Source organism: Bufo gargarizans, chromosome 2, assembly GCF_014858855.1.
Source record: "Bufo gargarizans isolate SCDJY-AF-19 chromosome 2, ASM1485885v1, whole genome shotgun sequence".
NCBI lineage: Eukaryota > Metazoa > Chordata > Amphibia > Anura > Bufonidae > Bufo > Bufo gargarizans.
The window spans coordinates 671,104,929-671,177,017 of NC_058081.1; the positions used below are offsets into that span (position 1 = coordinate 671,104,929).

The following is a 72,089-nucleotide window of genomic DNA, read 5'->3' on the forward strand; positions in this document are numbered from 1 at the left end:
CCAATATCTGGCCCTGACACACACAAACGCTATTGCAGCGCAGATGTCACAATTCACTGCATACACCATTTATAGGCAAAGTGTGGATAAATTATGGAAAAAATATATTTGTTGTCAGTAATATTTTTCCCAATATCTGGCCCTGACACACAAACACACACGCTATTGCAGCGCAGACGTGACCATTCACTGCAGACACAGTTTATAGGCAAAGTGTGGATAAATTATGGAAAAAATATATTTGTTGTCAGTAATATTTGTCCCAATATCTGGCCCTGGCACACAGAAGGTATTGCAGCACAGATGTCACAACTTAGTCACTACAGACACCCTCTATCCAAAAAGTATTACAAAATATGGAAAAAAAAATGCTGGCTATATTATAATGCTGCCAGTCGGCCACCACACACAATAGTCCTTAAAAGGACTTTTGGGTCTTTGAAACGTTTTTCTATTGAATATATTGTAATGACATTCCCTACACTATCTGTCCCTTCCTAAGCACAGCTCTCCCTGACTCACATTGAGCCGAATCCGCGTCATCGGGTGCTATATAGCATCCGATGAAGCATTCCGGCAAGCCAATCACTGTAATGCCAGTAGCCAACATGGCAGAACTTACCTGCACGTTTATTAGCTGCTTTGCAGTCGCCAAGCATAGCGATGCTCAAGCCAAACAGGTATTCGGCTGAGCATGCTCGCAATATGCCATAGGTTTATGCTGTTTATGATTTAAAAAAAAATCCAGAAACTGTCCAATATTGGTGTCAAATGCCTGTGGGTGTTGGAACACACATAGTGATATCTGAAAAAACAGTAGCTTAGACTGAACAACCATTTAAAAAATTATGCATAAACAGGAGCAGTTGCCTGCCCACATTATAAAACACCACACGAGTACCCGAAGAAGCAGTAGTTTGTTCTGAACAAGCAACCAAAGATTGCGTGTTTTTTGTTGTTGTTTTTTTTTTGGGGGGGGGGGGGGGAATACACTGTGTATGTGGACAAGACAGGAGATATGTAGCTGTATTAGAGGTGGCAGTAACAACACCTGCCATACTGTATAGTACATGATAGCAGGCCGACAACGGCAGTGACATGATTGGGCAGTCCATAAATAGCTGTAGGTGTGTGAAAATCCGTGCTTCATTCATTTTGACAAATATGATTTGGGTGTGATGATACCACTAGCTGTGCTAAATACCCTCTCAGAGATGACACTGGATGCATTAAAACACACTTGCAATGGATTTAAAAAATAAATAAAAATACAGGTCCAATTGGACATCCCCTGGCTATGACCAAACTATTCACTGCTATTGACACTCTAAAATATGATTATTTGTAAAATATATGCTGCTTCTGATGCTGGGAAATATGACTTTTGCACACTTAGCTGTAGAAGCTTTTCAACAGGTTTTTGGATAAGAAAGATTGGCTCATGCACAGCAAAACAAGGAGTACTGTCTCTTTAAAAGCTCTAGCATCTTGAAGAAAAAAACACAATGCAACAGTACTCTGCAAATACAAATAACGTACAATAATGCCATAGTTATAGAATATTCTGGTGCTAATGCTATGCTTATTTTGTAAATTTGTGATTTTTGGCAAACACATTTTGTCCAAACTTGTTTGGGCCTGTCTGCCAAATGTCAAGGCGATCTCTATAAGACGGGAACCTAAAACTAAATACTAACTATTATGTGCCATAATGGCCACCATAAAATTCTTGGAATTTCCTTTTACTATTTTTTGTGCCATAATGGCCTCCATGTAAATTCTCATGCTTCTTGTGCATTGCATCACCTGAAGTTCTGAACAGCATTAGCTGTTCTGACTGTAATACACATAGTATAATAACTTCCCATATGTTGTCCCTAATGATAAAACCAGACTTTCTACCTAGTAATTCAATCTACCCAACTAAATATAATCGCTACGCGCCACACTTAACCATAACCACTAAGCTATCCCTTGAAGACCCTAACATGGCTTTCTTCCTATGTGTCTATTGTAGATAGGACAGACACATCCTGTCACATCAGTGACGGAGCTCACAATGTTGTGCTTCAGAGCTAGAATAGATCCTGATACCAGCCAATATCCTCCCTCTCAATTAGCTGTTAAGCTGATTGCAAATCATTCTGGGCTAGCCCATGAGCCAGAGCCCCATCCGGGGTCATGGGATCCTCCTTTTACATCCTCCGTACCCTATTTCCCTTACTAGTGTACTGAATTTTAAATGTACCGTAAAAATATTTTTCATCAGACCTCAGCTAAGACCTCCAGTCAGACCTCAAAACAGACCCCTATTCAGAACTCAGATCAGACCTCAATAAGTCCCCTAATTAGACCTCAGATCAGACCTCCATGTCAATGACCCTAAATCAGACCTGCATAAGTACCCCAATCAAACCTGAGAGCAGACCTCCATGTGAATGACCCCCATGTTGAGATCAGATAAAAAATAAGAAAATCAACTTGGCTCTCCTGCTACGGACACCCCTCCTCTCATCCAGCACTCTTCGTCTTCTTCCTGCCACATGCTGTGCTATGACCCGACACACACAGCGTAGGTCACAGCCTGCCAAAGTCTTCATGATGTACGCAGTCACATTACAGAGAGCTGCTGAGGACCAGGAAGCATGAGTACAGAGACCCGGGAGAGCCAAATTCAACGCTTCCCAGTCTTCCTGTACTAATAAGAGCTTCCATAACGGAAGCGCTCCTTAGTATTCGACCCGTACAATGCACTGACATTTTCCCCTCCACTATAGGGCGAAAAATGCTATAAAATGGCAGGTGCTGTTTTGCGTGATTAGTGCAAAGAGAATTGCCATAACTTTGTATTCGCTTGGAAGATTTTTTGTGAAATTTGTAACAAATCCAATTAGTTTAGAATCGATTCACTCAACTCTAGTAATTAATTTACTTTATATAATAACAGTGATCACAATCGGACATGGTTTTCTAGTCAATATTATGTTTTTTGTTTACAATATGTACAATTATCCTCTATGTGCTATGGCACCCTGCAGCAAGAAAGCCTATCTGTTTTAAAATATCAGGGCTTAATTTCAATCCCAGTCTGGCCCTGGTTATCAATAATTTTCTCTGCCTCCTTTCTAAGCTAGCATTCTATATGAATTCTATAATAATTCTATATTTTATGAGACCTTTAAAGGGTCAGATTACATCATGCCATAGAAATCTATAGAGAAGGGAATGTGGAGGAGGGAAATGCAGAGAGAAAGATAGAGAAGCATGCATGATTTAGCAGCTAATAGTGTTTTATATCTCACTCCGAGTGCTTTATTCACATCACTACTGCTTAGTACCTCTCTATAATGTTCTGTATGGTGCATCTGGGTGAGTAATAGAAAGCAGAATCTCCTGTCTCCATGTGCATTGTACAGGAGAAGTCATTGCAACTAGTGTCTACCCATGAGCTCTGGCCTGAGAATTATAGATATAGCCTGAAGAGGATAAAACTGCAAAAATGCTAAAAATTTCTCATATAATGGACAGATATAGTGCTATTACTCATCTATACACATATGGAAGCTCTTAGCGCAGTTATCCTTTAAAGGGGTTGTCCGAGTTATTATTTTTATTATTTCTATGTTTCTAAACAGCAAATGTAACAGCTTATTCACTTTATCTCCAGTGGCTGGTTTCTCAGATTTCACTGAGGGTCACATGACCTGTGATGTCATCTTCTATCCCTGCTCTGATAATGTTCATGCACAAGCCTGAGAGATCTGTACACAAGACATCACTGTGCTGGCCACGCCCTCTGCACTTTCGACTGCTGCTTATTGCTCTCTCCCAGGATTCTCAACCCCTTGAGCTGCACAGACTCAGGGCTGAAGTGTTTACTGTGTAGCTGCAGGCAGTGAGGAGCCAAATGCTGGGCACAGGAGCTGAAAGAGAAGTTCTGCAGTGCATTGCAGGTAGGGGGAAGATCCTGTGTGTATTAGCAGTGTTATTGTACAGCTAGGACTTGTAGTTCTATACATACAACATGCTGCTGAGTCTCCCAGCAGGCAGACATGTCACTCAGGGCAGCACTTGCATTCACTCCCTTAGCAGTGTCATTATACAGCTGGGACTTGTAGTTCTACACACGCAACATGCTGCTGAGTCTCCCAGCAGGCAGACATGTCACTCAGGGCAGCACTTGCATTCACTCCCTTAGCAGTGTCATTATACAGCTGGGACTTGTAGTTCTACACACCCAACATGCTGCTGAGTCTCCCAGCAGGCAGACATGTCACTCAGGGCAGCACTTGTATTCACTCCCTTTGCAGTGCAGGGGGAGGGGCAGAGATTGTTGCTATTGCAGGTAAACAAAGGGCCAGAAGAGAACCAGGGAAATGAGGAAATATATATTTTGTTGCCTAAAACTTGCTTAGCTTAGTTATATATCGCTGACCATCAGATTTACAGTGCTATATCTTTTTTTTTAACTCGGACAACCCCTTTAAATTGCAAATTTTACAATAAAATATTTTATGACAGAGGTCCGTTGGATCTCCTCAGACACCAGGGCGTGTCATCTATGTTATATCTATACACATATTTTGTAGGTTTCCTTATTTTGTGTTATTTGCTTGTGAAAATTGTTGATAAGCCTATTAGAATTCAGACATAGCGTACAGTACAAAACAAGCAGTGTTAAATTTGCACATAAGTATTCTGAACACACTTTTCATTATTCAATTATTTTCTTATTTGTCAAGCTGACTGCGAAGGTTCTCATATGTCAAAAGCAAGCTGCAGATCAAGATTGAACATCAAAGATATGGCCTCATGCTAACTGACATTCTTCTGTGTTTGACAAGCATTTGATTAAAGTCGGCAATATGTGTGGACGCTGAAGCAAACTTATGTGATAAAGAATGGACAATTCTGAAAAGACGAATCTTTCGTTCAGCCAGTCTGTCATTTATTATCATATTGAGACAACTTTTAGGATATTTTTTAATGTAAGTTTCTTACTTGATTAAAATCAGCTACTGCACATTGGATCTGTTTTTGAAAGACTGAGTTAGTGGTTTACCATCTACTCCAGCCATTAGTCCGCAGAATATCGCGATTTTGCGGTTCTTCCAGGACACTGCAGATGTTTTGTGAAGCTTTTATAAAAAAAAAAGAGTACGAGGCAATATAAGCTTGTATCCATCCAAACCTCAGCATATAGCCAAAGAGGGATTAAGCTATCATCTACACACTGTGAGGCAGTGACAGGCCTCACGGCTGCTAGGGGAGAGATATGGCAGGAGTTCCTATTTCTTCAGCAGGTCATTGGCCGCACCAGGTGGAACAATTAGTCTGGGATAAGAGCCCAGTCCAGACTGTTAGGAGAGGGAAGAGTCTGTGTGCAGCAGAGGCCTGGGAAGGCTCTGTACAGGTGTTAGCCTGAACTTTGGGGGACTCCGCGAGGTCTCGCTAGGCCAGAGTCAGGAGGACTTCTGGGCCACAATCCCCCAAAAAGTACTGGACTTTGTTACAGCCTGGAAGGGCTGGAATGTTAGGCTGGGAAAAGCCTCATGTTCTTCCCGTGTGTGAACGGGGCTTTCAGTGAGGTAGGGAGTCCTCATGTTCAGTTAGAGCCCAGCCGGGCAGGTGTTTTATTTGTATTGTTTGGTTTGGTTTTGCTGAGGTGCCAAATAAAAGCAATGTTTGGCCCCTAACCCTGTGGTTGATGAAGATCATTGTGAGAATGACTCCAGAATAAGCGGCGATCCCTTACAACACCTACTGCATAGTAATTATTTATGTTGTTTAGTAGATTATATTATACAGGTTACTAGTTTAGTATTAGTTTTAATTTTCTCCTTCAGCCACATCAATGTCTACACATATGTGCAGTACATGTATAGCTGCTTAGTTAAGGAATTTAAAATGTGAATAAATGCAGTATATAAATAGTGATTTTATATCACACAATGGCCCACATTTACTAATGTTACTGCACCTAGACCTGGTCATACATTTTGCAAACATTTGGCACAAATTTGAACCATCTGATTTTAGAAAAATCCACTTTGTCCATCTCACAAAGTAAGGCCTCATGCACACAGTCGTAGTTTTGGGACGCATCTGATTCAAGTCTTTTGCAGATTGGATGCGGACCCATTCTTCTCAATGGGGCCGCATCCGTAAGTCTGTTCCACAGCCTCCACAAAAAAAGATAAAACATGTCCTATTCTAGTCCATTTTGTTTGAAGATCATGACCTTGGTAGAACTTTACCCTGTAGCAAAGACTATAAAGAACATTTATAAAGACTGGTCTTCTGACGCACCATTCTTGATCTTAGATGCCTCTTAATAAATTAGGCACATCTCTAGCACGCTGTGGGCCAGAAACTCAAATCTATACCAGATAAGGGCTGAGCTATAACTTTTGCCAATTTCTGTAAATCTAGCAGTAAATCGAGCAAGCCGTGATACGCTCTGCCTCTCCCACCAAGATCTGTCCCCTTTTCTCACCATTTAAAAGTGTCAATAAGCTCAAAAAGCTGCACCAAAATTTTCCAGCTTTTTATCACCACTAGAGATGAGCGAATCGAAGCTGACGAATTTCAGGAGAAATTTGATTCTGAACTAATGTGAATTTCCTCACACTTCGCGGTAGCGAATCGCATTATTTCCTACAATGGCCGGCGGCTAAAATGGCATCTAAAATGGCGGCTACACGTGTGAGGACATGGGTCAAGGGACTCTGGGAAGACGGGATGACCCATAATGCCATGCATGCAGCCAATCAGCAACCAGCCAGCCCGGTGATGTCACAGCCCTATAAATACAGCAGCCATATTAGTTGCTGCCATTCACCATCGTACATTGGTCAGGGACAGATGTTTATGCAGGCGCTAGGGAGAGTGAAAGAAAAACTAATTGTTTAAAAAATTGTTTAAAAAAAAAAAAAGGAAAGACTCGATTTGCTAGTGCAGGGAAAGGATAAGTGAGAGGAATCATTTCACAGTCAAGGAGAGACGTGTGCAGATGATGGTAGGGAGAGTCATCGGAATCTCCTCATTGTGAAAACCAGCGATTTACAAGTGCAGGGAAACATTACATCGGGATCCAGATAGTCTAATAATACCTCTCAGTTATTCCAGCAATTAGTTATTGGGGTGCAAGTGCTATGTTAAAAAGCCTTTCGTGGCTTTTATCTGTGGAAAAAGATAAATATATACGCAGGTCACTTTTGCTGTTAACTGCGCTGATATCATTTAGTGGCCTATTTCAATACATAGAAACATAGAAACATAGAATGTGTCGGCAGAAAAGAACCATTTGGCCCATCTAGTCCGCCCAATATACTGAATACTATGGATAGCCCCTGGCCCTATCTTATATGAAGGATGGCCTTATGCCTATCCCATGCATGCTTAATTTCCTTCACTGTATTTGCAGCTACCACTTCTGCAGGAAGGCTATTCCATGCATCCACTACTCTCTCAGTAAAGTAATACTTTCTGATATTACTATTAAACCTTTGCCCCTCTAATTTAAAACTATGTCCTTTTGTAGCAGTTTTTCTTCTTTTAAATATTCTCTCCTCTTTTACCTTGTTGATTCCCTTTATGTATTTAAAGTTTCTATCATATCCCCTCTGTCTCGTCTTTCTTCCAAGCTATACATGTTAAGGTCCTTTAATCTTTCCTGGTAAGTTTTATTCTGCAATCCATGTACTAGTTTAGTAGCTCTTCTCTGAACTCTCTCTAGAGTATCAATATCCTTCTGGAGATACGGTCTCCAGTACTGAGCACAATACTCCAAGTGAGGTCTCACTAGTGCTCTGTAGAGCGGCATGAGCACCTCCCTCTTTCTACTGATAATTCCTCTCCCTATACACCCGAGTATTCTGCTAGCATTTCCTGCTGCTCTATGACATTGTCTGCCTACCTTTAAGTCTTCTGAAATAATGACCCCTAAATCCCTTTCCTCAGATACTGAAATTAGGACTAACGATACAAAAAATATATACGCAGGTCACTTTTGTTGTTATTTAAACTAAAATCATTTGCAGTCATTTCTTGTGAAAGAGCATAGGGCGGTACTTCAGTAATACACAAAACATTTAAAAGCACTGCACAGTTGCATTCATTTCTGGTGAAAGAGTATAGGGTAGTGATGGGCGAACCACGGCCCGGCAGACCTTTTTATCCAGCCTGCAGAGCAGGAGTGGAGATGAATGCTTCCATTGTGGAAGTCCTGTAGTCTATCAGAGGCTGGTGCAGGCGGCGCGATGACGTCATTGCGCCGCCTGAGCCGTACAGAGCAGGACACAGGCCGGAAGAGGCCTGCATTGCGTCACTGACAGCAGCATAAGGTAATTATATGTGCTTATTGTTTTTATTATTTATAGTATACTGTGGCAAGAAGGGGGGTGGGGCCCTATATACTGGCACAATATGGATTGGTACTATGGAGAAGAGGGGGAAGCACTATGGGGGCCACTATGGAGAAGAGGGGAAGCACTATGGGGGCCACTATGGAGAAGAGGGGAAGCACTATGGGGGCCCTATATACTGGCACAATATGGGGGGCACTATGGAGAAGAGGGGAAGCACTATGGGGGCCCTATATACTGGCACATTATGGGGGGCACTATGGAGAAGAGGGGAAGCACTATGGGGGCCCTATATACTGGCACATTATGGGGGGCACTATGGGGGCCCTATATACTGGCACAGTATCTATTCTGCGAATTGCAACAGCAAAGACTTTGATGCCTTACCAAAAAAGGGAGACCAACAGCACTGTCCACACTAAAATTGAAGGTGAGTTCTACATACTATGTTAAGAAAGAAATACATTGCATAAAGGTTTTGTACAATAACTTTTTATGCTTTTCTACCTTGAATTAAACGAAACCTTTAATGTTACAAAATGGTAATTTAAGTTATATCAATTCACACAAATGTCCCATCCATCTACTCTTGGTCCGGCCCCTGGGTCCAATATATGAACCTATTGTGGCCCACGAGGCAAAAAGTTTGCCCACCTCTGGTATAGGGGCTTATTAAATTTTTTAAAAATATATATATATATACGCACTACTGGTGAAAGTGTATAGTGGCCTATTTTAGTCAAACACGAAAAATAAATTTTCAGGTCACTTCTGCAGTTATTTCTGTTGAAGGCGTATAGGGACGTATTTCAGTTAAAAAAAGAAAAATATATACCCACTGCACTATTGCAGTAATTTCTGGTGAAAGAGTAGAGGCTGTATTTCAGTAATATAACTGAAATAAAGTGGCCTACATGGGAATAAATGCTCAAAAACCCCAAACACTGTGGCGTGTTTATAACCGGGGGAGCAATTCCTCCGCATGTCATCCATTGCTAACGGCGATCTCCAGTAAAAATGTATACAATGGAGGATGTTGGCAGCGGACCACATGCACCACAATGGCATCCTACACAAGATGGGATAACGTGTTCACACTCCGTAGGTAGTCTAGTGGTAGGAACCCATGCCACACTGAGATACCTTGACCGTGGTGCAAAAGGGCTTCGATGTGTTCCTGACAGGAATACATTGGCTAAAGTCTCAGCTCTTAACATCAGCTTGAGGGATTAGCAAGTATTGTCAGTTGTATATCATTGTGGTGCACCTTTTGCAGTGATTTACGTATTTCAGTAATACAAGAAAAATAGATACACACTGCACTGTTGCAGAAATTACTGGTGAAAGTGTATAGTGGCCTTATTTCAGTAATACTAGAAAAATATATCCCCACTGCACTGTTGCAGTAATTACTGGTAAAAGCGTATAGGGACGTATTTCAGTAATATAAGAAAAATATATACCCACTGCACTGTTGCAGTTATTTCTGGTGAAAGATTATAAAGCCGTATTTCAGTAATACAAAAAAATATATATACCCACTGCACTGTTGCAGTAATTTCTGGTGAAAGAGTATAAGGCCATATTTCAGTAATATAAGAAAAATATATACACACTGCACTGTTGCAGTTATTTCTGTTGAAAGTGTATAGGGAAGTATTTCAGTAAAAAAAAGAGAAATATATACCCACTACACTGTTGCAGTTATTTCTGGTAAAAGCATATAGTGGCCTTACTTCAGTAATGCAAGAAGTATATATACCCACTGCACTGTTGCAATCATTTCTGGTGAAAGAATATAAGGCCATATTTCAGTAATATAAGAAAAATATATCCCCACTGCACTGTTGCAGTAATTACTGGTAAAAGCGTATAGGGACGTATTTCAGTAATATAAGAAAAATATATACCCACTGCACTGTTGCAGTTATTTCTGGTGAAAGATTATAAAGCCGTATTTCAGTAATACAAAAAAAAATATACCCACTGCACTGTTGCAGTAATTTCTGGTGAAAGAGTATAAGGCCATATTTCAGTAATATAAGAAAAATATATACACACTGCACTGTTGCAGTTATTTCTGTTGAAAGTGTATAGGGAAGTATTTCAGTAAAAAAAAGAGAAATATATACCCACTACACTGTTGCAGTTATTTCTGGTAAAAGCATATAGTGGCCTTACTTCAGTAATGCAAGAAGTATATATACCCACTGCACTGTTGCAATAATTTCTGGTGAAAGAATATAAGGCCATATTTCAGTAATATAAGAAAAATATATACCCACTGCACTGTTGCAGTAATTACTGGTAAAAGCGTATAGGGACGTATTTCAGTAATATAAGAAAAATATATACCCACTGCACTGTTGCAGTTATTTCTGGTGAAAGATTATAAAGCCGTATTTCAGTAATACAAAAAAATATATATACCCACTGCACTGTTGCAGTAATTTCTGGTGAAAGAGTATAAGGCCATATTTCAGTAATATAAGAAAAATATATACACACTGCACTGTTGCAGTTATTTCTATTGAAAGTGTATAGGGAAGTATTTCAGTAAAAAAAGAGAAATATATACCCACTACACTGTTGCAGTTATTTCTGGTAAAAGCATATAGTGGCCTTACTTCAGTAATGCAAGAAGTATATATACCCACTGCACTGTTGCAATCATTTCTGGTGAAAGAATATAAGGCCATATTTCAGTAATATAAGAAAAATATATACCCACTGCACTGTTGCAGTAAAATCTGGTGAAACAGTATAAGGCCGTATTTCAGTAATACAAGAAAAATATATACCCACTGCACTGTTGCAGTTATTTCTGTTGAAAGCATATATGGCAGTATTTCAGTAATACAAGAAAAATATATACCCACTACACTGTTGCAGTATTTACTGGTAAAAGCATATAGTGGCCTATTTCAGTTCAACAAGAAATATATTTACTCAGGTCACTTTTGTAGTTATTTCATACACACAGTTGACATTTGGTGTTATTTGCGTTCAATTTATTGCCAGTTCAGTACAATAAGAGAAAATTATACGCCGTTCACATTTTGGTGTTATTTGCGCTAAAAGCGTTTATTGCCATATGTAAGAAACAAAAGCGAAAAATATACGCAGTTAACTTTTCCTGTTATTTTCGCTATAATAATTTAGTGGCCTATTTCAGTCCAAAACGAGAAATCTATAGGCAGTTCACGTTTACTTGTATTTGTGCTAAAAGAGGTTAGTGGCCTATTTGTGTCCAAAAAGAGAAATATATTCTGTTTTTTTATTTTTATTTGCTTTTAATTATTTTAGTTTAGCTAAAAGTATGTCAGACAGAGAAGTGCTAGGGCATGCACAGAGGAGTGGCAGAGGCATAAATGTTTCTGGCGCAGGCAGAGATTGCAGCAGATTAAGGAGCCGTGGCAGCAGGAGTCGCAGCGAGAGACCTGAGCTCCCAGTGTCATCTACTGGTCATGTCTTGAGCAGCAACCCAGTGGTTATTGATTGGTTAACTTGGTCATCCAATTCATTCCAAGTGACATCGGATACCTTCAGCCATCAGACAGTGTATTCGTCAGACACAACCTTTAGTAGGCATGGCCTGGGATCAGGCCCTGTGACCTCACCTGTCTTCAAACTGTCTCTGTCCTTTGCTGTTCGCTCAGCCACAGAAGTAATATCTTATGTGGCTCAGCTCTACTTTTCAGTGAAGACGAGCTACTTGAGGACAGTCAGCAGCTAATGCCCAGCCAATATTTGGAGGAGACATCCGCCGCTTACTCTGCTAGGTGGGCATTTAGTGATGAGGAGAGTGGCGTTTGAGGTGGTGTTGTGAGCAGTCAGGCTCCTGACCCAGAGAGCATTGAGGAGGACACCAGTGACCTGCAGACACTACTCGATGATGATGAAGCTGATTGCACTTGGGAGCCGGTAGAAGAAGGGGCTTCATCATCATCGGGAGAAGAGGGTGGCAGTTTGCCCATGAGGTAGCGGCTGGTAGCAGCAACGTGGTAGCATGGCTGGGAGTCAGCAGGGTGTCAGACGTGGGAGGTCGGTAGCCAAATGAGCCTGTGGTAGACCACCCTCTTTGCAGCTGCCTAGCTGCCTGGAAAGGAGTGGTGCACTGGTTTACGCAAGCAGAGGCACTAGCAGTCAGTCAGTGCGGAGTGTTGGGAGGAAAATCAGCTACTCGGCGGTGTGGCAGTTTTTGTCAAGACTTCAGAGGAGGTGAACGTGGCCATATGTTGAATCTGTGGGCAGAAGGTGAGACGTGGCCAGGGGGCCAATGTTGGCACCACTGCCCTGATACAACATATGCAGCGACACCATAAAGTGGCCTGGGACAATCGTGGCTCTAATGTGGTGATCCAGCCTGCCGCAGCCACCGCTGCACCACCTAGTGGCACGCACCCCATTGCATGCAGTCAAGGCTCCACTGGCTCAGCAGAAGGTAGCGTGTCAGTCTGTCCCATCGTCTGCTGGTCCTGAAGCTCCTGCTCCTCCTCCTTCTACTCCTCATTAGTCATTCAGCAATCAATCACTGAAGCGATTGCCAAGAGACAGCAGTATGCATGCACGCATCCAACAGCGCAGAAGCTGAACATGTTCCTGAACAAGTTGCTGGTGCTGCAGACCCTCCCTTTCCAAGTGGTCGAATCTGCACCTTTCATAGAACGGATGTCTTGTCCCAAGTCGTCATTTCTCACAAAAGGCAGTACCAGTCCTGCACACGTATGTAGAACAGAAGGTGGGCCAGTCCTTAAGCCTGTCTGTGTCTGCCAAAGTGCACGGTAGTGCGGACTTGTGGAGCTGTAACTATGGTCAGGGACAATGCATGTCCTTTACGGCCCACTGGGTGAATGTGGTTCCTGCACAGCCACACCGGAAACTTGGCCAGGTGACACCCTTCCGCCTCCACGTTGTCGCACCATTTGTCCTGCAACAATGTCCGCCTCTGTGTCATGCTGGACAGGATACAAGATACTATAGACAAACAGAAAACCACAAAACAAGTGTCTAGGCCAGAAGCTGGGGATAAAGGTCACCTCCTGACTAATCCCTACCAGCTTTTCCTAGCTTCTGTGCCCACATTCAGACCTTGAAGGTGGGAATAAACATTCCCCCGTGCCTAAGGCTGAAGATTCCCTAAAATTCCTAAGATGGTGAAAGGAGGAAAGAGACAGCCTGCTTCCTCAGGATCTGGAGGGGGCAGGCATCTCTCTAACAGCCTAGACAGAAAACAAAACAACTTATCTTGTTACTGAGCAGAAACACCCGCACAGGACACTGGGAAGGGGTGTAATTTAAACTCATACAAACGATCCCACCCAGTGCACCTAAAGGGAGGTGGATACAGCTCAACTCCAAACCCCCCCCAAAAAAAAAAAAATACACACGTGCTGCTAACCTGGCAGACCTACGCACATAACCTGAGCAGGGCATGACACTCTGCCTCTTCATCCTTCACCATGTCCTCAGCATTCACTGCAGGAACTAGTCACAGTGCCCATCCAGCATTCCATATGTGCAGGGCACGGCGATGTCATGCGGTTCTGCACCTGGTTTGCCTAGGCGAACATAGTCACACAGGGGAGGAACTGCTCCATGTCCTTCAGAAAGAAATCGACTGCTGGCTTTTTCCGTGACAACTGAAAATTGGAACCATTGGTGACCGACAACGGGAAGAACATGTTGTCGGCGCTGCGCAAAGGAAGGCTGAGTCATATGCCCTGCATGGCACACGTGTTCAATCTGGAAGTCTTCCACCCATCTACAAGACATCCTAAAAATGGTCAGGAAACTTTGCATGCACTTCAACCACTCATATACCACAAAGCATACCCTCCTTGAGCTGCAGCGGCAGAACGGCATCCCCCAACATAAGTTGATATGCGACATTTCCACCCGTTGGAATTCCGATTGTATGAACAGAGAAAGACCATCAACGATTACTCGCTTGATCCAAGCGGATAGGAGTACTCCCCTTTGTAACTTCGATGTCAGCCAGTGGCAGCTCATGTGTGACACATGCCGTTTTTTCAGGCCCTTTGAGGAGGCCACGTTATTTGTCAGTCGCCAGGACTATGGGATAAAAACTGTCATTCCACTGCTTCATGTCCTGGAACAGATGCTGGTGGATATGGCTTGTCAGGGGACTGGGGACATGGTACCTATTTCTCACGGCCACCTAAGCCCTGTGGGGGCTGAACTGGAATACTGCAGTGAGAGGATAGGAGGAGCAGGAGCAGCCAGAGGAGCAAGAAGGCGATGAGGAAGATGAGACAGAAGACCCAGACACACCGTAGCAGTATGCAGTGGAGATGGATGCAGGAAATCCCTCAAAGTTACTTGCACAAATGGCCCGCTCTATGCTCACATGTTTGCGTAGCGACAGCAGAATTGTCACCATTTGACAGAGGGACTACTTCTGTGTCTCCACCATGTTGGACCCTTGCTACCGTTCCCAAATTGGGGCCTTTTTTAGACCCACTGAGAGGGAGGAAAAACTGAAGTACTACAGAGACACCCTATTTAGTCAGTTGGCCTCTGCCTATCTGCGCCATCGTCAAGTCTCTCACAGGTCGGACCGGGGGCCTCAACGCTCACATTCCACTGCTATGGCTGCTGGGGAGGGGTGCGGTGGCAGGAACAGTAGCAGCTCTATCAGCAGCAGCCTGAGTCAAGAGTCCATGATGAGCAGCTTTCTTCACCCGCATGGTGAAAAAACTACTCACCAACAGCGGGTAGACCTGGAGCAGGACCTGAACCAGCAGGTGGTGGCATACTTGGACAGCACCCTGCCACCCCACTACTGGGCAGCCAAACTGGATTTGTGGCCGCAACTGGCAGAGTTTTCCCTGGAAAAGCTGTCCTGTCCAGCCAGTAGTGTGGCATCAGAGCAGGTGTTTAGTACGGCTGGGGCCATAGTTACCCCAAGAACTCGACTGTCCACCGAAAATGTGGAGAGACTTACTTTTGTCAACATGAATCAGACATGGATCGACAAGAATTTCCACCCACCGATGCCTGATGCAGCAGATTAGATCATCCATCTCCACACCATGTCACCATGCCACTATGTGGTATCATGCTGCTGCTGTTGCTGCCATCTCCACGCTAATTTACCTTGCGACTCTGTGGTATCATGCTGCTGGTGTTGCTGCAATTTCCACGCTATGTCACTGTGCCATTCTGTGTTATCATGCTGCTGCTGTTGCTGCCATCTCCACATTATGTCACCTTGCCACTCTGTGGTATCATGCTGCTGCTGTCGCTTCCATCTCCACACTATGTCACCTTGCCACTCTGTGGTATATTGCTGCTGTTGCTGCCATCTCAACACTATGTCACCATGCCACTATGTGGCCTTCATTATGCTGCTACTGCTGCTTAAAAGGCCTTAGACTGATCACTCGCTTCACAATCTAATTTAGGTTTTGGAACCGACAAACCCAACTTGCTTTGCCCTCAGTCTTTTATCCAGACTCTGTTAGTGTGCTTCTATGTGGCCTCCTAATGCTGCCATCTCCACACTATGTCACCTAGCCACTAATTTTAATAATCAGGCTGCTGCTGCTGCTTGAAGGTCTTGGACTAATCACCCGCCTTACGATCAAATTTAGGTTTTGGAACCGACAAACCCAACTTGCTTTTAAGGGCTGCATTAATCTGCAGGTTACCGTCGTACTGCTCTACAGATAACTTTCCATCTGCATCTTTATCAAAAATCTGTGCCCTCAGTCTTTTATCCAGACACTGTGGCCTCCTCATCCTGCCGCCACCTACAGACTGTCATTGTGCCACTCTGTGGTCTCCTCATGCTGTCTTCAAACTCCAGAATCTGTCATTGAGCCACTCTGTAGCCTTCTGATGCTGTTGCCAACTCCAGACTCTGTCACGGCTGAGGATGGGGAAAACCCTCAGCCGTGCGATGCCAGAAGATGTTAAGCGCTGCTTGGCCAGGACGACAGTATTAGGGAGCAGGTCACCTCCTATCGCGTCCCTAAACTGACCCTGACTCCTAACCATATGAGTCAACCCTGAAGGTGGGAGGACTCATACACCGGATGCCTTAGGGTCCCTGCTAGCCTTCAGGATTGCCCTGGAACAAGGAGCAGGGTAAGACGACCTGTTCTTCCTAGGCACGGAGTCTCACTAGCCAAGCTGCAAAGGGAAGAGAACATAAACAGCCTATGGATATGGCAGGAGGATGAAAAGCACTTTCACACCTACCTGCCACAGACACACAGACTGGATCCCGTGCAATACAGCAAGTGTCCACACCCAAACACCAGTGGACACAGCACACACACAAACACACAGGAACCCAGATCCATAGGTGCATAATATAACAAGGAAAACATCAATTGGACATCAACATAAAACCTAAGAATGACAATTTGTTTATGACCACAAGGGTGGCCCCCGCTGGCAGATTGAAATACCAGGAGAGTGTCTCCAGCAAAGCATGGCTGAAGCACCCCTCAGCTTCTGATGTACAACTAGGCTTTATAGCTCAAAGTGGCCACACCCAGCGCGGACACACCCAGTGCTCACAGCCTAGGAAGGGAATTAACCCTTCACACACCAGACAAGGGAAAACAGCAACTTAAAGGGGAAGTGAACACACAAACAACCCCGTGCACACCAAACATGGGAAAGTGCACACATACAAACCAAGTTGCCAAGTACAACCGCATGCACTTACAGCAAGCTGCCTAGCAACAGCTCAGGCTGCTATGCTGCAACAGTACAACATAACTTGTTGCCCGCGGCAACCACAAGTGAGGCAGCACACTAGCGGCCCTCACCTGTGGTTGAACGCCTACATACAAACCGCAGGCAACAGCATGCGGTTCAAGAGTCACGACCATGACCATGGCCGTGACAGACTCTTTCATTGTGTCACTTTGTGTCCTTCTCATTCTGCTGCAAACTACACACTCTGTCATTGTGCCACTCTGTGGCCTCCTCATACTGCCGCCACCTCCAGAATCTCTGTCGTTGAGCCACTCTATAGCCTCCTCATGCTGCCGCCACCTCCAGACTCTGTCATTTTGCCACTTTGTACCCTTCTTGATTCTAACATGGACCTGTAAGACTGAGTTAATACTTGAGTTATTTGGTCAGTTTTGGATCCGTCACTGCACAAATAAGTGAAGTGTGCAGTGATTCTGAAGAAAGGCAACGTTGAGAATAGTCATGATCTAGAGATAAGCATATAATTTCAAAATGTATCAAATTCAACACAAATTTTGCAAATATTTAGGTCAAATCAGAATTTTTGGCAATTGGATTCAGGCAAATTTCTCAAAAAATCTGTGAATATTTCAAATCAGAAGAAAGGAAAAATGAATAAGGATCACATGACCCAGGCAACATGTGTCTGTGTGAGTGTGGAATTGGAAAAAATGCAATTCCACCACAGTTTTATGTTTTTCTGATATATTTTTTTTTTTAAGACGTTCCATATGAGGTAAAAATTCACATGTTGCTTTCATTTTTCAGGTCAGTACATTTACAAGGATATCACACTTGGATAGTTTTTCTTTTACGTTTCTTTTTTTTTTTTTCGTTTTAATACATAAAAAAAAAAGTTTTTTCATCTCCAGATTCTTCCGAACCCTATAATTTATTTGTTTTTGTGTAGGAGCTGTGTGAGTTTTTTTTTTTTTTTTTGCAGTGATACCATTTTCAAGTGTGTGTGAATTTTTTATCACTTTTCGTAAAAAATTTGGGAGGTAAAGTGACAAAAATGGTGAATTGGCCATTTTTTTTTTCCATATGCCATTCACTATATGGAATATTGTTCTCTCTTTAACAGTATGGGTGTTTTACGATGCAATGATGGCTATTTTTTGTTAGTTGTTCATTTATTTATTTAGTTATATTTTATATGTTTTTTCTTTACTTTTTTTTTAAAGTCACCCTGTGTGACTATAACTAGCAATCATCAGATTGCCAATTGTATTCTGTGATGGGTATATATCCAACCATCACAGAAAACCCCATTCACTGCATTCGCGGTGGGCCCCATTCACTTTAACGGCAGGTGAACCTGAAAAACCTTCAGGTCATATTTGCAGCCACCAAATACTTACTAGAAGTGCACAAATAGTCCCGCAACATGGACAGTGACATACCAGAGAGGGATCAATGGCAAAAATTCCCACAAAAAATATGTATTTTAATCAGGGCCATTTTTATGCGTCTTAAAGAGAAACTCTTAAAAATGTGCCCTGCTGGAGAATAGACATTTTTTATTTTAGGCCACGGGAGTACAGGGCCTAAAAATTATGCATTCACCTGAGAGAAAAGAACAAGTGATTACGTGGCTGGAGATACATTAGGCGGTCACTGAATAACAATTTTACTGTAGGCCAGTAGAGTACAGGCCCCAAAAATTAGGCATTCACCTGACTGAAAAGAACAAGTAAATATGTGGCTGGAGGTATACTAGATAGTTAGTGGATAACAATTTTACTGTAGGCCAGTACAGGCCCCAAAAAGTAGTCATTCACCTGAAAGAAAAGAGCAAGTGATTATGTGGCTGGAGGTATATAAGATGGTCAGTGGATAACAATTTTACTATAGGCCAGTACAGGCCCCAATAATAAGACATCAACCTGACAGAAAAGAATAAGTGATTTTGTGGCTGGAGGTATATTAGGCGGTCACTGAATAACAATTTTACTGTGGGGCAGTGGAGTAAAGGCCCCAAAAATTAGGCATTCACCTGACTGAAAAGAACAAGTAAATATGTGGCTGGAGGTATACTAGATAGTTAGTGGATAACAATTTTACTGTAGGCCAGTACAGGCCCCAAAAAGTAGTCATTCACCTGAAAGAAAAGAGCAAGTGATTATGTGGCTGGAGGTATATAAGATGGTCAGTGGATAACAATTTTACTATAGGCCAGTACAGGCCCCAATAATAAGACATCAACCTGACAGAAAAGAATAAGTGATTTTGTGGCTGGAGGTATATTAGGCGGTCACTGAATAACAATTTTACTGTGGGGCAGTGGAGTAAAGGCCCCAAAAATTAGGCATTCACCTGACAGAAAAGAACAAGTGATTATGTGGCTGGAGGTATATTAGACTGTCACTGGATAACTATTTTAAGGTAGGCTAGTACAGGCCCCAAAATTTGGACATTCACCTGACATAAAAGAACAAGTGATTATGTGGCTGGAGGTACATTAGGCGGTCACTGAATAACAATTTTACTGTAGGCCAGTGGAGTACAGGCCCCCAAAATTAGGCATTCACCTGACTGAAAAGAACAAGTGACTATGTGGCTGGAGGTATATTAGACGGTCAGTGGATAACAATTTTACTATAGGCCAGTGGATTACAGGCCCCAAAAATTAGGCATTCACCTGACAGAAAAGAACAAGTGATTATGTGACTGGAGGTAAATTAGGCGGTCACTGGATAACAATTTTACTGTAGGACACTGGAGTAGAGGCCCCAAAAATTAGGCATTCACCTGACAGAAAATAACAAGTGATTATGTGGCTGGAGGTACTTTAGGCGGTCACTAAATAACAATTTTACTGTAGGCCAGTACAGGCCCCAAAAATTAGGCATTCACCTGACAGAAAAGAACTTGTGATTATGTGGCTGGAGGTACATTAGGTGGTCACTGGCTAAAAATTTTACTGTAGGCCAGTACAGGCCCCAAAAATTAGGCATTCACCTGACAGAAAAGAACTTGTGATGATGTGGCTGGAGGTACATTAGGAATTCACCTGACATAAAAGGCCTTTTATGCTACTGTATATACATAAAACAAGGACCATTCTTTGTTCTGGGTGGTGGCGGACATGGGCTGGCATGAGGAAATTCAATTACACGTGGTCGTCACAGGTGTTGAATTCCTCCAAGATCCATGCCTCATTTATTTTTAGAAATGTGAGGTAGTCCACACTGTCGTGAACTAGGCGAGTGCGTCTATCGGTCACGATCCCCCCTGCTGTGCTGAATGTCCTTTGGGACAGGATACTCGACGAGGGGCAAGCCAAGAGTTCCATGGCAAATTGTGTCAGCTCTGGCCACAGGTCAAGCCTGCACACCCAGTAGTCCAGGGGTTCCTCTCTTCTCAGGGCGTCTACATCGAACGTTAACCCGATGTAGTCGGACACCTGTCGGTCTAGGCATTCCCCGAGGCTGGATCTGGAGAATTGGCTGCAAGATTGATCGCATATCCGACGTGACCAACACATCTTCAAACCACCCTCTTCTTGCAGGCGTGGTAGGATTGGTACCCGTACCTGTTTCGCTGTGGGTGGAAATTCCTCTGCCAGCACCCGCAACAGCAGAATGCAGCATCTCTCGCAGCAAGGCCTGGAAATGCTACATTCTGACAGCCTTCTGTGATGCTGGTAACATGTCTGCCATTTTGAGTTTGTACAGGGGTCTAAGTACGTTGCCACCCAGTACAGGTCCTTGACCTTTATGCTTTTTATACGGAGGTCCCTCTTCAAACACTGTAGCATGAAGGCCACCATTTGCACTAAATTGGAAGCGGTGGAGTGCCTTGACTGCTTCTCATTGCCCAGGACAATGTAGTCCTTGGTCTCCTCCCACCCAGCCACGGACAACACCAGAGATCCCAGAAGAGTTTAAAGTCCCCCTCAAAGCCGGCTCTTCTTGCTCCTCCTCCTCCTCCCCCCAGCCACGATCCTCCTCTGACCCCTCTTCAAAATCCTGCTGATTGTCTCAGATGGAGTAGCCCCCCTGGGAATTCATTCAGCATTGCAACTTCCTCATCTTCCACCTCCTGCTCCTCGATGGCTTGATCAATGACACAACCCAATGCATGCTCCAGAAAGAAGACATAAGGTACGATGTCCCTGATGGCACCCTGGCTGCGACTGACCAGTTTAGTGATGATCTCATCAAATGGCCGCAGAAGTCTGCATGCATCACGCATGAGCAGCCACTGACTCTGTGAAAAGAAACCAAGCTCCCCAGCACCTGTCCTGTGCTGCAGAGTTCGTACAGGTAGTCATTAACGGCACGTTGCTGCTGGAGCAGTCTATCAAGCATATAAAAGGTGGAGTTCCAGCGCGTCGGGCTGTCACAAAATCAGACGCCTGATGGGTAGATGGTGTCACCGCTAAACGTCAGCAAGGCGAGCCATGGCCGTGTAAGGTCTTCTAAAATGGCCAGAGTTTTTCTTGGCCTGCCACAAGACTTCCTGCACCCTGGGGTATTTGGCAGCGAATCGCTGCACGACTAAGTTCAGGACGTGTTCAATGCACGGCACGTGTGTCATTTTGCCCTGTTTCAGCGTGCTTAGCAGATTGGCACAGTTGTCGCACACCACTTTACCAACTGTTAAATTGAGCGGGGTTAGCCACTGATCGGCCTGTGACCGCACAGCTGAAAGCAGTGCAGGACCAGTGTGGCTCTTGGCTTCCAGGCACAACAGCCCGAGCATAGCATGGCAACATCTTACCTGGCACGTTGAATAGGTCCTGGCGAGCTTGAGGGGTGCAGCAGAAGAAGCAGTAGAAGTGGAAAAGAAGGAGTCAGCCGAGGAGGAGACAGAGGATGGAGTAGGAGGAGGAGAAGAAAAGGCAGGCCTGCATGCAATCCATTGCGGTAACACCAAATCCACACGGGTGCCACGGGTTACATGCTTGACGGCCGTCAGAAGGTTCACCCTGTGGGCAGTAAAAGTTATGTACCTTCCCTGCCCGTGTTTGCTAGACCACGTGTCTGTGGTCAGATGTATCTTGGCTCCGACACTGTGTGCCAGAGATATATTCACTTGCCGCTGAACGTGGCCATATAGCTCTGGGATGCCCTTCTGGGAGAAATATTTCCTTCCGGGGAACTTCCATTGCAGTGTGCCAATGGGCAAAAATTTTCTCCCAGGCCACCAGTTTATATGGCAGTAGTTGGCGGGCTAGCAGTTCCGACAAGCCAGCGGTCAGACGTTGGGCAAGAGGGTAATCCAGCGTCATCAACTTTTTATGCTCGAACATTTGGGCCACGGAAGCCTGCCTTCTGCCAGATGAATGTGACGATGGCATGGTGGAAGGTGGAGTGGAGGACAAATGGGAGGAGAGAGGAGTAGGAGAAGAGGCAGGACGTGGAGCTTCGGGAGTGTGGTTTTGTGGGTTATGACGGCGTTGCTCGCATTGGGCTGGGTGATGGGAGGCCAGGTGCCTTCTTAAGGCGGTCATCCCTAGGTGAGTGTTGGGCTTACTGCGACTTATGCATAGACAGCACAAGCTGCAGATGGCAACACTATTGTCAGCAGCTGAAACGTTAAAAAAAAGCCCACACTGCAGAGCCATGTGCCGGCGTCCTGGGAGCGCAAGATGTGACCATGCATGGTGGATGGCTCGATCCAGATACATTCTGCTTGATACAGATACATTCCCAGCAGTCTGATTTTTGCCTCCGGTGCACTGCGAGTTCTGCCTGCTTCCCCTTCTTCTCCTCCTTCTCCTCCCTATCTGCTGCTCCATCTCTCCCTCTGAACTCCCCTCCTCTTCCTCTCTTGTGGGCACCCACGTGACATCCAACGACATGCAATCATCGTCAACTTCACCACCACTGACAATGGAGATCTTGGAGTAGGCAGCAACAGTGGGTACCACCCCACTTGGACTGATCTGGGTACTGTCGTCAGACCGCTAGGTGGCGGCCGTTGCTAACCCCTCTTCCTCATCCGATGCCTAGAATGGCTGCGCATCGGTAAGGTTTGGGAATGGATGGGCAAATAATTTCTATGACACGAGTGGAGGGGCTATAGTGGTGGTGGTGTCTTTGGGGGTGCACATAGCAGAGAGTGAGGAGGGTGCAGATACAGAGGATGAGGAGGCTGCAGAAGCGAAAGGCTGAGTGAGCCACTCAACCAACTCTGGTTCGTCATTTGACATAATTGCACGCACCTTCTCCAACTTCCCACTTAGGCTCCGGCCTGGTGCACCTGCCCGACCCCTACCACCCCCACGGAACGGCCTGCCTCTTCCTTTGCCTGTCATTTTCAAAATGACCCTGTGCCAAAGTCCCTAGAGAAGAGCAGTGTTTGATATATCAAACCCCTTAATCCGTATTTTGTGGAAGCAGATGTATCACAGGCTTAAATCAATATTTGGTGGAAGCAGGTACAGTATATCAATTCCCTTAATCAGTATTTTGTGGAAGGAGGTGTATCGCAGGCCTTAATGGTGGAAGCAGGCATATCAATCCCCTTAATCAATATTTTGTGGAAGCAGCTATATATCACACCCCTCAATCAGTATTTTTTGGAAACAGGTATATAGAACCCCCTAATCAATATTTGGTGGAAGCAGGTATATTGCACCCCTCAATCAGTATTTTGTGGAAGCAGGTATATAGAAATCCTTAATCAATATTTGTTGGAAACAAGTATATCGCACCCCTCAATCTGTATTTTTTTGTAAGCATGTATATCGCACCCCTCAATCAGTATTTTGTGGAAGCAGGTGTATCGAAGGCCTCATTCAGTATTTAGTGGAAGCAGGTGTATCGCAGGCCTCAATCAATATTTGGTAGAAGCAGGTATATCAATCCCCTTAATCAGTATTTTGTGGAAGCAGGTATATCGCACCCCTCAATCAGTTTTTGTGAAAACATTTATATAGAACTCCTTATTCAATATTTGTTGGAAGTAGGTGTATTGCCCCCCTCAATCAGTATTTTGTGGAGGCAGGTGTATCGTAGGACTCAATCAATATTTGGTGGAAGCAGGTATATCAATCCTCTTAATCAGTATTTTGTGGAATCAGGTATATCGCTCCCCTCAATCAGTATTTTGTAGAAGCTGGTATATCAAGTCCCTTCATCAGTATGTTGTGGAAGCAGGCATATCGCAGGCCTCAATCAATATTTGGTGGAAACAGGTATATCAAACCCCATAATCGTTATATAGTGGAAGCAGGTATATTGCAGGCCTCAATCAATATTTAGTGGAAACAGGTATATCGAACCCCTTAATCAGTATTTTGTGGAAGCAGCTATATTGCAGGCCTCAATCAAAATTTGTTGAAAACATGTATATCGTTTTTTTTCCGGTGGTGAACATGGCGGGGACAGAAGAAAAGAAGTTGCCATCCGTTCCAGAAAGCCTTCTGAAAAAGTGGAAAGCTTTTGCGGCCGCTAAGGCCAAGAGGATCAAGAATGTCCTGAAATCTAAAAGGGACCGTAAAGAGAAGTAGAAGAGCATCTACAAGAGGGCCGAGAGCTACTACCAGGAGTACAGGCAGATGTACAGGAAGGAGATCCGCCTGGCCAGGATGGCCCGCAAAGCTGGAAACTACTATGTCCTTGCTGAGCCCAAGCTGGCTTTTGTCATCAGGATCCGCGGTATCAATGGTGTCAGCCCCAAGGTCCGTAAGGTATTGCAGCTCCTCCGTCTGCGTCAAATTTTCAATGGCACCTTTGTGAAACTGAACAAGACTTCTATTAATATGCTGAGATTGGTAGACCCTACATTGCCTGGGGTTATCCCAACCTGAAGTCTGTGAAGTAGCTGATCTACAAGCGTGGTTACCTGAAGATACAAAAGCAGCGGATCCCCCTGACTAATAACTCTCTTATTGAGAGACATCTTGGCAAGCGTGGCATCATCTGTGTTGAAGATCTGATTCACGAGATCTACACAGTTGGCAAGAACTTCAAAGCCGCAAACAACTTCCTCTGGCCCTTCAAACTGTCATCCCCCAGGGGTGGCATGAAGAAGAAAACTACACACTTTGTGGAAGGTGGTGATGCAGGAAACAGGGAAGACCAGATCAACAGAATGATCAGGAGGATGAACTAAGGTTTCCTATGGATGCATCTGACGGGTCAAGTAATAATAAAAAAAAATCCATTTACAAAAAACATGTATATCGAACACCTTAATCGGTATTTTGTGGAAGCAGGTCTATTGCAGGCCTCAATCGATATTTAGCGAAAACAGGTATATCGAACCCCTTAATTGGTATTTTGTGGAAGTAGGTATATAAAACCCCTTAATCAGTATTTTGTGGAAGCAGTTATCTCGCAGGCCTCAATAAATATTTGGTGGAAACAGGTATATCGAACCCCTTAATCAGTATTTTGTGGAAGCAGGTATATCACAGGCCTCAATCATTATTTGGTGGAAACAGGTATATCGAACCCCTTAATCAGTATTTTATGGAAGCAGTTATATCACAGGCCTCAATCAATATTTGGTAAAATCAGGTATATAGAGCCCCTTAATCAGTATTTTGTGGAGTCAATTATTTCGCAGGCCTCAATCAATATTTGGTGGAATCAGGTATATCGAACCCCTTAATCGGTATTTTGTGAAAGCAGGTATATCGCAGGCCTCAATCAATATTTGGTGGAAAAAGGTTTATCAAACCCATTAATCAGTATTTTATAGAAGCAGGTATATTGCAGGCTTCAATCAGTATGTTGTGAAAGCAGGTATATCAAACCCTTAATCAATATTTTGTGGAAGCAGGCATATATTGCAGGCCTTAATCAATATTTGGTAGAAAAAGGTATATCAAACCCCATAATCAGTTTTTTGTGAAAGCAGGTATATCGCAGTCCTCAATCAATATTTCGTGGAAACAGGTATATCGAACCCCTTAATCAGTATTTTGTGGAAGCAGTTATATCGCAGCCCTCAATCAATATTTTGTGGAAGCAGGTATATTAAACCTCTTAATCACCTTAATCATTATTTTGTGGAACCAGGTATATCGTAGGCCCAAATCAATATTTGTCGGAAACCGGTACATCGAACCCCTTAATCAGTATTTTGTGGAAGCAGGTATATCGAACTCCTTAATCAGTATTTTGTGAAAGCAGGTATATCGCAGGCCTCAATCAAAACTTGGTAAAATCAGGTATATAGAGCCCCTTAATCAGTATTTTGTGAAAGCAGGTATATTGCAGTCCTCAATCAGTATTTGGTGGGAACAGGAATATTTAACCCCTTAATCAGTATTTAGTGAAACCAGGTATATCGCACCCCTCAATCAGTATTTGGTGAAAGTAGGTATATCTAACCCCTTAATCAGTATTTTGTGGAAGCAGGTGTATCACACCCCTCAATAATTATTTTTCGCCACAACAGTTATATCATGCCACCATGTTTATTTGGGGCAACAGGTATATCGAAGTCCTCAATCAGTATTTTGTGGAAGAAGGTAGTGTGGATATGGCAGCATAAGGAGGCCACATAGTGGCACAATGACAGTATCTGGATAAAAGACTGAGGGCACAGATTGTTGAGAAAGATACAGATGGAAAGTTATCTGTAGAGCTGTACGACGGTAACCTGCAGATTAATTAAACCCTCAAAAGCAAGTTGGGTTTGTTGGTTCCAAAACCTAAATTAGATTGTGGGCAAGGTGACATAGTATGGAGAAGGCAGCACGAGGAGGCCACATAGTGGCAAGGTGACATAGTGTTGAGATGGCAGCATCAGGAGGACACAGAGTGGCATGGTGACATGGTGTGGAGATGGATGATCTAATTTGCTGCATCATGCATCGGTGGGTGGAAATCCTTGTCGATCCACGCCTGATTCATCTAGACAAAAGTAAGTCTCTCCACAATTTGGGTGGACAGTCGAGTTCTTGGGGTAACTATGGCCCCCACCACACTAAACACCCGCTCTGATGTCATACTACTGGCTGGGCAGGACAGCTTTTCCAGGGCAAACTCTGGCAGTTGCGCCCACAAATCCAGTTTGGCTGCACATTAGTCCAGTGGATCTTCAATGTGGGGTGGCAGGGTGCTGTCCAAGTATGCCACCACCTGCCTGTTCAGGTCCTGCTCCAGGTCTACCTGCTGCTGGTGAGTAGTTTCTTCACTATGCGGGTGAAGAAAGCTGCTCATCATGGACTCTAGACTCAGACTGCTGCTGATAGAGCTGCTACTGTTCCTGCCACCGCACTCCTCCCCAGCAGTCATGGCAGTGGAATGGGAGCACAGATGGCCCCCCGGTCAGACCTGCGAGAGGATGGACGATGGTGCAGACAGGCAGAAGCCAATTAACTACATAGGATTTCTCTGTAGTACTTCAGTTTGTCCTCCCTCTCAGTGGGTCTAAAAAAGGCCCCCATTTTGGAACAGTAGCGAGGGTCTAACATGGTGGAGAGACAGAAGTCGTCCCTCTGCCGAATGGTGACAATTCTGCTGTCACTATGCAACATGTGAGCATGCAGCGGGCCATTTGTGCAAGTGACTTTGAGGGATTCCCTTCATCCATCTCCACTGTATTCTTCCCCGGTGTGTCTGGGTCCTCTGTCTCGTCTTCCTCATCGCCCTCTTGCTCCTCTGGCTGCTCCTGCTCCTCCTCTCCTGTCACCGCAGTAGAAAAAACACTCAATTGGCTACATATTGGCTGTGCTCCAATGTCCTCCTCACCCTCCTCCTCTTCCATTTCAGTCCTCACAGGGCTCACATGGCTGTGAAATCTAGGCGCCACGTCTAAAATCCCCTGACAAGCCATATTCACCAGCATCTGTTCCAGGACATGAAGCAGAGGAATGACGGCGTTCATCCCGTAGTCCTGGCGACTGACAAATAATGTGGCCTCCTCAAAGGGCAGGTGTCATGCATGAGCTGCCACTGGCTGACATCGAAGTTACAAAGGGGAGTACTCCTATCCACTTGGATCATCAAGAAATCGTTGATGGCCTTTCTCTGTACGTACAGTCGGTCCAACATATGGAGGGTGGAATTCCAATGGGTGGAAACGTTGCATATCAGCCTATGTTGGGGGATGCCGTTCTGCTGCTTCAGCTCAAAGAGGGTGTGCTTTGTGTAGTATGAGTGGCTGAAGTGCATGCAAAGTTTCCTGACCATTTTTAGGATGTTTTGCAGATGCGTGGAAGACTTCAGGAACCGGTTGACAACCAGATTGAACACATGTGCCATGCAGTTTGCATGGCTCAGCCTACCTTGACGCAGCACCGACAACATGTTTTGAAGGCTCTCACAAGCGGCCCCGAACGGATCCGTACAGCTCTAATGCATTCGGAGTGGATGCGGATCCGCTCAGAATGCATCAGTATGGCTCTGCTTGGCCTCCGTTCCTCTCAGCAGGCGGACACCCGAACACAGTTTGCAGCGTTCGGGTGTCCTCCTGGCCGTGCGGAGCCAAACGGATCTGTCCAGACTTACAATGTAAATCAATGGGGACAGATCCGTTTGAAGTTGACACAATATGGTGCAATTTCAAACAGATCCGTCCCCCATTGACTTTCAATGTAAAGTCTGGACGGATCCGTCTGACTAACTTTTTTCTGAAATATAATGCAGACGGATCAGTTCTGAATGGATCGCATCGTTTGCATTATAGGAGCGGATCCGTCTGTGCAGACACCAGACAGATCCACTCTGAACGCAAGTGTGAAAGTAGCCACAAAGACATCTGTCAATACCGACAGCTAGAGACATGGCAGATTCTAACAAGGCTGGTCTCTCATGAAAAGCAAATGCACCTTTCAATCTATCCGAAAGACCATGGCAAAATTGACTTCGGAGTGCAGCATCATTCCAACCAGTATCAGCTGCCCATCTCTGAATGTCAGAACAATATATCTCTGCGGAGTGTTTACCCTGGCATAAAAGACGCAGTTTAGACTCAGCCAGAGCAATACGATCCGGGTCATCATATATCTGCCCCAGGGTTACAAAAAATTAATCCACCGATCGGAGGGGCCGTGCCCCCACCGGCAGCGAAAGGGCCCAAGACTGAGCGTTATCCCTGAGCAGCGAGATGATGATCCCCACCCTCCGTTCCTCATCACCAGAGAAATGGGGAAGTAGGCGAAAAATTTAGTTTGCAAGCCTCTCTAAAGCGAACAAAATTCTCACTACCCCCGGAGAACGTATCCGGAAGCGAGATCTTAGGCTCGGAACAAACTCCATGAACAACAGCAGAACCGGTCACCTGAAACTGAGACACAGTTTTACAGAGATCTGCTACCTCCAGCGAAAGACCTTGCATGCGGTCAATCAAGGCTGAAACCGGATCCATGCTTAAGACGGTAATGGCGGTTTATAATGTCACGGATGATGTTTCAGATAGCTGGAACTTATGAATAAACGTCTGACTGGATTGATCCCAAACTAAGGAGCATATAGGTGAGCCCCATAAAAAACAAAAAAGAGCTCTCCCTGACTGCTAAGCCCACTTCAATACCCTGGAACTTCAAAGCCCCCACATTGCCAGCGTGTTCGGTGGAGACATGACGTGCGATGGGAGTATCTGCACCATTGCGGATATCGTTGAGGTGCTCCCCTATCCTCCGCCTAAACTCCCGAACCGTCTTGCCCACATATTGCAGACCGCACATGCACGTGGCTAGATAGATTACCCCGCTGGTCCTACAATTAATGAAGGATAGAATTGTGAATTCTAACTGGCTATGCAGCTATTATAGCGGAATGGTTAAGTGCCTTGCCTCTAATACAGAAGGTCATGAGTTTCAAACTAGAGTCCCGACACCCTCGACTCTTCAGAGTAGGGGGTGCCTGGGGTTTTCCCATCGACTTCCATTCTGCTCGGGTGCTTGGTGTTCTACTCGAGCACACGAGCACTTTGGTGCTCGCTCAACACTACTCGGTGGCCTTCTCCTGGTGCTACGAACTCCATACTCTGTCATTGTGCCACTCGGTGGCTTTATTCTGATGCTGATGCTGCCACCTTCAGAGTTGGTTATTGTGCCACTCGGTGGCCTTTTCATACTGCTGCCAAATCCAGACTTTGTCATTGTGCCACTCGATGGCCTTCTTTTGATACTGCCAACTCCATACTCTAACATTGTGCCACTCGGTGGCCTCCTCATACTGCTTCCACCTCGAGAACCTTGCATTGGGCCACCCTTTGGTCTCCTCATGCTGCTTCCACCTCATCAATATGTCATAGATCCACTCTGTGGACTTCTCATGCTGTTCCCACCCTCCCAACTTCATGACTGGGCCACTCTTTTGCCTTTCGGCCTGGCTGAAATTATCATTTAGTTATCCTTTCTTCTGATCTGTCAGAGGGGAGGAAAAATGAGACACACAATGGATCCTGTCTGTGTAGCAGCTGTATTGTCCCATCAGAATTGGCTTATGATTTGGTAGCCAAAAGCAGGAGTGGGTACAAAACACAGAAAACATTGCAATATTCCATTCACGTGTCATCTCTGTTTTAGATCCACTCCTGTTTTTTTGACATTAGCAATACTGATGGATTATTGAGCAAATGCTGACCGAGTGAAGGCTGATGCTCCACGGACAGGATCCGATTTTTGGGGGTTATTGTTCTGACCGATCAGAGGAAGGGCAAAATAATCAGTGACGTCAACACAAATTTACTGCTGACACCCTCTCCACTCTACTTGTATAAGCATTTAATAGAACAGGTTCTGTAGACATCTATGTGGAATCAGCTGACTAGAGTGTAAAAGGACTGCACTTCTTCTTGACGCTAACATCGACCTGTAAGGCTGAGTTGATACTTCAGTTATTTGGTCAGTTATAGCCCCATGACTGCCCAAATAAGTGAAGTGTGCAGTGATTCTAAGAGTGACCCTTGTCATCTGCATGTCATACTGACTCACAGTAATATTTCACTACCACAGCAGACTCCCTATGCGTGTTACTGCAAGGCACAGTGTTCTACACCACTATAAAGGCTCTCTGAAGCCCGGAAATAGACATTTTTTAACGTAATTCGCCGCGAATTTATTCGGATCGAAGCAATTTTTTTTTTTTTGATCGTCGCTCATCAGCACTTTTTTATTTGCTCATCTCTAATTACTACCATAAGTAAGTAACATATTACAGTAATACAGCAAATCACATTTAAGTGATCGTCCTGTGCAACTGGTATCAAAATAAAGCTGGCTACATCTGTATGTTGCTGTCACTTGAAGGCTACTAATGCTGTTATGGCGTTCATGAGCTTGAAATGAGTTGCATACAGTCCCAGGAGAAACCGGAATATCAGGGCAGTTGGAGCACTTCTGATTCGGACTGAATTTATTTTGAGATAAATCACATCACCTGACCGATTAGGCCAAATTGAATTATTGAGTATCAAGCATCGCGGCTAGGGACATTTTCCAAAAACATGCTGTTCCCAGCTATTGTGGCTGTAATAAATTGTTCCATCTTCCTCAGTATCAGGAGGAATGACATTACTCAGTTGTAGGGAATCACTTTGCCTCTGAGTATACCCACCAAATGGTAAAAGAAAAAAACGTTCACACCAGTACAATAAGAAGCTCTCTCCATGAATACAGGATTGTAAAGAATACAAAATGCATTCAATGTTATTTTCTAGCTTGTTTAGAACTGGTTAAGGCCCGTTTAACACGGGCGAGTATTCCACATGGGTGCAATGCGTGAGGTGAACGCATTGCACCCGCACTGACTCCTGACCAATTCATTTCAATGGGGCTCTGTACATGAACGATGTTTTTCACGCATCACTTGTGCGTTGTGTGAAAATCGCAGCATGTTCTATATTCTGTGTTTTTCACGAAAAGCAGTCTCCGTAGAAATTAATGGGGCTGCGTGAAAATCGCATCCGCAAGCAAGTGCGGATGTGGTGCGATTTTCACGCATGGTTGCTAAGGAGACGAGGGATGTATGACCCGGGGCCCCATTTACTTTATTATTTTCCATTATGACATGGTTATAATGGAAAATAATAGCATTCTTTAATGCTCACCATGTGGTGAGCGCGGTGATGTCAGCGTAGCTCCTGCTGAATGAAGATAGAAGGACCTTTTGCAGGTCCTTCAAGAACAACAAAGAAGAGGATCCTGGCTGCGCGATGAAGTGGATGAGGTGAGCTATGTTTTTATTATTTTTTAACCCTCAATTGACATTATACTTAGCATTCTGTATTAAAGAATGCTATTATTTTCCCTTATAAATATGTTGTAATGGAAAATAATAAAATCTACAGAACACCTAACCCAAACCCGAACTTCAGTGAAGAAGTCCGGGTTCGGGTCTGGGTACCACATTTGGTTTTTTCTCACGTGCGTGCAAAACGCATTGCACTCGCGCAGAAAAAACTGAAAAACAGAATGCAATCGCAGTCAAAACTGACTGAAATTGCTTGCCTACTCGCTCGATTTTTTTTCCCTGAACGCACCTGCATCGTATCCGGCCCTCACCTGCGGCGCCCGTGTGAAGGGGGCCTAGGAGTTAATAATTTTTCCTCCTCTGATCTCCATGGTCCAGTAGGTCTAGAGAGTTATCATACTTCAGCATAGAGGATTTGCATAGAGTTGCTCAGTGTACTGGAAAGGATCAGTCTGATTAAATTCACATAACAAATAGCGGTGTGAAGCAGCAGCCTGGTGACAATCACAGAGATAGGAGGGTTGCCATGGTTACAGAAGCATCATTTAATCCTCGGTGGATAGTAGTCTAAGCTGAAGTTTGGCATACAGTGAGCATTAGCAGGCCAAGTTATGAATCAGCAATAGATTTCTGTATTATATGTGAATGCTAACCCGTGTTCCACTTATAATGCACACTATAATGATCATCGTAGGTCTCCTTATAGTGTACATAATGATCATTGATCATAGACGTTATTATAATAGATGTAATTATTGTTGGTTATAGGTTGCATTTTATAGTGTATTTAATGATCATTGATTATACTGTAGGTTGTATGATAGTTTATTAAATTATTATAGGTTGTATTATAGTGTATAGTGTTGAGCGAATCGAAGCATCTGAAGTGGAATTCGATCTGAAGTTTAAGAAAAATTTGATTCGCAACAAATTACAATTTCTTCCTGATTCGTGGTAACAATATTTTTTTTTTCCTACACGTGTTAAAAAGTGAAAGTAAGAATCCCGGGAATGCGAGATCACCCATAATGCCGTGCAGCAGTCCAATCCGCAGATAGCCATCCCCTGTGATTTCACAGCCCTATCAAACCGTCATCCCGCACTGTCTCCGGCATTGTCCTGTGAGCTGAGCATAGGGTGAGACATGGCAAGCGCTCATGTGCTAGGGACAGCATTGCAGAAAACAGTTTAAAAAAGAGTATTGGAGTGGGGAAGTGCATGGAGATCGTAGGGAGAGTTTTTTGGGACTATAGACAAGAAAGGAAACAAAAAACGCGGTACCGCCTTATAGACAAAATAAATGTATGGTGCGTATTTCGCTTACCGGATTCTGTTGTGAGGAGTCACAACAGCTAGATGAGCCTTAGCTGGTATATTTCCCCACCGGCATAAGGGAGATGCCGTGCTGCTGCCTGGGTCTATTCCTGTCCCGAGGGTTCCAGGTAAATAGATATGCAGAAATCTCAAAAATTAGTAAGACCACTATCCGGCGCTGCAAGGCATAGACTTCAGTCCTTTAGATGGATAAGATTCTTTTTATTTAAAGTCAACGCGTTTCGAGGGCAAGGTGCCCTCTTCGTCAGGACAATATACAGAATAAAGATTCACTAGTAGTGAGGATATTTAAAACGCTATTTTGGCGGGTTAAACTGGGGGAGGTTCGGGGGTGGGATGGGCGTGTTTAGTATAATGAGGCTAATTGCCAGTGTCTATCAGTAATCAGTGGTAAATGGTGTTAGATGTCTGACACTTTCTTTAATGTGCAGACTGGGTAACGCAGGGTCAAGCGCTTCATAGCATAATTCATTACATTGTTTCGGCATTTCATTTTGTGATACATATAGTGATACATTTAATGATACATTTCATGATGGTATGTTAATATTACAGCGGCGCTTCCATTCTCCTTAGGAGTCAGTATATTACAGCGGCGCTTTCATTCTCCTTAAGAGTCAGTATGTTACAGCGGCGCTTTCATTCTCCTTAAGAGTCAGTATGTTACAGTGGCGCTTCTATTCTCATTAGGGGTCAGTGTAGCAGTGGCCATTCTTCTTCTGCAGAGAGCTGGGAGTATACCCAGCTCCCTGCTTTAACTATGCGGCGGTTCGCTGTGAATCATTATTATTGCAGGTTCTCCCCGCTTCTCCTGCACACTGACGCTTCACATGCTCACTGCGCTTCTCCTGTACATTGTGACACTCAGCGATGCCCGATCTCTCAGATGAAAGTCCTTACAGTCCTCAGATCGGTATGTGTAACGCTGGTGTGTATATTTGCTATGCTATGCTATTAGTGTTATTTTATATTATACAATAGCTTCCTTATTTCCAGGGGAGATGACATCATTTTAATATATATAGGACATCGTTATTTTTAAAAAGAGGCCAAGCTATGGTACATACTTACAGTCATGTACCAGTGGATTATATGTTACATATTATATGGGAAATCATACTGTTTAAAAGACTTATGCCCAATTCTGGTCTTATTTAGAAAATAAATAGATTAAAAAAAGGGGGTTCTTGTCTGATGCAGGGTATATTTATAAAAAGCCTGTATAGGGCTAAAATAAGAAGCATCTATTAGTGTTCCACTCCTGCTGTTATTGTGGTCTTGTAACTGTCTTTGTATTATTGTAATTGGCATAAGAGAGGTGGATGGACCACAGGGCTCTGACTGATCTCTTGTGTGACATATTAAATGTGGTAGGGTTATATGGCAAGGATTTTCTGGGATATATATATATATATATATATATATATATATATGTATATATATATATATATATATATATGGAAAAATCGGACAGCACTCCAGACGGTTTCTTCGGTAAGGGTACTTTCATACTTGCGTTGCTTGATTCCGGCAGGCAGTTCCGTTGCCTGAACTGACTGCCTGATCAGGCAAACTGTATGAAAACGGATGTCATTTTTTCTGACTGATCAGGCATTTTTCAGACTGATCAGGATCCTGATCAGTCAGAAAAATGCCTGATCAGTCAGAAAAATGCATTGCAATACCGGATCCGTTTTTCCGGTGTCATCAGGCAAAACGGATCCGTTTTTTTTTTTCTTTCCATTTTTAAAGGTCTGCGCATGCGCAGACCGGAAGGATGGATCCGGCATTCCGGTATTTTGAATCCCGGATCCGGCACTAATACATTCCTATGGAAAAAAATGCCGGATCCGGCATTCAGGCAAGTCTTCAGTTTTTTTCGCCCGAGATAAAACCGTAGCATGCTACGGTTTTCTCTTTTGCCTGATCAGTCAAAACGACTGAACTGAAGACATCCTGATGCAAACTGAACGGATTACTCTCCATTCAGAATGCATGGGGATATGCCTGATCAGTTATTTTCCGGTATAGAGCCCCTGTAACGGAACTCTATGCCGGAAAAGAAAAACGCAAGTGTGAAAGTACCCTAAAGCAAGTAAAATTTAATCACCCATGTGGTGGCAGCAAAAGGCTTTTTTTGCTGCCACCACATGGGTGATTAAATTTTACTTGCTTTACCGAAGAAACCGTCTGGAGTGCTGTCCGGTTTTTCCATATATATATCCCAGAAAATCCTTGCCATATAACCCTACCACATTTTAGCACATTTAATATGTCACACAAGAGATCAGTCAGAGCCCTGTGGTCCATCCACCTCTCTTATGCCAATTACAATAATACAAAGACAGTTACAAGACCACAATAACAGCAGGAGTGGAACACTAATAGATGCTTCTTATTTTAGCCCTATACGGGCTTTTTATAAATATACCCTGCATCAGACAAGAACCCCCTTTTTTTAATCTATTTATTTTCTAAATAAGACCAGAATTGGGCACAAGTCTTTTAAACAGTATGATTTCCCATATAATATGTAACATATAATCCACTGGTACATGACTGTAAGTATGTACCATAGCTTGGCCTCTTTTTAAAAATAACGATGTCCTATATATATTAAAATGATGTCATCTCCCCTGGAAATAAGGAAGCTATTGTATAATATAAAATAACACTAATAGCATAGCATAGCAAATATACACACCAGCGTTACACATACCGATCTGAGGACTGTAAGGACTTTCATCTGAGAGATCGGGCATCGCTGAGTGTCACAATGTACAGGAGAAGCGCAGTGAGCATGTGAAGCGTAGTGTGCAGGAGAAGCGGGGAGAACCTGCAATAATAATGATTCACAGCGAACCGCCGCATAGTAAAAGCAGGGAGCTGGGTATACTCCCAGCTCTCTGCAGAAGAAGAATGGCCACTGCTACACTGACCCCTAATGAGAATAGAAGCGCCACTGTAACATACTGACTCTTAAGGAGAATGAAAGCGCCGCTGTAATATACTGACTCTTAAGGAGAATGGAAGCGCCGCTGTAATATTAACATACCATCATGAAATGTATCACAAAATGAAATGCCGAAACAATGTAATGAATTATGCTATGAAGTGCTTGACCCTGTGTTACCCAGTCTGCACATTAAAGAAAGTGTCAGACATCTAACACCATTTTTGGGACTATAGGGACTGCATAGGGAGACTGCAGGGACAGTGCAGGCTGAGTGTAATCACGCAGTGCATCTTGTTCACCTCCTGCACCATTCATACTTAATCAGTTCTGATATAAATAGACTTACTCCATGTCAGACTCAGTCTCAACACCAGTCTAATATATTGTCGCATTTATCTTGTTCACCTGCTGCGCCATTCATACTTAAGGGGGCTGTCTCACTTCAGAAAGTGGGACTTATCATGTAGAGAAAGTTAATACATGCAACTTACTGATGTATTGTCATTATCCACAGTGCTTTCTTTGCTGACTAGATTCCTTTTTTGATTACATTATATACTGCTTGTTTCCATGGTTACCACCACCATGAAATCTATCAGCTGTGGTCGTGCTTGCAGGCCTCTCTGGTGGTCAGGATTGTGGGAATGCACATAGGCTAGTTCTTGTTCCTATAGAGTACAAGCACGACCACTACTGCATGATTGCAGGGTGGTCATAACCATGGCAACGAGCAGTGTATAACGTGATGGAAAAATTCATCTAGCCAGAAAAGGAGGTAATATGGACAATCACAATACATAAGTGCCTTGTATTAACTTCCTCTACATAATAAATGCTATTTGCTGAAGTGAGACCGCCCCTTTAATCTATTCTGTTATATATATAGACTTACTGTGCATCAGAATTAGTCTGAACAGGTCTAATATATTGCTGCTTTTATCTTGTTCACCTGTTGCAGTATTCATACTTAATCTGTATATATACAGTGTGTGTGTGTGTGTGTGTGTGTGTGTGTGTGTATATATATATATATATATATATATATATACTGTGCATAAAACTCAGTCTAAGGGCTCATTCAGATGGCCGTATGCTGTCCGCAAAAATACTGAATGCTATCCTTTTTTTGTGGATCCACAAAAAATGCATAGCATTAGGTATTTTTGCGGACCCATAAACTTCAATGGGGCCATGTCCTGATTTTCACGGACAAGTATAGGACATTTTTCATTTGTTTTGCGGAACCATGGAATAGAAACGGGCCCCATAGAAGAAAATGGGTCAGCATCTAATTCGCAAAAAAACTGATCCGCGTTTTTGCGGATAGCATATGGCCATCTGGATGAGCCCTTACCAAGTGGTCTAATATATTGCCACGTTTATCTTGTTCACCTGCTGCGCCATTCACACTTACTGTTGCAACAATGAAATTGAAGGAAGTCTGTCATCAAAGTTTCACCTTTTTAACCCTTCCCATAGCTTTCTAGCAGCCTTACAGTTAATAAAAACGTTACCTTTTACGAGCGATCCTGGACGAGCCAGCAAAAAACAACTTAGTAGCATCTGCAAATGAGGGCTTGCAAGTGCCCAGGGGCGGCGTTATCCTCGTAGGTGCCCAGCTAGCTCAGCCTTATTGTAGCTTCCCCCGCCCATTCTTTCCCTCTGACCGCCCATCTACTTACTTCTTGTTTCGCTGAGATCCCGCGCCTGCACACTCAGTCCGTCGGCCGGCACATGCGCACTGCGATACCTATTCCTTGTACGGCATCACAGTAATAAATGCGCATGCGCCAACTAACAAAGCGAAGCTGGCGCATGCGCATTCATTACTATGATGCCGTACAAGGTATGGGCATCGCAGTGCGCATGCGCCGGCCGACGGACTGAGTGCGCAGGCGCGGGATCTCGGCGAAAGGCCTCATGCACACGACCGTTGTGTGCATCCGTGGCCGTTGTGCCGTTTTCCGTTTTTTTTCGCGGACCCATTGACTTTCAATGGGTCCGTGGAAAAATCGGAAAATGCACCGTTTTGCAGCCGAGGCCGTGATCCGTGTATCCTGTCCGTCAAAAAAATATGACCTGTCCTATTTTTTTGACGGACAACGGTTCACGGACCCATTCAAGTCAATGGGTCCGTGAAAGAACACGGATGCACACAAGATTGGCATCCGTGTCCGTGATCCGTGGCCGTAGGTTGCTTTCATACAGACGGATCCGAAGATCCGTCTGCATAAAAGCTTTTTCTGATCTAAGTTTTCACTCCGTGAAAACTCATTTCCGACAGTATATTCTAACACAGAAGCGTTCCCATGGTGATGGGGACGCTTCTAGTTAGAATACACTGCAAACTTTGTACAAGACTGCCCCCTGCTGCCTGGCAGCACCCGATCTCTTACTGGGGGATATGATAGCACAATTAACCCCTTCAGGTGCGGCACCTAAAGGGGTTAATTGTACTATCATATTCCCCTGTAAGAGATCAGGGCTGCCAGGCAGCAGGGGGCAGACCCCCCCCCCCTCCCCAGTTTGAATATCGTTGGTGGCACAGTGTGCCCCCACCATCGCCCCCCCTCCCTCCCTCTATTGTATTAAATCGTTGGTGGCACAGTGTGCCAACCACCATCGGCCCCCCTCCCTCCCTCTATTGTATTAAAACGTTGGTGGCACAGTGTGCCAACCACCATCGGCCCCCCTCCCTCCCTCTATTGTATTAAATCGTTGCTGCTGCGACGTCTGTGTCCGGCCGGGAGCTCCTCCTACTGGTAAGTGACAGTTCTTTAGCAATGCGCCGCACAGACCTTTCGCTTACCAGTAGGAGGAGCTCCCGGCCGGACACAGACGTTGCAGCAGCAAGAAGCAGGTAAGTATGAATCTTCTACTGTTGAGACCGCGCACTGCCACCAATGTTACTGCTATAGAGGGAGGGAGGGGGGGCGATGGTGGTTGGCACACTGTGCCACCAACGATTTAATACAATAGAGGGAGGGAGGGGGGCCAATGGTGGTTGGCACACTGTGCCACCAACGATTTAATACAATAGAGGGAGGGAGGGGGGCCGATGGTGGTTGGCACACTGTGCCACCAACGATTTAATACAATAGAGGGAGGGAGGGGGGGCGATGGTGGGGGCACACTGTGCCACCAACGATATTCAAACTGGGGAGGGGGGGGGCTGCCCCCTGCTGCCTGGCAGCCCTGATCTCTTACAGGGGAATATGATAGTACAATTAACCCCTTTAGGTGCCGCACCTAAAGGGGTTAATTGTGCTATCATATCCCCCAGTAAGAGATCGGGTGCTGCCAGGCAGCAGGGGGCAGTCTTGTACAAAGTTTGTAGTGTATTCTAACCTGAAGCGTCCCCATCACCATGGGAACGCCTCTGTGTTAGAATATACTGTCGGATTTGAGGTTCACGAAGTAGCTCATATCCGACAGTATATTCTAACATAGAGGCGTTCCCATGGTGATGGGGACGCTTCAAGTTAAAATATACCATCGGATTGGAGAAAACTCCAATCCGATGGTATAAAAGAACTCCAGACTTTACATTGAAAGTCAATGGGGACGGATCCGTTTGAAATGGCACCATATTGTGTCAACATCAAACGGATCCGTCCCCATTGACTTGCATTGTAATTCAGGACGGATCCGTTTGGCTCCGCACGGCCAGGCAGACACCAAAACGACTTTTTTTTCATGTCCGTGGATCCTCCAAAAATCAAGGAAGACCCACGGACGAAAAAACGGTCACGGATCACGGACCCACGGACCCCGTTTTTGCGGGCCGTGAAAAAAAACTGTCGTGTGCATGAGGCCAAACAAGAAGTAAGTACAAACCGGATTCCAAAAAAGTTGGGACACTATACAAATCGTGACTAAAAACTGAATGCAATGATGTGGAGGTGCCAACTTCTAATATTTTATTCAGAATAGAACATAAATCACGGAACAAAAGTTTAAACTGAGAAAATGTACCATTTTAAGGGAAAAATATGTTGAATCAGAATTTCATGGTGTCAACAAATCCCCAAAAAGTTGGGACAAGGCCATTTTCACCACTGTGTGGCATCTCCTCTTCTTCTTACAACACTCAACAGACGTCCGGGGACCGAGGAGACCAGTTTCTCAAGTTTAGAAATAGGAATGCTCTCCCATTCTTGTCTAATACAGACCTCTAACTGTTCAATCGTCTTGGGCCTTCTTTGTCGCACCTTCCTCTTTATGATGCTCCAAATGTTCTCTATAGGTGAAAGATCTGGACTGCAGACTGGCCATTTTAGTACCCGGATCCTTCCCCTACGCAGCCATGATGTTGCGATTGATGCAGAATGTGGTCTGGCATTATCTTGTTGAAAAATGCAGGGTCTTCCCTGAAAGAGATGACGTCTGGATGGGAGCATATGTTGTTCTAGAACCTGAATATATTTTTCTGCATTGATGGTGCCTTTCCAGACATGCAAGCTGCCCATGCCACACGCACTCATGCAACCCCATACCATCAGAGATGCAGGTTTCTGAACTGAGCGTTGATAACAACTTGGGTTGTCCTTGTCCTCTTTGGTCCGGATGACATGGCGTCCCAGATTTCCAAAAAGAACTTCGAATCGTGACTCGTCTGACCACAGAACAGTCTTCCATTTTGCCACACTCCGTTTTAAATGATCCCTGGCCCAGTGAAAACGCCTGAGCTTGTGGATCTTGCTTAGAAATGGCTTCTTCTTTGCACTGTAGAGTTTCAGCTGGCAACGGCGGATGGCACGGTGGATTGTGTTCACTGACAATGGTTTCTGGAAGTATTCCTGAGCCCATTCTGTGATTTCCTTTACTGTAGCATTCCTGTTTGTGGTGCAGTGTCGTTTAAGGGCCCGGAGATCACGGGTATCCAGTATGTTTTTACGGCCTTGACCCTTACGCACAGAGATTGTTCCAGATTCTCGGACTCTTCGGATGATGTTATGCACAGTTGATGATGATAGATGCAAAGTCTTTGCAATTTTTCGCTCGGTAACACCTTTCTGATATTGCTCCACTATCTTTCTGCGCAACATTGTGGGAATTGGTGATCCTCTACCCATCTTGGCTTCTGAGAGACACTGCCACTCTGAGAAGCTCTTTTTATACCCAATCATGTTGCCAATTAACCTAATTAGTGTTAATTGGTCTTCCAGCTCTTCGTTATGCTCAAATTTACTTTTTCCAGCCTCTTATTGCTACTTGTCCCAACTTTTTGGGGATTTGTTGACACCATGAAAATTTGAATCAACATATTTTTCCTTTAAAATGATACATTTACTCGGATTAAACGTTTGATCTGTCATCTACGTTCTATTACAAATAAAATATTGACATTTGCCATCTCAACATCATTGCATTCAGTTTTTATTCACAATTTGTTTAGTGTCCCAACTTTTTGGGAATCCGGTTTGTAGATGGGCGGTCAGAAGGAAAGAATGGGTGGGGGAAGCGACAATAAGGCTGAGCTAGCTGGGCACCTACGAGGGTAACACTGCCCCTGGGCACTTGCGAGCCCTCATTTGCATATGCTACTAAGTTGTTTTTTGCCGGTTTTATAAGTCTAGGATTGCTCATAAAGGTAACGTTTTTATTAACTGTAAGGCTGCTAGAAAGCTATGGGAAGGGTTAAAAAGGTGAAACTTTGATGACAGACTCCCTTTAACAGCCTCCGGTCCGCCTAACACAGGATTGCGGTCCGGAGGCAGCTGTCCCAGGCACAGTGACGCATATGCGCGTCATCTCGCGAGACGCGAGATTTCCTGTGAACGCGCGCACACAGGCGCGTGCGTTCAAAGGAACTGCAGGTAAGCGAGTGGATCTACAGCCTGCCAGCGGCGATCGTTCGCTGGCAGGCTGTAGATGCAATTTTTTTTTAACCCCTAACAGGTATATTAGACGCTGTTTTGATAACAGCGTCTAATATACCTGCTACCTGGTCCTCTGGTGGTCCCTTTTGCTTGGATCGACCACCAGAAGACACAGGCAGCTCAGTAAAGTAGCACCAAGCACCACACTACACTACACCCCCCCTGTCACTTATTAACCCCTTATTAACCCCTGATCACCCCATATAGACTCCCTGATCACCCCCCTGTCATTGATCACCCCCCTGTTATTGATCACCCCCCTGTTAGGCTCCATTCAGATGTCTGTATGTGTTTTACAGATCCACGGATCCATGGATCGGATCCGCAAAACACATACGGACATCTGAATGGAGCCTTACAGGGGGGTGATCAATGACAGAGGGGTGATCACCCCATATACACTCCCTGATCACCCCCCTGTCATTGATCACCCCCCTGTCATTGATCACCCCCCTGTAAGGCTCCATTCAGACGTCCGTATGTGTTTTACGTATGTGTTGTTTTTTTTAAGTCTGTGGGTGACTTGTAGGCATTTATGTGGGTGCAATTAAACACCTTTGCACCAGTGAGGCCGAAATACAATACTAAATTGGGCTATTGATTCTGTGTTTGACCTACAGTCATTATTGGGGTTCAAAACACAGCATTTTCCTCCATCTTACTGTTATAAGACAGTTACTGTTATAAGACAGTTAATTGTGTCGGTAACATAAAGCATTTCTTTGGGGTTCATAACAATACACCACGTTTTCATCCGTCTTACTGTAATAGGAGAGTTAATTAGTGTTAATTGTGTCGGTGACCTAAAACGATTTTTTTTGTTTGATTACACAGCATTTTCATCCATCTAACTGATATAAGATAGTTAATCAGTCTGTTAATTGTGTTGGTGACATGAAGCAATACTTTGGTGTTCACAACACCACCTTTTCATCCATCTTACTGTAATAGGAGAGTTAATCAGTCTGTTAATTGTGTCAGTGAGATAAAACTTTTTTTGGTTTAATTGCACCGGATTTTCATCCGTCTAACGTTTATAAGACAGTTAATCAGTCTATTAATTGTGTTGGTGACATAAAGCAATTTCTTGGGGTTCATAGTACCGCCTTTGCATCCATCTTACTGTAATAGTAGAATAAATCAGTCTTTTAATTGTGTCAATAACATAAAGTCATTTTTTGCGGATTCATCACACCGCCATTGCATCCGTCTAACTGTAATAGGAGAGTTAATCAGTCAGTTAATTGTGTTGGTGACATAAAGTAAATTTTTGAGGTTCATCACACCGCCTTTGCATCCCTCTTAGGCCTCATGCACACGACCGTTGTGTGCATCCGTGGCCGTTGTGCCGTTTTCCTTTTTTTTTTTGCGGACCCATTGACTTTCAAAGGGTCCGTGGAAAAATCGGAAAGTGCATCGTTTTGCAGCCGCATCCGTGATCCATTTTTCCTGGCCGTGAAAAAATATGACCTGTCCTATTTTTTTCACGGCCAACGGTTCACGGACCCATTCAAGTAAATGGGTCCGTGAAAAAACACGGATGCACACAAGATTGTCATCCGCGTCCGTGATCCGTGTCCGTGATCCGTGTCTGTTTTTTCCTATCATTTCAATGGCAAACCTGACTTAGATTTTTTTTTCATTTTTCATGTCCGTGGATCCTCCAAAAATCAAGGAAGACCCACGGACGAAAAAACGGTCACGGATCACGTACCTACGGACCCCGTTTTTGCGGATCTTAAAACAAAACGGTCGTGTGCATGAGGCTTTGCTGTAATAGAAGAGCTAATCAGTCTGTTAATTGTGTCAGTGGAATAAAGCCATTTTTTGGGGTTCATAACACCACCTTTGCATCCTTCTTAGTGTAATAGGATAGTAAATCAGTCTCTTAATTGTGTTAATGACATAAAGTCATTTTTTGGGGTTCATCACATCGCCTTTGCATCTGTCATACTCTAATAGGAAAGTTAATCAGTCTGTTAATTTTCATTAACATACAATTGTTCGTCTGTCAGCCAATTTGGTGGGTGACCGTAAAAAAATGAGCGGAAGATCAACTAGGGGACAGGGCGATGGTTGTGATGCTGCTGGTATTGGAGGTGGTGGAGCTCCTGCTGCAGGGAGAGAACATTGTTGATCTGTGCCAGCTACGCACCTAAATGAAACACCTTTCTTCTGGTCACTATTCTTATGCTGTTTCCACCTGATGGCACACACCTGCTGCCTCTGCTGCTATCTTCTCTTACTGCTACCCATTATCTTGTGCTGTTACTGCCACTGATGCTGCCCCCCCCCACCTCGCCACTATGTTGACTCTTCATGCTGTTGCCACCCTCACTACTCTGTGACTTCGCCACTGTGTCTATGGGCCCAAATACATTTGTACAAAATATATTTGCCAAGAATCTCAAATTTACAAAATACGTGTGGCATTAGCACCAAGATATTTTTTTATAACTATGGCATTATTGTACTTTATTTGTGTTTGCAGAGTGCTGTTGTATTATGTTATTTTTTTTTTTTCCCCCATTGTGTTTCTAGCCATAGTGATGTGCACCTACGCATTGGGATGTGCTGACTGACCCCCTTTTTCTTGCAGTTGGGCCACTATGTTGACTCCTCATGCTGTTGCCACCCTCCGGTCTGTATCTGGGCCACTAGTGTCTGTGTTTGTCCTTGTTGCCATCATTGTTTATTTTACCCTTCTTCTGATTTGTCAGAAGAACCGAAAAATGAAAAACACAACAGATCCTGTCTTTGGAGCATCCATAAGGCCTCTATCATATGGTCAGTATTTGCATCAAGATTTGATCACGATTTAGAAGACAAAAGCAGGAGTGGGTCTAAAACACAGAAGACATGCAAATATTTCAATCACATATTATCTCTGTTTTGGATCCACTTCTGTTTTTGCCTTAGGCTAACTTTCACACTAGCGTTCATGGGTCCGTTCGTGAGCTCCGTTTGAAGGAGCTCACGAGCGGACCCAAACGCCTCCGTCCAGCCCTGATGCAGTCTGAATGGAGCGGATCCGCTCAGACTGCATCAGTCTGGCGGCGTTCAGCCTCCGCTCCGCTCGCCTCCGCACGGACAGGCGGACAGCTGAACGCTGCTTGCAGCGTTCAGCTGTCCGCCTGGCCGTGCGGAGGCGAGCGGATCCGTTCAGACTTACAATGTAAGTCAATGGGAACGGATCCGCTTGAAGATGTCACCCTGTGGCTCAATCTTCAAGCGGATCCGTCCCCCATTGACTTTACATTGAAAGTCTGAACGGATCCGCTCAGGCTGCTTTCACACTTAGAATTTTTTCTAAGTTATTAATGCAGACGGATCCGTACTGAACGGAGCCTCCGTCTGCATTAATATGATCGGATCCGTTCAGAACGTATCCGATCAAGCGCAAGTGTGAAAGTAGCCTGACCAATACTGATCAAATACTGATGCAAAAAACTGAACAAATACTGAACGTATGATTGAGGCCATTAGGACTTGCAGGACTTTTTTTTTTCCACCTGGACAAAACGGGTTTCAGACACAAATGGACAAAACTCATGCAAACTGAGCATGAGGCTTCTATCACATATTCAGTATTTTGCATCATGATTTGATCATGATTTGAAAACCAAAAGTAGGAGTGAGTCCAAAGTAGGGATCAACCGATTATCGGATTTACCGATATTATCGGCCGATATTCAGGATTTTGACCGCTATCGGTATCGGCATCTATTTTGCCGATATTCCGATAGCTTATGGGGAACACAGATCGCGCTGCTGACAGCGCTCTCCGTGCTGCTGCTGCTGACACCAATGAGAGGACAGGGGACAAAAGGAGGGGAGGGGGTGTGGCCACTGCGCCACCAATGAAGATAACTGTCTCATTCATTCATATACAGGAGGCGGGAGCTGGCTGCAGGATCACATAGCCGACTCTCGACCTCTATGAGAGGTAGCTGCGATCTGCGGTAGTTAACCCCTCAGGTGCCGCGGATCGCAGCTACAGCTCATAGAGGTCGGGAGCCGGCTATGTCATTCTGCAGCCAGCTCCCGCCTCCTGTATATGAATAAATTAGAGATTTATCCTTATTGGTGGCGCAGTGCGCCCCCCCCCCTCCCCAAGCACCCCAGTATTAATCATTGGTAGTGCAGTGCGCCCCCCCAAGCCCCCCAGTATTAATCATTGGTGGCGCCCCAAGACCCCCAGTATTAATCATTGGTGGCGCAGTGCGCCCCCCACCCCCACCCCAGTATTAAAAACATTGGTGGCGCAGTGCACCCCCCCCCCCAGTATTAATCATTGGTGGCAGTGGCCACAGGATCCCCTCTCTCCTGCTCCTTCCGATCGGAGCCCCAGCAGTGTAATCCTGGGGGTCCGATCGGCTACCATGGCAGCCAGGACGCTACTGAAGCCCTGGATGCCATGGTAAGCTCCATGCTGCTATGTGCTCAAAGCAGGGACAGTGTGAGCTCCTATTCACCCTGATGGAGATCTATGAAGGTGAATAGGACAAGGGTTCTAGTCCCTAAGGGGGCTAAAAGTTATTTAAAAAAAATATAAAAAACCCAAATATTAAGTATAGATGAAAAAGAAAGATTTACAAAAAAAACAATAAACATAAATTTTCAGCAGATTTGTGTAGGAATTTTTTATTTTTTCAAAAATGAATATACCCAGAATATCGGTATAAATTATCGGCTATTGGCCAGAAAGTTCAGAAATTATCGGTATCGTATCGCCCCTAAAAAATCAATATGGGTCGATCCCTAGTCCAAAGCATAGAATTCATGCAAATATCCCCATCATATGTCATCTCTGTTTTGGACCCACTCCTGTTATTTTTGTCCTTACCAATACTTATCAATTACTGACCAAATATTGACTCTGTGAAGGCGGATGCTCAAAAGACAAAAACTTTTTTTTGTGTTGTTCTGATGGATCAGAAGAAGGGTAAAATAACCATTGACATCAACACAAACTCACTGCTTTCTCCACTCTGTCATGGGGCCACTACTTATATTAGCGTCTAACAAAACTGGTTATCTAGTAATCTATGTAGAATCAGCAGACAGTGTAAAAGGAGAGCACTCTTTCACTCTATAGTAGAATCTTTGGCCTCTCTACGATTAAGTACATTATATCGAATGCTAACATTGACCTGAAAATTCACATTTCAGTTATTTGGACAGTTTTTGACCGGTAACTGACCAAATAAGTGAAGTGTGAACTAAGGCTAGGAGTGGCGCCTGTCACCTGCCAGTCATACTGATCCACAGTAACTGTTTCACTACCACAACGGACCAGCTATGCATTTTTCTGTAATGAACAGTAATGTATTGTACACTGAGATACACTCTCCCTGCAGCAGGGAAATAGCTGATTTATAACGCGCCTTGTGACAAATTAATTTGGATCAAATTAAATTTTTGGGGAAAAAATCGGTGAAGCGCCCAAATCGAATGTTTTAAAACTTTGGTCTTCTCTAATAACGATTATAGGTTATATTATTGTGTATATGATGATTATGGGTGGCATTATAGTGTATAAAATGATCATTGATTATAGGTTGCATTATAGCATATATAATGATTATTGGTTATATTATAATTTAATGATTATTGCTTATAGGTTCTATCATAGTTTATATAATGATTTATTTTAGTGTATATAATGAGCATTAATTATAGGCGTTATTATTAAATACATATTTATTATTGGTTATAGTTTGTGTATGGTTTGTATTGTAGTGTATATAATGATCACTGGTTATAGGTAGAGTTGAGCGAACACCTGGATGTTCGGGTTCGAGAAGTTCGGCCGAACTTCCCGGAAATGTTCGGGTTCGGGATCCGAACCCGATCCGAACTTCGTCCCGAACCCGGACCCCATTGAAGTCAATGGGGACCCGAACTTTTCGGTACTAAAAAGGCTGTAAAACAGCCCAGGAAAGGGCTAGAGGGCTGCAAAAGGCAGCAACATGTAGGTAAATCCCCTGCAAACAAATGTGGATAGGGAAATGAATTAAAATAAAAATTAAATAAATAAAAATTAACCAAAATCAATTGGAGAGAGGTCCCATAGCAGAGAATTTGGCTTCACGTCACCCACCACTGGAACAGCCCATTCTCAGATATTTAGGCCCCGGCACCCAGGCAGAGGAGAGAGGTCCCGTAACAGAGAATCTGTCTTCATGTCAGCAGAGAATCAGTCTGCATGTCATAGCAGAGAATGAGGCTTCACGTCAGCCACCACTGCAACAGTCCATTGTCATAAATTTAGGCCAAGCACCCAGGCAGAGGAGAGAGGTCCCGTAACAGACAATCTGGCTTCACGTCAGCCACCAGTGCAACAGTCCATTGGCATATATTTAGGCCCAGCACCCAGGCAGAGGAGAGAGGTCCCGTAACAGAGAATCTGTCTTCATGTCAGCAGAGAATCAGTCTGCATGTCATAGCAGAGAATCAGGCTTCACGTCAGCCACCACTGCAACAGTCCATTGTCATAAATTTAGGCCAAGCACCCAGGCAGAGGAGAGAGGTCCCGTAACAGACAATCTGGCTTCATGACAGCAGAGAATCAGTCTTCATGTCATAGCAGAGAATCAGGCTTCACGTCACCCACCACTGTAACAGTCCATTTTCATAAATTTAAGCCCAGCACCCAGGCAGAGGAGAGAGGTCCCGTAACAGACAATCTGGCTTCATGTCAGCAGAGAATCAGTCTTCATATCATAGCAGAGAATCAGGCTTCACGTCAGCCACCAATGCAACAGTCCATTGTCAGATATTTAGGCCCAGCACCCAAGCAGAGGAGAGAGGTCCCGTAACAGACAATCAGGCTTCACGTCAGCCACCAGTGCAACAGTCCATTGGCATATATTTAGGCCCAGCACCCAGGCAGAGGAGAGAGGTCCCGTAACAGAGAATCTGGCTTCATGTCAGCAGAGAATTAGTCTGCATGTCATAGCAGAGAATCAGGCTTCACTTCACCCAACATTGGAACAGTCCATTGGCATATATTTAGGCCCCGGCACCCAGACAGAGGAGAGGTTCATTCAAATTTGGGTAGCCTCGCAATATAATGGTAAAATGAAAATAAAAATAGGATTGAATGAGGAAGTGCCCTGGAGTACAATAATATATGGTTAAGGGGAGGTAGTTAATGTCTAATCTGGACAAGGGACGGACAGGTCCTGTGGGATCCATGCCTGGTTCATTTTTATGAACGTCAGCTTGTCCACATTGGCTGTAGACAGGCGGCTGCGTTTGTCTGTAATGACACAGGCTGCCCAAGCTGTCCTCTGTGGGAGGCGTATCGTCATCGTCCTGCCTTTTCCCCCAGCCACGCACCAGTGATGGACCCGAGCTGCGTTGGGTGCCACCCCGCTGTGACCATGCTTCATCCTCATCCTCTTCCACCTCCTCCTCATCCTCGTCCTCCTCGTCCTCCATTAGTGGGCCCTGGCTGGCCACATTTGTACCTGGCCTCTGCTGTTGCCAAAAACCTCCCTCTGAGTCACTTCGAAGAGACTGGCCTGAAAGTGCTAAAAATGACCCCTCTTCCTCCTCCTCCTCCTCCTCCTCCTCCTCCTGGGCCACCTCCTCTTCCATCATCGCCCTAAGTGTTTTCTCAAGGAGACATAGAAGTGGTATTGTAACGCTGATAACGGCGTCATCGCCACTGGCCATGTTGGTGGAGTACTCGAAACAGCGCAACAGGGCACACAGGTCTCGCATGGAGGCCCAGTCATTGGTGGTGAAGTGGTGCTGTTCTGTAGTGCGACTGACCCGTGCGTGCTGCAGCTGAAACTCCACTATGGCCTGCTGCTGCTCGCACAGTCTGTCCAGCATGTGCAAGGTGGATACCACCTGGTGGGCACGTCGCATATGAGGCGGTGAGCGGGAAGGCCGAAGTTACACTGTAGCGAAGACAGGCAAGCAGCAGCAGGATGTGAACGCCGGAAGCGCGAACAGACGGCCCGCACTTTATGCAGCAGCTCTGACATGTCGGAGTAGTTGTGAATGAACTTCTGCAACACCAAATTCAGCACATGCGCCAAGCAAGGGATGTGCGTTAAACTGGCTAGTCCCAGAGCTGCAACGAGATTTCGTCCATTATCACACACCACCAGGCCGGGCTTGAGGCTCACCGGCAGCAACCACTCGTCGGTCTGTTGTTCTATACCCTGCCACAACTCCTGTGCGGTGTGGGGCCTGTCCCCCAAACATATGAGTTTCAGAATGGCCTGCTGACGTTTACACCGGGCTGTGCTGAAGTTGGTGGTGAAGGTGTGTGGCTGACTAGATGAGCAGGTGGAAGAAGAGGAGGAGGAAGTCGAGTAGGAGGAGGTGGCAACAGGAGGCAAAGAATGTTGCCCTGCGATCCTTGGCGGCGGAAGGACGTGCGCCAAACAGCTCTCCGCCTGGGGCCCAGCTGCCACTACATTTACCCAGTGTGCAGTTAGGGAGATATAGCGTCCCTGGCCGTGCTTACTGGTCCACGTATCTGTGGTTAGGTGAACATTGCCACAGATGGCGTTGCGCAGTGCACACTTGATTTTATCGGATACTTGGTTGTGCAGGGAAGGCACGGCTCTCTTGGAGAAGTAGTGCCGGCTGGGAACAACATACTGTGGGACAGCAAGCGACATGAGCTGTTTGAAGCTGTCTGTGTCCACCAGCCTAAATGACAGCATTTCATAGGCCAGTAGTTTAGAAATGCTGGCATTCAGGGCCAGGGTTCGAGGGTGGCTAGGTGGGAATTTACGCTTTCTCTCAAATGTTTGTGAGATGGAGAGCTGAACTCTGCCGTGTGACATGGTTGAGATGCTTGGTGACGGAGGTGGTGGTGGTGTTGGTGGTACATCCCCTGTTTGTGGGCGGCAGGTGCCAACGTTCCTCCAGAGGCGGAGGAAGAGGCCGAGGCGGCAGCAGCAGAAGAGGCCGAGGCGGCAGCAGCAGAAGAGGTAGCAGGGGGAGCCTGAGTGACTTCCTTGGATTTAAGGTGTTTACTCCACTGCAGTTCATGCTTTGCATGCAGGTGCCTGATCATGCAGGTTGTGCTCAGGTTCAGAACGTTAATGCCTCGCTTCAGGCTCTGATGGCACAGCGTGCAAACCACTCGGGTCTTGACGTCAGCACATTGTTTGAAGAAGTGCCATGCCAGGGAACTCCTTGAAGCTGCCTTTGGGGTGCTCGGTCCCAGATGGCGGCGGTCAGTAGCAGGCGGAGTCTCTTGGCGGCGGGTGTTCTGCTTTTGCCCACTGCTCCCTCTTTTGCTACGCTGTTGGCTCGGTCTCACCACTGCCTCTTCCTCCGAACTGTGAAAGTCAGTGGCACGACCTTCATTCCATGTGGGGTCTAGGACCTCATCGTCCCCTGCATCGTCTTCCACCCAGTCTTGATCCCTGACCTCCTGTTCAGTCTGCACACTGCAGAAAGACGCAGCAGTTGGCACCTGTGTTTCATCATCATCAGAGACATGCTGAGGTGGTATTCCCATGTCCTAATCATCAGGAAACATAAGTGGTTGTGCGTCAGTGCATTCTATGTCTTTCACCGCTGGGGAAGGGCTAGGTGGATGCCCATGGGAAACCCTGCCAGCGGAGTCTTCAAACAGCATAAGAGACTGCTGCATAACTTGAGGCTCAGACAGTTTCCCTGGTATGCATGGGGGTGATGTGACAGACTGATGGGGTTGGTTTTCAGGCGCCATCTGTGCGCTTTCTGCAGAAGACTGGGTGGGAGATAATGTGAACGTGCTGGATCCACTGTCGGCCACCCAATTGACTAATGCCTGTACCTGCTCAGGCCTTACCATCCTTAGAACGGCATTGGGCCCCACCATATATCGCTGTAAATTCTGGCGGCTAATGGGACCTGAGGTAGTTGGTACACTAGGACGTGTGGATGTGGCAGAACGGCCACGTCCTCTCCCAGCACCAGAGGGTCCACTAACACCACCACGACCATGTCCACGTCCGCGTCCCTTACTAGATGTTTTCCTCATTGTTATCGTTCACCACAACAACAAAAATATTATTTGGCCCAATGTATTGTATTCAAATTCAGCTGAATATAATTTTGAGGCCTACTATTTAGGCGCTGGGTGACCGGTATAGATTTACTGACAGAATTAGACTTGGAAATGCACAGTAGCGTGTATGTGAAGTTATTCTGAATGACCCTATGTGCACCTTGAATATTATATACCCTTTTAGGGATAGATTTCAAATAGCTCTGATATAACAGAAACCACTAAATTATGAAATTGCTAAATTGGGAATTGTATTTCAACCCAGAACAAAAAATGTGCTTTGACGGACACTAAATAACTTGCCCAGCCACAACAGGACAGCGGTAACGACAGATTTAGCGGGATATAAATTTGAGGCCTAGTATTTAGGCGCTGGGTGACCGGTATGGATTTACTGACAGAATTAGACTTGTAAATGCACAGTAGCGTGTGTGTGAAGTTATTCTGAATGACCCTATGTGCACCTTGAATATTATATACCCTTTTAGGGATAGATTTCAAATAGCTCTGATACAGCAGAAACCACTAAATTAGGAAATTGCTAAATTGGGAATTGTTTTTCAACCCAGAACAAAAAATGTGCATTGACGGACACTAAATAACTTGCCCAGCCAGAACAGTACAGCGGTAACGAGAGATTTAGCGGGATATAAATTTGAGGCCTAGTATTTAGGCGCTGGGTGACAGGTATAGATTTACTGACAGAATTAGACTTGGAAATGCACAGTAGCGTGTGTGTGAAGTTATTCTGAATGACCCTATGTGCACCTTAAATGTTATATACCCTTTTAGGGATAGATTTCAAATAGCTCTGATACAGCAGAAACCACTAAATTAGGAAATTGCTAAATTGGGAATTGTATTTCAACCCAGAACAAAAAATGTGCTTTGACGGACACTAAATAACTTGCCCAGCCAGAACAGTACAGCGGTAACGACAGATTTAGCGGGATATAAATTTGAGGCCTAGTATTTAGGCGCTGGGTGACCGGTATGGATTTACTGACAGAATTAGACTGGGATATGGCCAAAAAATAACCACACTATTGCTGGTTAAATGCACTTGGTGTGACAGCTTGACCAACCACACTACTGAGGGTTAAATGCACTTGGTGACGGGCGCAGCTTGCCCCTGATGTAGTATATGGCCAAATAATAAACAGACTATTGCTGGTTAAATGCACTTGGTGTGACAGCTTCACCCTGATGTAGGCTTTAGCCAAAAAACAACCACACTATTGAGGGTTAAATGCACTTGGTGACAGGCGCAGCTTGCCCCTGATGTAGTATATGGCCAAATAATAAACAGACTATTGCTGGTTAAATGCACTTGGTGTGATAGCTTCACCCTGATGTAGGCTTTAGCCAAAAAACAACCACACCATTGAGGGTTAAATGCACTTGGTCGCAGCTTGTGCTGGCACAAGACACAAAATGGCCGCCGATCACCCCAGAAAAAAGTGACTGACAAACGGTCTGGGCAGCCTAAAAACAGTGAGCAATTGAGTATCAGCAGCTCAATGATCCACAGCTGCAGATCGATCAATTAATCAAGTACTTTGGAGGAGTTAATCTGCCTAATCTCGCCCTACTGTCGCAGCCGCAACCTCTCCCTATGCTGATCAGAGCAGAGTGACGGGCGGCGCTATGTGACTCCAGCTTAAATAGAGGCTGGGTCACATGGTGCTCTGGCCAATCACAGTCATGCCAATAGTAGGCATGGCTGTGACGGCCTCTTGGGGCAAGTAGTATGACGCTTGTTGATTGGCTGCTTTGCAGCCTTTCAAAAAGCGCCAAGAAAGCGTCACAAAAGCACCAAGAAAGCGACGAACACCGAACCCAAACCCAGACTTTTACGAAAATGTTCGGGTCCGTGTCACGGACACCCCAAAATTCGGTACGAACCCGAACTATACAGTTCGAGTACGCTCATCCCTAGTTATAGGTTATATTATGGTTTATATAATGATTATAAGTTGTATTATGTGTATATAATTATAGGTTCTGTAAAGACAAAGGGAGCTCAACCAGAGAGCAATAGGATATCAGGGGTTCACTGCCTATTTGGACCATCCGGAGCCTAATAAAAAAGAAAAAAGGTTAAATAGAGAGAGGCAGGAACACCCACTGCTGGTATTGTAGATGACAATACGTTATTTATTAAAATACGCTACTCACTAATTCCTCCTAAATTACTAGGTACATATGTTAAAAACAATCCGGGTATATGTATGTTAAATGCACAACATTAAAATAAGAGTATCATAAAAACATCAACAAAATCCCCCCTAAGTAAAGAAAAAGCACACTTATTAATACCAGACTGCTCATCCAAATGGTGATGTTATAGCTAGACACTATACATTGGTCTAGATAGGTACAAATATACAGTTGCAAGAAAAAGTATGTGAACCCTTTGGAATTATATGGATTTCTGCACTAATTGGTCATAAAATGTGATCTGGTCTTCATCTAAGTCACAACAATAGACAATCAGAGTCTGCTTAAACTAATAACACACACATAATTAAATGTTACCATGTTTTTATTGAACACACCATGTAAACATTCACAGTGCAGGTGGAAAAAGTATGTGAACCCTTGGATTTAATAACTGGTTAAGCCTCCTTTGGCAGCAATAAGTTCAACCAAATGTTTCCTGTAGTTGCAGATCAGACGTGCACAACAGTCAGGAGTAATTCTAGACCATTCCTCTTTACAGAACGGTTTCAGTTCAGCAATATTCTTGGGATGTCTGGGGTGAATCGCTTTCTTGAGGTCATGCCACAGCATCTCAATTGAGTTGAGGTCAGGACTCTGACTGGGCCACTCCAGAAGGCGTATTTTCTTCTGTTTAAGCCATTATGTTGTTGATTTACTTCTATGCTTTGGGTCGTTGTCCTGTTGCAACACCCATCTTATGTTGAGCTTCAGCTGGTGGACAGATGGCCTTAAGTTCTCCTGCAAAATGTCTTGATAAACTTGGGAATTCATTTTTCCTTTGATGATAGCAATCCGTCCAGGCCCTGATGCAGCAAAGCAGCCCCAAACCATGATGCCCCCACCACCATACTTCAAAGTTGGGATGAGGTTTTTATGTTGGTGTACTGTGCCTCTTTTTCTCCACACATAGTGTTGTGTGTTTCTTCCAAACAACTCAACTTCGGCCTCATCTGTCCACAGAATATTTTGCCAGTACTGCTGTGGAACATCCAGGTGCTCTTGTGCAAACTGTAAACGTGCAGCAATAATTTTTTGGGACAGCAGGGGCTTCTGTGGTATCCTCCCATGAAATACATTCTTGTTTAGTGTTTTACGTATCGTAGATTCGCTAACAGGGATGTTAGCATACGCCAGAGACTTTTGTAAGTCTTTAGCTGACACTCTAGTATTCTTCTTCACCTCATTGAGCAGTCTGTGCTGTGCTCTTGCAGTCATCTTTACAGGACGGCCTCTCCTAGGGAGAGTAGCAGCAGTGCTGAACTTTCTCCATTTATAGACAATTTGTCTTACCGTGGACTGATGATTAGCTAGGCTTTTGGAGATACTTTTATAACCCTTTCCAGCTTTATGCAAGTCAACAATTCTTAATCGTAGGTCTTCTAAAAGCTCTTTTGTGCGAGGCATCATTCACACCAGGCAATGCTTCTTGTGAAAAGCAAACTCAGAACTGGTGTGTGTTTTTATAGGGCAGGGCAGCTGTAACCAACACCTCCAATCTCATCTCATTGATTGGACTCCAGTTGGCTGACACCTCACTCCAATTAGCTCTTGGAGATGTCATTAGTCTAGGGGTTCACATTCTTTTTCCACCTGCACTTTGAATATTTACATGTTGTGTTCAATAAAAACATGGCAACATTTAATTCTTTGTGTGTTATTAGTTTAAGCAGACTGTGATTGTCTATTGTTGTGACTTAGATGAAGATCAGATCAAATTTTATGACCAATTTGTGCAGAAATCCATATAATTCCAAAGGGTTCACATACTTTTTATTGCAACTGTATATGGATATAGCTATACCTAGTTTTGTGGCATTCAAATGTCCTTTTAATGTTCAAGGATCAAGAATCCAAAAATAGGTATATTGTAGTAATATCCACTTTAAGATGTGCACTCCGTTTATCAGAATATTGGCACAATATGTTTTATATAGACACCTCCAATTTGTGTCAATATTAATGCACATAAAAGATACTAGGAAAAGCAATCGATTGAGGTAGTTTGTATTAATAGATGTAGGCACAGTGACGCTGTATACTTTGGTAAGTAATGCAGGTATTATTCCAAAGTTGCAGTTCCCATCAATAGCACACTTTACCTCCTTCTATATATTCATATTTCAGGTAAGTATCTTTAGTTAGATAGATATCTTTTGCCTCATATGAGGCTCTTACTAGTGTTGAGCGCGAATATTGGAAAAGCAAATTTTTATCTCGAATATCGCAACATCGAGAATTCGTGAATATTTAGAATAAAGTGCTATAAATTAGTTTTTCGAATATTCGCCATTTTTTACACCTGAACACATGATTCCTCCCTGCTTCTTGGCCTAACTCTTCCAGCAGCCTCTGCCTCTTATTTCATGCCACCTGTACATGGCAGCTATTACTTTTTTACATGGGAACTCCTCTTCAGTCTCCTCTTCAGACTTATAACATTTCTGCACATAACTTGATATGCATTTGCTTTATAATCAGTAGTGTTGAGCGCGAATATTCAAATAGCAAATTTTTATCTCGAATATCAGCACTAATATTTAGAATAGTACTATATATTAGTGATGACGAATATTCGTCATTTTTATCCATCTGAACACATGATTCCTCCCTGCTTCTTGCTTGTGGGCCAATGAGTCATTGGCCCACAAGCAACTTAGGCAGGGAGGAATCATGACTTCAGATGGAAAAAAAGAATATTCTAAAAAACGAATATATAGCACTATATTTAATATAGTGCTATATTTTTTTTTTTTGAATATTCGTCATTATTTCCATTTGAAGTGAACAGTGTTCAGTGTTCACTTCAGATGGAAAAAAATGACAAATAGTCTAAAAAACTAATATATAGCACTATATTGAATATAGTGCTATATATTCGTTTTTTAGAATATTCATTTTTTTCCATCTGAAGTCATGATTCCTCCCTGCCTAAGTTGCTTGTGGGCCAATGACTCATTGGCCCACAAGCAAGAAGCAGGGAGGAATCATGTGTTCAGATGGATAAAAATTATTAATATTCTAGAAACGAATATATAGCACTATATTCTATAGTGCTATTGTAATGCAAGGCACCAACAAACAGACCAGTGATGAAAGCAAAAAGGTGTTTATTCACCAGAAACATAAACGTCCAGGACACTTGCTGGTAACAAGAAATAGTAACAAAAAACCAGGCAAGGAGATTCCAGGAATAGTCCCAACCAGTGCTGAATGATGCTGTGCACTTGGCAGTCGAGTCACTCCAGATCTTGGATCCGCTGTAAGGACAAAGTTCCTGGCAGTCTTCAGTCACTAGGAGTTGTGACCTATACCTGGTTGAGGGAAAATAACAGTGGGCACTGATCACCCTGAGAGACGACCTTTTAAATGCCTGCTGACCAATCCCAGGGTGCCACGTGTCCACTACCATAAGTGAACAAATTGCCCTGCACCTGAGTACAAGGCCTAAGGCAATCACAAGTTGATTAACCCATGGCTGGCTCCCTAATTGTCACGAGGGTGTCAAGAGCCACGTCTGACTCCGTTATACCCGGGGTCAGGAAGTCGCAGCGGGTGGCTGCGCGCTCTATGTCTAAAGATCACAGTGTTTCTTAGTGTTTGTTTTCTGTGTTTGCCTTGCTATCCTTTTTGTCTCACTCAGGGATCCGTAGCTTCTCCTCCTCAGCTGTTTCTTGTCTGCCACTCCCAAACTCCTTATATTCTCCTCTCACACTTCTCTTGTTGCCAGTTATAGAGCTTCCTGCCTGGACATCTATGCTGACCCACTGGAGCTGAGAATCTGGTTGTTGTTCCAGAGTGTTACCCTCCGGATCCCTGTTGGGCTTTTGTTGTCTCCTGTTGTTGCCCTCCTGGGATTATATGTTGAGTCTGTATTGTCTGTCCTCCCCTTGGTGTTTTCCTTTAGAGCTAGTGGTGCGGACTAGTGTTCCCACCGCCCTGTTCACTATCTAGGGCTCATCCTAGGGAAAGCTCTACAACGGTTTTTGGGTTTCGCAAATTTCTACAGAAAGTTTATTAAAAATTATTCAGTGATCGTTAAACCCCTTACTGACATGACTAGGAAGGGGACTGATTTTTCTAAATGGTCTGACGCCGCTAAAATTGCATTTTCCTCTCTAAAAGAGAGATTTACCTCGGCACCTGTCCTAATTCAACCTGATGTCTCCCAGCCTTTTATTGTTGAAGTTGATGCGTCGGAGGTGGGAGTGGGGGCTGTATTGTCTCAGGGTCCGTCTCCTGGCAAATGGCGTCCTTGCGCTTTCTTTTCCAAAAAATTATCTGCAGCAGAAAAGAACTATGATATTGGAAATAGGGAACTGTTGGCGATTAAACTGGCGTTTGAAGAGTGGCGTCACTTCTTAGAGGGAGCAATCCACCCCGTCACGGTAATTACGGATCACAAAAACCTTCTGTACCTAGAATCGGCTAAGCGTCTCACCCCTAGACAAGCTAGGTGGTCGCTATTCTTTACCAGATTTAACTTTGTAATCACCTATCGTCCTGGGGCAAAAAATACCAAGGCAGACGCATTGTCTCGTAGTTTCCCTGGAGGGGGTAATGTTAGTGATCCGGTACCTATTTTACAAAGAGGAGTGGTTGTCTCTGCTGTACACTCTGTTCTAGAGGGAAAGGTGTTAGAGGCCCAGGGGGACGCCCCGGCCTCTTGCCCCTCAGAGAAATTGTTTGTACCGTTAAACCTGCGTCTTGAGTTATTGAAGGAACATCATAATTCGGCACTTGCTGGGCACCCGGGTAGTAAAGCAACCTTGGAGCTATTGTCTCGTCGTTTTTGGTGGCCAAGGTTGCGTCAGGATGTAATAGATTACGTGTCTACTTGTTCTACTTGTGCACGCGCGAAAGTCTCTCATACACGTCCAGCAGGGTCTTTATTGCCACTTTTCATCCCCAATAGACCATGGACACATCTATCAATGGATTTCATCACTGACTTACCTTTGTCTGCGGGTAAAACAGTTATCTTGGTAGTAGTAGACAGGTTTAGCAAAATGGTACACTTTATTGCGCTACCCGCACTTCCTAATGCTAAGACTCTTGCTCAGGTGTTTATCAGTGAAATCGTGAAGCTTCACGGGGTCCCTTCCGATGTGGTTTCGGATCGGAGAACCCAGTTTATTTCTAAGTTTTGGAAAGCTTTTTGTACCCGTTTAGGGGTACACTTATCCTTTTCCTCAGCTTTCCATCCTCAGTCGAATGGACAGACTGAGCGTACCAACCAAAACCTAGAAACATATTTAAGGTGTTTTGCGTCTGAAAACCAAGAGGTGTGGTCATCATATTTACCGTTAGCCGAGTTTGCCATAAATAATCGCCGTCAGGAATCCACTGGCAAGTCACCATTTCTTGGTGCATACGGTCTTCATCCCCAATTTTGTACTTTCAAAGAGGGGGGGTCTTCTGGGGTTCCCGAAGAGGAACGGTTTTCTTCATCTCTTTCATCGGTATGGCAGAAGGTGCAAGCTAACTTGAAAAATATGAGTGGTAAATACAAATGCATGGCCGATAAGAAACGGTCGCCAGGTCCGGACCTAGGAGTGAATGACTATGTGTGGTTGTCTACTAGGAATATTAAGTTGAAGGTTCCCTCTTGGAAACTGGGTCCTAGGTTCATTGGTCCTTATAAAATTGTAGCCGTCATTAACCCTGTGGCTTTTCGCCTGGAGCTACCTCAGACTTTTAAGATCCATAACGTCTTCCATAAGTCGCTGCTCAAGAAGTATGTTCCACCTCTAGAACCATCACCGCTGCCACCTCCTCCTGTTGTTGTGGATGGTAATCTGGAGTTTCAAATATCCAGAATTGTTGATTCTCGTTGGGTCCGCCGCTCTCTTCAGTATCTGGTGCATTGGAGGGGTTACGGTCCCGAGGAAAGAATGTGGGTTCCAGCGTCAGAGGTAAACGCCAACAGGTTGATTCAGGCTTTCCATGTCTCTCATCCGGAGAGACCTGGTCCTGAGTGTCCGGAGGCCCCTCGTGAAAGGGGGGGTACTGTCACGAGGGTGTCAAGAGCCACGTCTGACTCCGTTATACCCGGGGTCAGGAAGTCGCAGCGGGTGGCTGCGCGCTCTATGTCTAAAGATCACAGTGTTTCTTAGTGTTTGTTTTCTGTGTTTGCCTTGCTATCCTTTTTGTCTCACTCAGGGATCCGTAGCTTCTCCTCCTCAGCTGTTTCTTGTCTGCCACTCCCAAACTCCTTATATTCTCCTCTCACACTTCTCTTGTTGCCAGTTATAGAGCTTCCTGCCTGGACATCTATGCTGACCCACTGGAGCTGAGAATCTGGTTGTTGTTCCAGAGTGTTACCCTCCGGATCCCTGTTGGGCTTTTGTTGTCTCCTGTTGTTGCCCTCCTGGGATTATATGTTGAGTCTGTATTGTCTGTCCTCCCCTTGGTGTTTTCCTTTAGAGCTAGTGGTGCGGACTAGTGTTCCCACCGCCCTGTTCACTATCTAGGGCTCATCCTAGGGAAAGCCAGGGTTTTAGGCACGTGATCGGCGTACGGGTGAGGAACCCGTCTAGGGACGACAGGGCAGCCAGGCGCCAGTCGCAAGGTGAGTCAGGGGTCACCACCTTCCCTCTCACTAGGGCAGGGCCTCCCTCTTTTCCTCCCTCCGTGTCACGTATGTGACAGTTACGCCGATCGTGATACTAATCCACTTTGCTCTTGTGAGTCAGTATAATATGCGCCACTGGTCGACGAAGTGCATAAGAAGCGCGTACTCGCGACCGTGTATCCCTTTGCGAACCTGCCCTCGTGCGTACGCACGGACGCATGATTGACTCAGCGCGAGTATGCGAGCGCGTGGACCCAGATGCGGAAACGGAAGTCGCAGGAGACACCGGAGACAACCCTGGCCGCGGCGTCTTGTCACTCGCCTGGCCACTCTGTCCCCGGGACTCCGACGGTCCTCCCCTCCGATGTCCACGCGAACGCATCTCCGCACTGGCTCGCAAAGGGGTCAGCGCTGGTGCATCAGAGACACGCATAACCTGTCCCGCAACTCCACGAGGACCCCTCTTGGTTCCCCTGGAGTGCAAAGCAGGTGAGGATCTTACAGCTATATATTCATTTTTGACCCACGCCTGTATTGATTGAGTAATATTTGCATATTATGCGATCATTACCTTGCCAATTTTCGAGGAAAAAAAAGAATGTAGAATATAACAAATATTCAAATTCTTGAATATTCGATGAATATTGTACAAAATATTTGTGAAATATTGTGAATTTGAATATTGCCCCTGCCGCTCATCACTAGCTCTTACCCCCCTTTTTGATTTCTCTCAGTCGTGGAGCAGATGCCAATAAAGCCATGAGATGGGATGAACACTGTGAATCCGCACGCTATGGAGAGTAGTCACGTGATCCAGTCATGTGATCTGGTCACATGTTCATAGAGAAAGTTAGGTGATCGGCGTTCTTAGCCTGTTGCTTGTTTCTCCATACACAGAGATGGGGCAAACAGTAGAATAGCGCTGTATCAATTGAGGTACCTCCATATTTTTCTTCTTTAGTTCCGGACCAAATATAGTCTTTAGATTATTGACACAGGACCACGCCAGACACGTTTCAGAGCACTTTGCTCCTTCATCAGTGGCTTGTGGTCTGTGTCAAATTCAACTTCCCTTTTATAGGGCTCAACATAAATCCCTCCTAAGACATGGAGTGAGGATCCTCAGAGCTAGATATAACACCCAGGATGGATCATATCTTCACATATGATATATAGATCACCTTATTCATATTCAATGTGTTTTGGGGGGTTTTAGTTTGAATAAAACAGACATCATATCTATTTATTTGATTATCAAATAAATCTTCATCCCATCAATATAGCACGGTGCGTTTTTCTTGTGTCATTTGTGCGTTTTTATTTATATGTTTATTACTCCATATATTTCAACAAGTATTAAGGCTGGTTACAGCCTGTATTTGTGGGCGGGGCTGCTGGCCATATCTTTCCACGCGACCTCCCCCTGAGGACGGTCGCTTCATGCAGGCTTTCTCCGTTCCGCCCGTCACTTCCGGTGCGCGGTCGCGTCACTTCCGGGTGAGTCTCGGCTCGGGGCAGCGTTCGTCCATCGCCCGGCCGGGCTCGGCCGGTCTCTCTCTTCCCTCCAGTTCCGAGGGAGCCTCCTCTTCTCAGGTCGGTTTTGTTCCTCAGCAGGGTTCGGCGGGTCCGGCGCCTGCAGCGCTTCAGGTGGGGGCGCACTGTTCCGCTCGGCTCCCCCTGCGCCTCAGGTCTTCAGCGGTGTAGCAGAGCTGGAGTGTGTTAAAAAAAAAAAAAAAAAAAAGCACACACTGCTCTGCTGCCCGTGTTCCATTTTCTTATGCTTTTGTTTTATCCAGCAGGTTCCTCAAATGTTATGTGGTTCCCCATATGCCATCCGGGCCCCCATGTTCCGGGCTTCTTGTGGTCGGATCGGCGTGCGTTCCAGCGTGGAACGCACGCCGATACCTGCTCCTACATCTGGGTCTCCTGCTCTCCCTGCGACTTGGGACGGGGGGCCCTGTTCCCCAGTCCACCCGTCCACATGGTCACCCCCCACCACAACCACAATCATGGGTACAACAGGTTGGCCTCTGTAATTGATGGATATGAATGGCCGGATGTAACTGACATGGAAGAGTGTGAACGCCCTTCTCTGTCCATTAGTCACAAGAAGGCTAAATCGGCCTATAAAGCAAGCCATCTTGGGATAAAACATTTCTTGTACGGCTAATAACGTTGCATTTTTATTTTTCATCCCGTCAGTACAGTAAAGTAATTGAGTATTGAATAATACATTCATATTCTGGAAAAGGGTTTCTGATTCGGAGCCAAGAGTTTATTTCCTTAAAGATTTCCTTCTAAATGTTTTCTTTTAAATTCAAACTGCTCTTGCGAATTCTACCTTTGTTCCGTGCTTGTGCATCACTCCATATGTTTTCCGCCCCGGGGCATTGGTTTATGGCGCGGCAGCGTGGTGCCGCCCTCCTGTGCACACAGGACTGGCGGCTGTGTCTGCCGCCCTCCTGGGCGCATGCGTCTGGCACCATTGCAGTGCCGTCCTCGCATGCTCAGGTTTGGCACAAGCTGCCCCGCCGCCCTCCTGTGCACATGCGTGTGGCACCACCGTGTTACACCTGGGTGCTGATTATTGTTTGTTGTCTATACTTGGGTCTGTTTTCCATGCTTCTTATCTCGCTCGCCCAGGCTCATTCTGCCTCCGTCATCCTGGATCACCCAGGCTCGTTCTGCCTCTGTCATCCTGGATCACCCAGGCTCGTCCTGCCTCTGTCATCCTGGATCACCCAGGCTCTCCTAAAGCAATGTTTAAAAATAATGACAATATTAAAGCTAATTGGTACAAGTTCTTCTTTAGTCCACCGGACCTGGGGGTATCCACAACTGTAATCAGGTATAATTGCATGTATTGTTTCTATTTTTCATTTATTTTGCAGTACATTCCAGCCGAGAAGCCATGGTTAGCAGGCACGGGGCTGGCCGGCCTGTTTCTCCATTCCACCCTCCTGAGCACTTGGTTATAGCGCAGTGGTGTGATGCCACGCTCCTGTGCACACGTGTGCGGCACCCCTATCTTATGCCACCCTCCTGGGCGCATTACACGGCTTGCGGTGTTGTGCCACCCTCCATGCTCGGGTACCTGGCACAGCTGTCTCGTGCCGCCCTCCTGTGCACATGCGTGTGGCTCTGCCATGTTTTTCCGCCCTGCCACATGTATGGGGGAGGGCGCGATAACCCTTAAACGGGCCCTTCCTTTCTCAGGTGCAGCGGCTGTTCCGGTTGTCTTATGTGCCATTTCGGGCTCGGGGCTGTCTTCATGAGCTTGTTGTCTTCATCTAGGTGCTGATAAATTTTTCCAAAATGAATAGGGCTGCAGTACCGTCTGATATCCAGTCTTCCGGTTCGGCCAAGTTGCTGCTCAGCTTCCCGAATTTCTTCAGGTATCACGCACACGTCACTTGGTCCGTTTTCCATGCTTCTTGTCTCGCTCTCACACTTCATCTATAGTCTCCCTGGATCACCCAGGCTCGTTCCGTCTCTGTCATCCTGGATCTCCCAGGTACACGCTGTCTCTGGTTCACGCTGCCTCTGTCATCCTGGATCGCCCAGGCCCACGCTGCCTCTGTCATCCTGGATCGCCCAGGCCCACGCTGCCTCTGTCATCCTGGATCGCCCAGGCCCACGCTGCCTCTGTCATCCTGGATCGCCCAGGCCCACGCTGCCTCTGTCATCCTGGATCGCCCAGGCCCACGCTGCCTCTGTCATCCTGGATCGCCCAGGCCCACGCTGCCTCTGTCATCCTGGATCGCCCAGGCCCACGCTGCCTCTGTCATCCTTCCTTGCTCCCTGTCCACGGCCCTCCGTTCCCCCATCTTCCTTCTCTTCCTGTCTCTCCTAAAGCGGTGTCCATTAAAATAATAAGAATAAAATCTAATTGGTTCAAGTACTTCCTCAGTACACCGGACCTGGGGGCATCTCCAACTGTAATCAGGTATAATTGCATGTATTGTTTTCTATTTTTCATTTATTTCACAGTGCATTTCAGCCGAGGAGCCATGGTTGGCATCAGTTGGCAGGCACGGGGCTTGCCGGCCTGTTTTTCCATTCTGGTGGGAGTGGGCTGGTCCTGCTTCTGCTGGGGGGAGAGTTCAAGTATGAAGACAGAGAGGGGAGGGAGCGTATGCCAGAGCTTCTATTCCTGGGAACAGAAAAAAAAAAAAGTGTCTAAGGTTGTCTTAGTAGTGGGGTTCAGTTGCCGTGCTATTTTTCGGTTTCCTAATGTACCATTTTGGGCACTATTTTCTTAAATCAAACACGGCTGCGGTACTGTCTGATATTCAGTCCTCCCGATCAGCCAAGTAGCCGCTCATCAGCTTCCCGAACTCTTCAGGTATCAGGCATACCTCTTCTGTCTGTCTTCCCTGCTTCTTGACACACTCTCACGTCATCCGAAGTCCCCTGGCGGGTCCGCCCAGGCTCACTCTACCCCTGTCATCCAGGATCGCCCTGGCCCGTTCTGTCGTCCTGGGTCGCCCAGGCTCGCTCTGTCTCTGCCATCCTGGATCGCCCAGGCTCGCTCTGCTTCTGTCATCGCGGATCGCCCAGGCTCGCTCAGCTCTTGTCATCCTGGATCGCCCAGGCTCGCTCAGCTCTTGTCATCCTGGATCGCCCAGGCTCGCTCCGCCCCTGTTATTCTGGATCGCCCAGGCTCGCTCTGTCTCTGCCATCCTGGACCGCCCAGGCTCGCTCTGCTCCTGTCATTCTGGTTCGCCCAGACTCGCTCTGCCCCTGTCATCCTGGATCGTCCAGGCTCGCTCCACCCCTGTCATCCTGGATCGCCCAGGCTCGCTCCGCCCCTGTCATCCTGGATCGCCCAGGCTTGCTCCGCCCCTGTCATCCTGGATCGCCCAGGCTCGCCCTGCTCTCGTCATCTTGGTTCGCCCAGACTCGCCCTGCTCCTGTCACCCTGGGTCGCCTAGGCTCGCTCTGCCCCTGTCATCCGGGATCGCCCAGGCTCGCTTTGCCCTTGTCATCCTGGATCGCCCAGGCTCGCTCTGCTCCTGTCATCCTGGATCGCCCAGGCTCGCGCTGCTCCTGTCATCCTGGATCGCCCAGGCTCGCTCTGCTCCTGTCATCCTGGATCGCCCAGACTCGCTCTGCCCCTGTCATCCTGGATCGTCCAGGCTCGCTCCGCCCCTGTCATCCTGGATCGCCCAGGCTCGCTCCGCCCCTGTCATCCTGGATCGCCCAGGCTCGCTCCGCCCCTGTCATCCTGGTTCGCCCAGGCTCGCCCTGCTCTCGTCATCTTGGTTCGCCCAGACTCGCCCTGCTCCTGTCACCCTGGATCGCCTAGGCTCGCTCTGCCCCTGTCATCCGGGATCGCCCAGGCTCGCTTTGCCCTTGTCATCCTGGATCGCCCAGGCTCGCTCTGCTCCTGTCTTCCTGGATCGCCCAGGCTCGCTCTGCTCCTGTCATCCTGGATCGCCCAGGCTCGCTCTGCTCCTGTCATCCTGGATCGCCCAGGCTCGCTCTGCTCCTGTCATCCTGGATCGCCCAGGCTCGCTCTGCTCCTGTCATCCTGGATCGCCCAGCCTCGCTCTGCTCCTGTCATCCTGGATCGCCCAGGCTCGCTCTGCTCCTGTCATCCTGGATCGCCCAGGCTCGCTCTGCTCCTGTCAGCCTGGATCGCCCAGGCTCGCCCTGTCTGTCATTCGGCATCGCCCAAGCTCACTCTGCCTCTCTCATCCTGGATCGCCCAGGCCCACGTTGCCTCTCTCATCCTGGATCGCCCAGGCCCACGTTGCCTCTCTCATCCTGGATCGCCCAGGCCCACGTTGCCTCTCTCATCCTGGATCGCCCAAGCTTGCCCTTCCGCTGTCATCCTGGACCGTCACTTACCAACTACCCAGTGCCTTCCCGGCTCGCTCAGGTCATTTAACAGCCCAGCTCCTGCCTGAATCACTCTGGCCCTTGTTACTTCCCGTGTCGGTCGGTCCAATTATCTATTTCCCTCCTACAGCGTGGGTAGTCTTTTGCCCACTTATTCAGGCCTACCCCGCACTGGCTCCGGGCACAGTTCAGCCAGATGGATTATGGAGGGTGATAGGCATCCCTCCCGACTCCACGCCAATGTACACCTCAGCCCCTGCCACAAGTATTAAGGCTGGTTACAGCCTGTATTTGTGGGCGGGGCTGCTGGCCATATCTTTCCACGCGACCTCCCCCTGAGGACGGTCGCTTCATGCCCCACCCTCCCGACCCTTCTTCTTTCATTTCACTCTCTTGGGTGGCCCACTTATTCAGGCCTACCCCGCACTGGCTCCGGGCACAGTTCAGCCAGATGGATTATGGAGGGTGATAGGCATCCCTCCCGACTCCACGCCAATGTACACCTCAGCCCCTGCCACAAATGTATAAAAAGAAATGTATGTTAAAAATGATAAAAACTGATAAAAAAAACTTATTGCAGCAATACAATTATATCTTAAAGAAAAATAGTTGAACATTTAAAGGAGATAATAAAAAGGAATTGGAAGGATTTCATGGATGGATAGAGGGAACTATGGAGAAGGGGAGATCGGGGTGATGGAAAACAAAACAGCCTGACCCCGATGTCCCATCATCCCCAGGCCCCAGTATCACAGAAAACCAAATGCCTCCAAGTCTGCATTCAATCTACCTGGAACTAATGTATTAAACTCGAAAATCATCCTTGATTCGGCCCGGGACACGTTGAAGATGTGGTTGCCTCCTCTCTAATGTGGTTTAATTACCTTTAGAGCAGCAAATGTTAAAGTACTAGGATCCTTATTATGAAAATATTTAAAGTGTTTAGAAACTGTGCATCATGTTCAGAGACTCTCTTTTTTAAAGTGTGTTTTGTAAATTCCTATATACTGTTTGTTACATGTACATCAGGGGTGCACAACCTTTTTTGGTCTGAGGGCCGCATTGTCACATCGCTCTATTTCAAGGGGCCACAATGTACACAGGCCGATGTAAAGTGACTTGGGAGAAATGATCGCTATCACAGTCATTCCTCCTTCATTTAGCTACATTGACTATTAGTAGCACATCCCTGATCACACAGAGAGATGTGTGGCACGATTATACCGCCAGTTATCATGAGTGAGTGTTCCTATGAAGACGTGTTTCCAGGAATTGACCTGAATATCTCGCTGTTGGCCCAGGAAAAATACTAAGGGTCCATTCACATATCCGTTTTTTCTTTCCTGATCTGTTCCTTTTTTTGCAGAACAGATCAGGACCAGATCTGGACCCATTCATTTTCAATGGGTCCTGGAAAAAATCGGACAGCACAATGTGTGCTGTCCGTTTCCGTTGTTCCGTTCCGCATGTCCGTTTAAATATAAAACATGTCCTATTCTTGTCCGCAAAATTCGGATCCTGGTACAATACAAAGTCAATGGATCCGCAAAAAACGGAAGACATTCGGATGTCATTCCGTATGTCATCCGTTTTATGCGGAATCGTTCCTGGAAACACATAACAAATTTATTTTTATTTTTTTCTATTTTTTTTCAAAGAAATCCAAACAACTTTATTTGATTATTGAACTTTATACATGTTCCGCAAAAAACGGACCGAAAATCGGGATATAGGAAAATACTGACGTGTGAATGTAGCCTAACAGTGGACCCGTTTTGTAGTCGGATACAAATTGATGGAAATCCGGGCCAGCAATACCATATTGTGGCACATTATACCGCCCCACAGTTCACATCCCCAAAAACTCTCACTAGCTGGCCATGAGGAGGGCCCAGGTGGCCCCTTAGGAAATTTCCCTGTGAGATCTATGGCTTCTCTGCCCAGGGCCGGTTCTAGGCGAAATGGGGCCCTGGGGCGGAAAACAATAAGCCCCCCCCCCCCCCCCCCACATGACACTTGCTGACTTTAACGTCACACATTGTAAACAAATGCAAGTGGCAAAGCAACATGTACAAGTAAAAATGTATTTAATATTATTACAATACATAAATGCTACAAAAAAGGAATCAAATTTCAAAATTTCAAAGTACCTTAATATTTTTCCAAATAAACAGTGCAGTTAGATTTTTGGGGTAGGCTTAAAACCCCGCTGTAGGGAAAATTTAAACTTCAGACAAAAACACAATGTAAACCATGCAATAGTCAAATAAAAATGATTCCAGAAACTGGTCTCTAACAAATGTTCAGATAAATATAAGTTTGCCAATTCAAAATTAACCAATGGCATGTGAACAAACATTTCTAAAGTGGCTTGAAAATAAGTAAAGTGCTCATAAATTATACAGGTCCTTCTCAAAAAATTAGCATATTGTGATAAAGTTCATTATTTTCTGTAATGTACTGATAAACATTAGACTTTCATATATTTTAGATTCATTACACACAACTGAAGTAGTTCAAGTCTTTTATTGTTTTAATATTGATGATTTTGGCATACAGCTCATGAAAACCCAAATTTCCTATCTCAAAAAATTAGCATATTTCATCCGACCAATAAAAGAAAAGTGTTTTTAATACAAAAACAGTCAACCTTCAAATAATTATGTTCAGTTATGCACTCAATACTTGGTCGGGAATCCTTTTGCAGAAATCACTGCTTCAATGCGGCATGGCATGGAGGCAATCAGCCTGTGGCACTGCTGAGGTGTTATGGAGGCCCAGGATGCTTCGATAGCGGCCTTAAGCTCATCCAGAGTGTTGGGTCTTGCGTCTCTCAACTTTCTCTTCCCAATCTCCCACAGATTCTCTATGGGGTTCAGGTCAGGAGAGTTGGCAGGCCAATTGAGCACAGTAATACCATGGTCAGTAAACCATTTACCAGTGGTTTTGGCACTGTGAGCAGGTGCCAGGTCGTGCTGAAAAATGAAATCTTCATCTCCATAAAGCTTTTCAGCAGATGGAAGCATGAAGTGCTCCAAAATCTCCTGATAGCTAGCTGCATTGACCCTGCCCTTGATAAAACACAGTGGACCAACACCAGCAGCTGACATGGCACCCCAGACCATCACTGACTGTGGGTACTTGACACTGGACATCAGGCATTTTGGCATCTCCCTCTCCCCAGTCTTCCTCCAGACTCTGGCACCTTGATTTCCGAATGACATGCAACAGTCCAGTGCTGCTTCTCTGTAGCCCAGGTCAGGCGCTTCTGCCGCTGTTTCTGGTTCAAAAGTGGCTTGACCTGGGGAATGCGGCACCTGTAGCCCATTTCCTGCACACACCTGTACACGGTGGCTCTGGATGTTTCTACTCCAGACTCAGTCCACTGCTTCCGCAGGTCCCCCAAGGTCTGGAATCGGTCCTTCTCCACAATCTTCCTCAGGGTCCGGTCACCTCTTCTCGTTGTGCAGCGTTTTCTGCCACACTTTTTCCTTCCCACAGACTTCCCACTGAGGTGCCTTGATACAGCACTCTGGGAACAGCCTATTCGTTCAGAAATTTCTTTCGGTGTCTTACCCTCTTGCTTGAGGGTGTCAATGATGTCCTTCTGGACAGCAGTCAGGTCGGCAGTCTTACCCATGATTGCGGTTTTGAGTAATGAACCAGGCTGGGAGTTTTTAAAAGCCTCAGGAATCTTTTGCAGGTGTTTAGAGTTAATTAGTTGATTCAGATGATTAGGTTAATAGCTTGTTTAGAGAACCTTTTCATGATATGCTAATTTTTTGAGATAGGAATTTTGGGTTTTCATGAGCTGTATGCCAAAATCATCAATATTAAAACAATAAAAGGCTTGAACTACTTCAGTTGGTGTGTAATGAATCTAAAATATATGAAAGTCTAATGTTTATCAGTACATTACAGTAAAATAATGAACTTTATCACAATATGCTAATTTTTTGAGAAGGACCTGTATGTGCAACGGTGCAATTACATCAACTATGACATGGGAATAAATAAATAATTCATCCCAGGTAAATAAATGCAACATCAACATAAGCTATAACAAAATAGTTGCAATCAAAATTATTAGAATGACCATATAGAAATAAATAGAATTACTATAAACAAATAGAAATAAATATTATAAACAAATAATTTTACATGAAATGACCCCAAGTGACCCCATTTTGGAAAGAAGACACCCCAAGGTATTCCGTGGGGGGCACGGCGAGTTCCTAGAATTTTTTATTTTTTGTCACAATTTAGCGGAAAATGATGATTTTTCTTTTTTTTTCTTTTTTCCTTACAAAGTCTCATATTCCACTAACTTGCGACAAAAAATAAAAAATTCTAGGAACTCGCCATGCCCCTCACGGAATACCTTGGGGTGTCTTCTTTCCAAAATGGGGTCACTTGTGGCGTAGTTATACTGCCCTGGCAATTTAGGGGCCCATATGTGTGAGAAGTACTTTGCAATCAAAATCTGTAAAAAATGACCGGTGAAATCCGAAAGGTGCACTTTGGAATATGTGCCCCTTTGCCCACCTTGGCATCAAAAAAGTGTCACACATCTGGTATCGCCGTACTCAGGAGAAGTTGGGGAATGTGTTTTGGGCTGTCATTTTACATATACCCATGCTGGGTGAGAGAAATATCTTGGCAAAAGACAACTTTTCCCATTTTTTTATACAAAGTTGGCATTTGACCAAGATATTTTTCTCACCCAGCATGGGTATATGTAAAATGACACCCCAAAACACATTGCCCAACTTCTCCTGAGTATGGCGATACCAGATGTGTCACACTTTTTTGCTGCCAAGGTGGGCAAAGGGGCACATATTCCAAAGTGCACCTTTCGGATTTGCACGGGCATTTTTTACACATTTTGATTGCAAAGTTCTTCTCACACATTTGGGCCCCTAAATTGCCAGGGCAGTATAACTACGCCACAAGTGACCCCATTTTGGAAAGAAGACACCCCAAGGTATTCCGTGAGGGGCATGGCGAGTTCCTAGAATTTTTTATTTTTTGTCGCAAGTTAG

The 72,089-nt window shown here is 45.2% G+C and overlaps 1 pseudogene; it reads left to right on the forward strand.

The window, feature by feature from the left end:
* The first annotated feature begins 24,423 nt into the window (after positions 1–24,423).
* On the forward strand, positions 24,424–25,228 carry LOC122926931 (annotated as a pseudogene).
* The last annotated feature ends 46,861 nt before the right edge of the window (positions 25,229–72,089 follow it).